This window comes from Narcine bancroftii, chromosome 8 (assembly GCF_036971445.1).
Source record: "Narcine bancroftii isolate sNarBan1 chromosome 8, sNarBan1.hap1, whole genome shotgun sequence".
Classification (NCBI taxonomy): Eukaryota; Metazoa; Chordata; class Chondrichthyes; order Torpediniformes; family Narcinidae; genus Narcine; species Narcine bancroftii.
In genome coordinates this window covers 177,615,961-177,688,049 of record NC_091476.1, presented here as the reverse complement: position 1 = coordinate 177,688,049, position 72,089 = coordinate 177,615,961, and the positions used below count along the sequence as shown (strand labels likewise).

Here is a 72,089-nt window from a genome sequence, read left to right as displayed (position 1 = left end):
AAATTAGGGGACTGGGCAGATACGTGGCAAATGCACTACAATGTGGATAAATGTGAGTTTATCCACTTTGGTAATACAAACCGGAAGACAGATTACTATTTGAATGGCAATAGATTAAGAGATGGGGAAGTGCAGAGAGACCTAGGGGTACTTGTACACCAGTCTCTGAAGGCGAGCATGCAGGTACAGCAGGCGGTTAAAAAGGCAAATGGTATGTTGGCCTTCATATCAAGAGGGTTTGAGTCTAGGAACAAGGATACCTTACTGCAGCTGTACAGGGCCTTGGTGAGACCCCACCTGGAGTATTGTGTGCAGTTTTGGTCACCTTATCTAAGGAAGGATGTTCTTGCAATGGAGGGAGTGCAGAGGCGATTCATCAGGCTGATACCTGGAATGGCAGGAATGACTTATGAGGAAAGATTGCGCAAATTGGGATTGTACTCGCTGGAGTTTAGAAGATTGAGAGGGGATCTCATGGAGACATATAAAATTCTGGCAGGACTGAACAGAGTGGATGCAGATGGGATGTTTCCATTGATGGGAAAATCCAGAACTCGGGGCCATGGTTTGAGGATAATAGGCAAACCATTTAGGACCGAGATGAGGAGGAATTTTTTGACCCAGAGGGTGGTGAATCTGTGGAATTCATTGCCACAGAGGGCAGTAGAGGCAGGTTCATTAAATCTATTTAAGAGGGAATTAGATCTATTTCTTCAGTATAAGGGTATTAAAGGTTACGGAGAGAAGGCGGGGACGGGGGACTGAACTTTAAGATCAGCCATGATCTCGTTGAATGGCGGAGCAGGCTCGAGGGGTCGAATGACCTACTCCTGCTCCTATCTTCTATGTTTCCATGACTTTCTGAATGAGTCTACCATGTCAATGATCTTACTAAAATCCATGACCCCATATCTCCTGCTCTACATTTATCAATTTATCTTGTGACATCCTCAAATAACTCAATGATGCTCATGAGACACGACCTCCCCTCGTAAAGCCATGTTGACGATCCCTGAGAAGACAATGCTTCTCTAAATCTCTAAATACTCATAAATCCTGGCCCTAAGAACCCGTATCATCATACAACAGTGACAGCACAGAAACAGGCCAACTTGCCCATTCTAGTCCATGCCAAACACTTTCTCCCACCTAACCCCACTGACCCACACTCAACCCGTATCCCTCCATTCCTATTCAGTCCATATACATACCCAACTTCTCCTTAAATGCTAATATCGACCCTGCCTCCATCACTTCATCTGTACCTACCACTCTCACAGTAAAAAAGTTTCCCCTCATGTTTCCTCTAAACTACCCCCCCCCCAAACTCTCAGCTCATGTCCTCTCTTTTATATCTCCCACTTTCTTAAAGGAAAAAGCCACTCTACATCCACTCCATCTACACCCCTAATCATTTAAAATCCCTCCATCAAATCCCCTCTCAACCTTCTAAACCTCAAAGAATAAAAATCTAACGTATTTAACCTTTCCCTATAACTTAGACCCTGTAACCCCGGCAACATTCTAGTAAATCTTCTCTGCACTCTCTCCAATTTGTTGATATGTTTCCTACATTTTGGCAACCAAAACTATACACAATATTCCAAGTTTGGCCTCACCAATGCCTTGTACAATTTTAACATCACATCCCAGCTCCTGGACTCAATGCTCTGATTTATAAAGGCCAATGTACCATACGCTTTCTTCACCACCCTAGCCACATGTGACTTCACCTTCAGGGAACTATGTACCATTATTCCTTGATCCTTCTGTTCTACTGCACTCTTCAATGCCCCACCATTCACCACATATGTTCTATTTTGATTAGTCCTACTAAAATGTAAAACCGCACACTTATTTGCATTAAACGCCATCTGCCATCTTTCAGCCCACTCTTCTAACTGGCCTAAATCCCCTGCAAGCTTTGAAACACTTCTTCACTGTCCACAGCTCCACCTACCTTAGTTTCAACCACATACTTACTCATCCAATTTCCCACCTCATCATCCAGATCATTAATGTATCTGACAAACAGTAATGGACCCAATACTGAACCCTGAGGCTCACCACTCGTCACCAGCTTCCAATTAGACAAACAGTTATCTACCACTGCTCTCTGGTATCTCCCATTCAACCAATGTTGAATCCATTTTACTACTTCAATGTTAATACCTAATGATTGAACCTTCCTAACTAATCTTCCCTGAGGAACCTTATCAAAGGCCTTACTAAAGTCCATATATACAACATCCACTGCCTTACCCTCATCAACTTTCCTAGTAACCTCCTGAAACAAATTCAATAAGGTTTGTCAAACACAATCTTCCGCTCACAAATTCATGTTGACTGTTCCTAGTCAAACCCGGCCTATCTAAATATAAGAATACTTTCCATTAACTTATCCACGACTGATGTCAAACTCTCAGGCCTATAATTACTAGATTTACTCCTAGTACCTTTTTATAAACAATGGAACTCCACGAGCCACCCTGCCATTCTCTGGCACCATCCCCGTTATTAATGTCAACGCCCCTACTATTTCTACACCAACTTCCCTCAGGGTCCTCGGGAATATCTTGTCAGGACCTGGACACTCATCCACCTTTATTTTCCTTAAAAGTGCCAAAACTTCCTCTTCTTTATTCATCATCGTTTCCACAACTTCCCAACTTATTTTCTTATCCCAACTTATTTTCTTACTTTACACAGATCAAGATCCTTCTCTTTAGAAAATACTGAAGAAAAAAATTGTTCAAAATCTCCACCATCTCCTTTGGCTCCACGCACAGCCGTCCACTCTAGGGGGACAATTTTATCCCTCATTATCCTTTAGCTCCTCATATATCTGCAGAAACCCTTTTGATTTATTTTCACTTTATTTGACAACACAACCTCATATCTCCTCTTAGCCTTTCTAATTTCCTTAAGATTCTTTTTACATTCTTTCTATTCCTTTAACACCTCATTTACTTCATGCTGTCAAGGCTCCCTCAAACTTTTAATCTTTCATCCTAACAGGAACATACTGTCTCTGTATCCTTAAAATTTCACCTTTGAATGCCCTCCATTTTCCTTCTACATCCTTCCCATAAAACAATTTATCCCAATCCACACCTTCCAAATCCATTCTCACCTCTTCAAAATTAGCCTTTCTGCAATCAAAATTCTCAACCGTAGGCCAAGACCTATCTTTTTCCAAAATTATTTCGAAACCAATAGTATTGTGATCACTTGACCCAAAGTGCTCCCCAACACACCTCAATCACCTGACCAATCTAATTTCCTAATAGCAGATCCAACACTGCCCCTTCTCCAGTTGGTACCTCTATATTTTATTGCAGAAAACCATCCTGAAAACATTTAACAAACTCCAAACCATCCAGCCCATTTGTAGAAAGGACGTCTCAGTCAATGTGTGGTAAGTTAAAATCTCCCACACTCACATTCTACAAATAACTGCTAGTTCTTTACAATTTGTTCCTCCAGTTCCCTCTCCAATACATCCCCATAAGTCTTACCATTTTTTTCCCCATTCCTCAATTCCACCCATAGTGCTTCTCCAGAAAAGCCCTCTAATCTATCCTTCCAAAGCACCATTGTAATACTCTCTCTAACAATCAGTGCAACACCTCCCTCTCTTGTTCCCCATCACACCTCTCCAATATTTTGCCCACTATTGATGCAAGACTCACTGGTGTATAATTCCCAGGATTCTTCCTATTACCTTTATAAACAAGGAGACTACATTTGAATCCTCCAGCACCTCCCCTGTGTCCAGGGAGGATGCAAAGATCATTACCAAATTTTTCTCTCGCTTCCTGTAGTAACCTGGGGTATATCTCATCCAGTCCCAGAGACTTATCAATCCAAATCTTTTTAAGAAGATCCAGCACTTCTTCTTGACATCAACTTGCTCCAGCACATTTGTTTCTTCTATCCTGACTTCACTTTGACCAAGGTCCCTCGCTCTGGTGAATACTATATAACCATATACAACACAGAACAGGCCAGTCAGTTTGGCCCGACTAGTCCATGCTGGAACAAATCTCCACCCTCCTAGTCCCACTGACCAGCACCTGGTCCATATCCCTCCAATCCTCTCCCCTCCATGTAATACTGAAGTAATTATTCATTTAGGACCTCCCCTGCCTCCAGGCACATGTTCCCTCCTTTATCCTTAAGTAACCCTATGTTCACTCTATTCATTTATCTGTTCTTCACGCAATTATAGATCACCTTAGGGGTTTCCTTGATCCTTCTTGCCAAGGCCTTTCATGCCTTCTTCTAGCTCTTCTTGTTCTTTTCATATAATTCTCATGAGCCCTCCCTGACTTATGCTTGCTACACCTTTTCTATGCATCTTACTTCCTCTTACTGAGAGCAGGACAGTTAGTATCGTGATCAGTGCAAAGCCATTACGGTACCAATGACCCAGGTTCGAATCTGGCACTGTTTGTAAGGCATTTGTAAGTTCTCCCCATGTCTGCACGAGGTTCCTCTGGGTGCTCCATTTTCCTCCCACGCTTCAAAACCTACAGGGGTTGTAGGTTAAATGATGTAATTGGGCTGCATGGGATTGTGGGTCGGAAGGGTTTGGGTTTGTATGTCTAAATTTTGTCAACCATGGTTCCCTTATCCTACCATTTCTTCCCTGTCTCAGTGTGACAAACTTATCCAGAACACCACGTAAGTGGCCCTGAAACATTCTACGTATTACCTCTGTACTTTTCCCCAATTTACTCTCCCGATTTCCTGCCTTATCCCATTGTAACTGGCCCTTCCTCAATTAAATACTTTTTAAAATTATTATTTTCCTAAAGCTACTACTAATCTAACCTCTCCCTCTAATCAAGGTTATAAGAGAAATATAAACATGGATCAAGTCGCGACCTCCAGGAGACAGACAGATCAGCCCTATAGCACCCATATCACCTAAAACAGGCAATTATGACAGTATTCAATAAATGGACCCCAAACCTTTTCAAACTGGAACTTTTTATCTTTAATATTACACTGTGTCAGCCCGCCACCACAGAGATTGAACCGGTCTGTCACTGTGGAGATCGAACCGGCACATTGTGCGGCACACATGGTAGTGAACAGCAGCATAACACACTGTGACACGTCCCTTAACACAGTGAACTGGCACGGTTGAAAGCTGGAGCAGTACAAGACTAGTAGCCCTAAAATGGCACTGGCCAAACTCCCCAGCTAACAGATCAATAACAGGCTGGGGAAGAAAGGTATTCATATGTAAGAATGTTCCCACCCGCTATTGTTATTCATGTGGCTGATGTCAGACGTTCATACAAATGGTGGGAACTCCAGCCTTTCCACTCAAAAAATCTCAGAGCTTCACCTCCCACACTGTGAGTGTTTGTGTTTCTTTGTAGCAGGCGGCTACAATACCTAATTTTCTCTAAACTTGGATATGACATTACATCCTGAAGCCACTGTGCATGAGTCGGTGGGAGTTCATCTTTCCATTTCATTAAAATTGCCAGTCTGGCCATCAACATTACTAAAAGCTAAAACTTTCTCTTGAGATGCCGATAAACGTTTATCTGGTTCACGTGAAAAACCAAACAGGGCAGTTAAAGGATCTAATTTAATCTTAAAACTCATTGACAGAGAATGAAAAATATTCTGTCAATATCTTCTTAATTTAGGACACTCACAAAACATATGAATCAGTGAGGCTTCAAAAATTTTCTATTTTTCACAAAATGGATCAATACCCGCATGGAAATGGGCTAATTTGAGTTCAGACATGTGTAACATATTAAATTGTAATAAACAGGGCCTTGCACAAAATGAAGACACATTGATCAAACAAAGAGTGGACACCAGTCCTCATCTGAAAAAAGTTATAAGATTACCCTCCCAATCATCTTTAATCTTAGTCATTGGGGGCAAGTCTTAAATCCAACAGATCAATATAAATACGTGATAATCTACCCACTGTGGACAAATTGGAGACCAAAAAGTGTATCAAGAATATTTGAGTCTGTGATTCGAGGGAAAATGTTCAAGTTAGACTGAACAAAATTCCTCACTTGCAAATATTGAAAAAATGTCTATTAGAAAAGGTCAAATTTAACTGACAATTGTTCAAAAGAAGTAAGGTTATTTTGAATAGATAAATCCAAATCTGTACCATTCCTTAAAGCCTTCATCTAAGGTGGGAAAAGATGGTTATCTATAATAGAAATGACCAGAGAAAAATTATCATAACCAAACATTTCCTAAGTTCAGCCCATAATCTTAGTCTTATTCTCATTTTCATTTAGAAAATGAAAAAGGGTAAAAGCTGAACCTAAAATTCCAACATAAATGATTTCTTAGTAAGATTCAGTTCCATTCTGCCCAAGAATGGCAATTTGCTAATTTATCAAATTTTAATAATAAAAATAAACTGCATATATTAATCACCCAGTAATAAAATCAAAAATTTTGAAGTGACATTCCTCCAATCCTAATAGTTTTCTGAAGATGGGCTTTAATTATACGTGGTTGTTTTCCCTGCCATATACATGAAGGAATAACCAAATCTAATGAATTAAAAAAGGATTTAGGAATAAAAATTGCTAAGGCTTGAAAAGAGACAAAAATCTAGGTAAATATTCATTTTAATCGAATTAATACGTCCAATCATTGTAATCGAAAGTGTTGACCACCCCGAGAATAATATTTTAATCGGATTCAGTAATACTACAAAATTTTCTTTCATAAGTTTCTGTTTAAAATAGTGAAAGTCCAATTTCAATATTTAGGAATCACTATCTCAATTAAATACTTTAACACCTTGCCTAAAGCTATGTTGAAGAATGTTGTGGTCACTGTCACCAAAATGCTCCCCCACTGAGAATCTGTCACCTGATCACGTTCATTACCCAGTACTAGATCCAATATGACCCCTCCTCTCATTGGTTTGTTCACATACTGGGTCAGGAATCCTGCTTAGACAAACCTGACAAATTCTGCCCCATCTATCCCTCTTGCACTAAGGAGGTACCAGTGGGGAAGTTGAAGTCTCCCATAACAACAACTCTGTTACTTTTACACCATTCCAAAATAGGCCCACTTATCTGCTCAGTATCCTAAGGACTATTTGAGGCCTGTAGACTAAATAGAGTGATCACTCACTTCCAGTTTCTGACTTCCATTCAAACTGATTCAGTGGACAATTCCTGCACAACACCCTCCATTTCTACAGCTGTGAGACTCTCCCTGATTAGTAATGTGACTCCATTTTTCTTTAACCTCTTTTTCTATCACTTCTAAAAAATCTAAACCCTGGTACCTGCATCAGCCAATCCTGTCCTTGCATTAGGCAAGTCTCTGTAACGGACACATATTCATATTGCCACTTACCGATCCATGCTCTGTTCATTCCCTTATTCCTAATACTTCTTGGATTGGCATAAACACATTTGAACCTTTCCAACTGACTACATCTACGCTCTCTCTATGGCCTGTTCTTCCTCACAATCTCACATCAACCTTTTCTCCCATCTGCTCTGTTCTCTGCCCTATTATTCTGGTTCCCCACCCCCTACAAAACTAGCTTAAACCATCCCCCACAGCTCCAGATAACCTCTTGGCCAGTATATTGGTCCTCTTCCAGTTCAGGTGTAACCCGTCCTTTTGGTACAAATTGTACCGCAGAAGAGAATAATTCAGGAACCCTGGCCCTTGCACCAATTCTACAGCCACTCATCCATTTGCTATTTCATCCTATTCTGACCCTCCCTGGCACAGGCAGCAATCCTGACATTACTACCCTTTAGGTAAGTCTCCCAGAATTCTCACATCTCACAAACGCTCCACTGACCCTGTGGCCAATCTGACAACTGCCCATGCAGCCCAATTACACCCAATTAATCTACAACGCCTGTACATTTTGAATGGTGGAAGGAAATCCATGCAGACACTGGGAAAACATAAACTCTTTACAGGCATTGTGGGATTTGAACCCAGGTACTGGTGCAGCGATAGGATCAAGCTAACCACTTCACTGACCGTGCTGCCCTATGTAAACCTACTCTCCAACAATCTCATTTTTCCCACATTTTGCACCCTTAATTTTCCAGTCAACCATGTGCCCATCTAAGTATTTTTCTGAATGTCCCTACTGTAGCAACCTCCACTCCGACAATGTATTCCAGATGCCCAGCACTCTCTGAGCAAAATACTGACCTCTGAAATCTCCCCTAAACTTTCTCCACTCATCTTAGACAGACATCCTCTGGTATTTACTATTGTTTCCCCAGAGAAAAGTGCTGGCTGTCCACCCTATCTAAACCCATACCCCCCCCCCCCTCAATAATCTTATATACCTTGCAATAGTCAATTCTCATCCTTCATCGTTCCAATGAGAAAAGCCCTAGCTCAGTCATTCTGGCTTCATAAGATGTTCTCCAATCCAAGCAACATCTTAGTAAATCTATTCTGCACCCTCTCCAAAGTGGGCTGGAAAGGCCTGTTACCGTGCTGTCAGTCTAAATTTAATAATAAAGTCAAAGAATAAATAATAATACAATCTCACCAGAATCTTACCTTAGTCTCCACCTCTTCTCCTTGAAGCCTCTTGAGCCAAAGGTTCAACTCTCCATCTAACTCTGGCCCACTCATACAATGACCACTCCTTCAATGGCTGTTCCACTTATACTTCTCACTTAGTGTCCAACTCTTGTTCTTGTTTACTCCAATTTTCTGGAAAGGAAACTTTTCAGCACAGTATTTACCTTCTTGAAACTGTCCCGTTCTCACTCCTCTCTCATTCTCTGGAAAGTAAACAAAAAAAAACTTGGGACCTTGTTTTAGAACATCGGCAAATGCCTTTCTGAGGTCTATTGAAGTAGGTCAATCCCCACAAAGCCTTCCAAACTATTCCTGATCAGCCCTTGACTTTCCAAATGCACAGAAATCGTGTGCCTTGAATTTTATCTTGTAGGTTAGATAACTACAGCACACAGATATCCCTGCTCTCCTTCTTAAACAAAGAAATTGAGAGTGCCCTGTCTCTGAGCATCTTATGGTAGCTGCAAAGCATTAGGCCAGAAGTTAACGAGGAGGATCTTCAAAATGACCAAGAAGATCTCTGGAATCTCCCGATCCTCAATTGACAACATTTACAGGGAATGACCAAAAAAACCATAAGTTATACTGTAGGAGCAGAAATAGGCATTCAGCCCATTGAGTTTGCCCCACCATTTAATCATGATTAGATTAATCACTGCCCGGCCTTCTCCCCATAACATTCGATGCCCTGGCTAATCAAGAACCTATCAATCTCCGTCTTAAATACACCCAATGACCTGGCCTCCACAACCACCTGTGGCAACAAATTCCACAATTTACCACCCTCTGGCTGAAGAAATTCCTACACATCTTTGTTCTGTGGACACCCTTTAACCTTGAAGTTGTGCCCTCTTGACTGAGTCTCCCTCCATGGGAAATAACCTTTCTACATCTACTCTGTCCACACCTTTCAACATTTGAAATGTTTCAGTGAGATACTCCCTCATTCTCCTAAATCCTAACGAGTACAGGCCAAAAAGCTGTCAAACACTTCTCATATGATAACACTTTCATTCCCGGAATCAGCCTTGTGAACTATGTCTAAACCTTCTCCAATGTCAGCACATCTTTTAAATGAGGAGTCCAAAACTGCTCACAATGCTCCAAGTGAGGACTCCCCAGTGCCTAATGAAGCCTCAACATCACATCCTTGCTTTTAAATTCTATTCCTCTTGAAACGAATACCAGCATTGCATTTGCCCTCTTCACCACTGTCTCAACATGCAAGTTCATCTTCAGGACGTCCTGCACGAGGACTCTCAGTCCTTTTACATCTGGGGATTTTCAACTTTCCCCCCATCTAATAAATAGTCTGCCTTTTTATTTATCTATTGCTTAAATAGGGTTCAAAGCATTATAGAAGACCCTTTCCATTAAGCACACAGTAAATTTCATTCACTACCTTCAACGAGGAGGCACAGGAGCATCAAAATCAGGATGGGCAGGTTTCTTCCCACAGGCTGTGAGATTGTTGAACAGTGGCCTATATTGGAGTAAAATCATCCCAAAATATTTATATATATTTATTTTAAATTATATCTTCATGTTTCTGTGTGACATTTATGTGCGGTGTATTGTGTGTATGCACCATGGTCCAGAGAAAAGCTGTTTCTTCAGGTAGAGCTTGTACAGTCAGATGATAATAAACTTGAACAATATGCTCCAATCTTCTGAGAGTTTGATTATGAACAATGAAAATGCAAAAATCTCTTTCAGGGCACTAACAATCTCATAAAAACCTACAGGAAAATGGGAGCAGAAACCACCCCCAAACCCACCTGCCATTCAACTGATGTGGCTGAGCAGGGCTGGTGTCAATGCCCATGTGCCAATTCCCCAGAGAACTCTGTTCTGTCAAATATTGATTCATCTCCACTCAGGTATTTTTTATTATATTTAAATTTACAAGCACAATACACACCACATAAAATCACCTATATACATATCGATAAATAAATGTATGAAATGCATAAATGTGTAAGTATTTTGGAATAATTTACTTGTTTCCTTTATAAGAAACCCAAGGTTACAGGAGGACACTGTTCATCAATCTCACAGCCTGCAGGAAGAAGCTGTTCCCCAGCCTGGCCATCCTGATTTTGATGTTCCTGTTCCTCCTTCCTGATGTTAGTGGGTCAAAGATCCTGTGTGATGGATGAAAAGGGTCCTCAATCATGCTTTGAGCCCTATTTAAGCAACCGCCAGTAGAGAAAAAGGAGACCCTGGTGATCTTCTCAATGATTTACGTGATCCTCTGCATTGACTTATGGTCCGATGCTTTGTAGCTAAACAGGACCCACTCAATTGTGTTCCTGTAAAATACATCATGTGTCTCATCTTGCATAGAAGAGGTGTGATCTCACGTGCACATATAGGTGGGTGGGAATGAAAGTGCATTGCACAGGCCTGCAGGCTGTGTGGTGATGACGAGTGAGGAGTGGGGACGAAGAGGATAGGTTCTCCATTTTGTTGGGTCAAACTCTGCCAAACTCGTGCATGTGATGCCTTGCAAGTCCTGTACATCTCCCTGAAGGAGATGGAGATAGTGGGCAAGGTATTCTGTGCCACTCCTACCTATTCATCTGGCACCTTGGGATGGCCTTTCCCTCAGTAGGTATCATCGCTAAGGTGCCAGTGTGGCCTGCCCTGCTGCTGGAACTGCCACTGGGGCATGTGTGGCACTGGCATTTCTAATTGCTCCCTCTTCTCCACTTGAGCTGTGGTGAACCATAGCTCAAGTGTTGCAGGAAGTGTTCACGCTGCAGTGACAACACCAGTTCTCATAGATTCCATGACATGTCCCTCCAAGGCCTCATGCACTGCCAAACCCCGGCCATCTGCTAATTAGAGAACCACCTAATACTCCATCTCAGTATCATCCCACCAGATGGCATCAGTATCAACTTTTCCAATGTCTATTCTCTCTCTTTCCCTAATCCTCTGTCTTCTTTCTTCCAGCTCGCCATCCCCTTCCCTTCCTTTCCTTCTACAATTCTTCATCCTCTCCCCCCGTTACTTCTCAGCTTATTTCTCTTCTACCCTCCCACCTGTATCTGTCTGTGGCCTCTTCCTGTTACCCTGAGCTCCTCTCCTCCCCCAACTTTTCATTCAGGTGTCTGTCAGATTTCCCACATGCCCGATGAAAGGCTCAGATTCAAAACATCGACTGCCTTTTATTTCCCCTGAATGACCTGCCGACTGTCTCCAGCACATTTCCTTCCCCTGGATGACCCGCCGACTATCTCCAGCGCGTTTCCTTCCCCTGGATGACCTGCTGACTTTCTCCAGCACTTTTGTCGACTGAACTTGATCCTGACATCTGCAGTTTCTTGTTCATCTCCTGCAGATTGGAGATTTAACCCAACATTTACTGATTGACAAGATACCCAGGAAGATGACAATTAGGAGTGATGTTGTGAAGACAAGGTGTAGGTGAACAAGTGGTTTGATTGGCCAAAGGGAGACAAGAATTCAAGAGTGGTTTTCGTGAGGTGCAAGTGCTGAGATTTTGGCTCATATGGATTTGGCCAGAGAGCTGAGCTGAGATACATTACAGTATTGGTATGGGCTTTAATCCTGAAGAGACAAGGTGGGAGTTCCTGCTGACTACACCTGGGGGAAGTGTGCCTGAATGACGACATGGAGATAAAGATAGATGGAAGATCATCCAGGAAGCTGAATGTCTCTGAGATGGGTGTGATGGGTGAAGTGGTGTAAACTGAAGTTCAGGATGCCACTGGATGACCACCAGGACCATTCCCTAAGTGTCACATTCAGCATTCTGGAAACGGGGGAGGGGTGTCCTCTCAGGGGTATGAATTCCATGTCAGGTTCTCAGCAGGGAGGGGTGGAGTGAGAGTGACAAGTTCTTCTTCTTTGGCTTGGCTTCGCGGACAAAGATTTACGGAGGGGTAATGTCCACGTCAGCTGCAGGCTCGTTTGTGGCTGACAAGTCCGATGCGGGACAGGCAGACACGGATGCAGCGGTTGCAGGGGAAATTGGTTGGTTGGAGTTGGGTGTTGGGTTTTTCCTCCTTTGTCTTTTGTCAGTGAGGTGGGCTCTGAGGTCTTCTTCAAAGGAGGTTGCTGCCCGCCGAACTGTGAGGCGCCAAGATGCACGGTTTGAGGCGAGATCAGCCCACTGGCGGTGGTCAATGTGGCAGGCACCAAGAGATTTCTTTAGGTAGTCCTTGTACCTCTTCTTTGGTGCACCTCTGTCTCGGTGGCCAGTGGAGAGCTCGCCATATAACATGATCTTGGGAAGGCGATGGTCCTCCATTCTGGAGACGTGACCAACCCAGCGCAGTTGGCTCTTCAGCAGCGTGGATTCGATGTGAGGGTGACAAGTTACTCCATCATTAAAGGGCACAGACAGGATGTTCTGAGGGAGTTAGCAGGATGGTGTCTTGCCTCTCAGTGCCAGGGTTAAGGATGCCTCTGAGTGGTCCCAGAATTTTCTCAAGGGAGGGGGGAGCAGTCAGAGGCCATTGTATATTCTGGTAGAAATGACAGAAATAGGAAAAGGGAGGAGGACCTTAGGGAGTTAGGAAGGAGAGTAAAAAGCAAGACCTTGAGAGAAATGATCTCTGAATTACCCATGCTAGTCAGGTTAGGAGTGAAAGGTGGGCCTGGTGAATGTATGGCTGAGGAGCTGGTGAAGGGGTCAGGGATTCAATTTCTGGGAAATTGCTTGAGTTCTTCATCGTGGTGTGGAAAAATGTCAGGAGGTGGTTGGTGGAGAAGGGAGGGAGAGGTCAGCAGTGATCAAGGGAAGGAGGGGTGGCTGGCTGAAGAGAGACGGAAGGGGAGGAAGAGCTGAAAGGGGGAAGGAGGGGGGAAAGAGGAAGGATGAGCAGAGAGAAGAGCAGGTTAGTAGAAACCAGAAAAGTTGTAATTGATGCCATCTGAGGTGGCCCAGACAAAAAATCAGGTGTTGTTCCTCCAGTTTGTGGGTAGTATACATGGGATGGTACACAAGGCCATGGACAGACATGAGTGTGGGAGTGTGACTCAGAGTGTGGGGGGAAACCAGGGCACCTGGAGGAAACCCGGGCACCTGGAGGAAACCCGGGCACCTGGAGGAAACCCATGCAGATACGATGAGAACATAAAACTCTCCACATCTAAGACCACACTTAGAGTATTGTGTTCGGTTCTGGTCACCTCATTATAGGAAGAATGTGGAAGCCACACAGAGGGTGCAGAGGAGGTTCACCAGGATGTTGCCTGGATTGGAAAATATAAGTCATGAGGCAAATTTAGCATATTTAGAACTTATCTCTTTGGAATGAAGAAAGATGAGAGGTGACTTGTTAGAGGTGTACAAGATAAGGTAAACAACTCACACTTTTATCCACAGGGCAGGAATAACAAAAACAAGAGAACATTTGTACAATGTGAAGGGAGGAAAGTTTAGGGAGACATCACAGTAAGTATTTTTTTTCACTCAGAGTTGTGGATGCATTTCCAAGGTTGGTGGAGGAGCTGAAATATTAGGGGTATTTAAGAGGCTCTTAGACAGGCATGGAGTCGAGTGAGGTCTGGGCCTGATGTCCCACTCACCCAACGAAAGTGCTCATGTGATACATCACTTCTCCTTTCTCAGTGTAGTGATCGCCACTTGGTCACTGTCTGACTCGGCAGGCAGGAGGTCACAGCAAATGGCCTCTCCTACATTACTGCAATCATAGTGACATCTTCTCATTGGTGTTCCCCCATCTTCACTTAGTTTACTCTGTCATGGCGTGACTGAGTGTCCGGCAGTAACTGGACATGTAGGCTGGCCTCGTTCACTTGGTTGACAGCCAGCCCAAGAAAAGGGCAACTCTGATTTCATGGCAGATGGGACTTGTCATCCTCAAATGTGGCTGAACAACAATAAAAAAGAATACACCTGCCTCACATGGTGCATAAGGGCAAAAACTCACATATTGGAACATCAGAACCATGCTTGTCAGCCTTGTCAGACCATACATTGAGGAGAAGCACACCAATGACCCAAGGGCCACAGAAGACCTTGATGATGAGGTTGGTGTCCACATCTGATACCTCACTGATGGCAGCCTGTTCAATCTGAGGCAACTACAGTCCCACACCAAGACATTGGAGCAACTACTCATTCGAGAGCTATTCTTCACCGGTGATGCCCTTGTTGCCTATACAGAGATAGCCCTGCTGCATACAACATCCTGCTTTGCGAAGACTGCCGAGCTCTTTTCACTGGAAGTCAACTTGAAGAAGACAGAAGTTCTCCATCAGCCCGCACATTACCACCCTCCCGACATTACCATTGGCGTGACTGAGCAGAAGACAGTCCACCAGTTCAGGACCTGGGGTGCAATATCTCGTCAGATGCCAAGATCAATAAAAGGCAAACTGTGCATTGGGCAGACTGTACAAAAGAGTCTGGAACAATAAAGATCAGTGTGTAGAGCCATTGTACTGACCACCATCCTGTACAGAACTGAGCCGAGGGCCACCTACCATTACCCCCTACGACATCCACTGGAGTGACTTCGTCACCAACATTGAAGTTCTCGAATAGGTGTAGGTTACCAGCATCGAGACCATGGTGTTGAAGACACAGCTACACTGGGCAGGGCATGTCTCTAGGATGGAGGATCATCACCTGTGCAAGATTATGCTGTATGGCAAACTCTGCACTGGCCACCATGACAGATGGGCTCTGAAAAAGAGATACAAGGACTCTCTGAAGAAATCCCTTGGTGCCTGTCACATTGACCATCGCCATTGGTCTGCTCTAGCCTCTGATTGTGCGGTCTGGCGACACACGCAGGGCTGGCTTTGAGGACAAAAGGAAATGGAGGAAAAACCGTGATACAGCAGCACCATACCCAGAACAGAATTTCCTTGGCAGCCGCTGCAGCCGGGCATGTCTGATCTGCATTGGTCTCGACAGCCACCAGTGAGCCTGCAGCAGATGTGGACAGCCCCCTTCCTAAATCTTCGTTCGTGAAGACAAGCCATAAGAAAAAGACAAAAGGAAATGGATGAAAGAAAAATAGAGGGTTGCGAGGTAGGAGGGGTTTAGTATGTTTTTGCTTGGAATATGATGTAGGTCAGCACAACATTGAGGGCCGAAGGGCCTGCACTGTGCTGGAATGTTCTATACATTTCTCTTTTGTTAACACCTTTTTCTTTAGTACAGTTTTCACTTTGGATAAATAGAAAATCTGCCTGGCCAACAGGAAAAAGAAACACAGAAGGTTGAATGTGATGTCATGTGAGCACTCGGACGAGAAATATGAACTTATCGTTGATTCGTATTGATGGCTCATTTCTGAACTCAGATCTCAGTGTTACATCCAACTCTCTGTCGCAGGCGGAGGAGTTGAGGCAGAGGTGGCTGCGATCCCTCACTTGTCCACAGATTATGGTCTGACTCACATCACAGCAGGGAGTTCATCCTTTTATTAAGCTGATCAAAAAATAATAAATAGCTCAATTGATTCAACTTATATGCACAAATACATAGCTGACGAGAAATGAACATTCAAAGCTCTGACAGATGGATAAAATGGTTATCACAGCATTTGCTGATCTCATTCAATCAATACCAAGAAACAACAAAGATCTTTCTCACAGGGTCATTTCTTTATCTTACATTAGAGGTATTTACTGAATTTACAGATAAATATTGGCTAATATACTGACAATTGGTGTTGCAATATTCACCTCATCCGATTAGTTCTACAGCTGCATTGTAATCATATGTATTAACCAAGAACAGTGAAGCATGTTGAATCTCTGGCACTGCCCACACCCCTACACAGCCCACAATATCCCTGACAGTTCACACCTTCACATACAGACAGTTTGATGAGTTTTCCACATCCTTCAATTTCCAGTGGATAATTTAGTGTCCATCAGGCTCTGGACTATGATCCTGACTCAGGCTTCAAACCCAACCCAAGCCTCACCCAGCTCCTTGATTCCTATGTGCTCCCACCCCAACACTCACTGTGTTACAGACAACAAACCTGACCGCCATCAAGTCTATGACCCCAACCCTAACCTCTTCTGATCCCAGCCCAGAGTCCATCCCCAAACATGGCTTCATGCTCTGCTGGTTGTTTCTTCTGATTTCCAAGGTGAGCTAGTCAGGAAGGACAGATGTAGGGGGTGATGGCCCATTGGTATAAAATTGGTGATGAGAGGAGACATGTTACTGAGACTGGAGACCTGTAACCAGTAGTGTGCCACAGGGATTGATGCTGCCTCCATGTTACTGAGAATGGAGACCTATGGCCAGTGGTGTGCCACAGGGATTGGTGTTGCCTCCAGTGGTTGTCATCCAACTTGGATGACAACGTAGATAACCACAAAATTGTTGGTGTGGATGACAGTAAAGAAGATTGTCTGAAATGACCACAGGATTTATCTTCTTTCTTTGGCTTGGCTTCGCGGACGAAGATTTATGGAGGGGGTAAAAAGGATTTATATGAATTCAGAAACCAGGCCAAGAAATGGCAGATGGAATTTAACTTGGACAAAGTGTGAGATGAAGATTAAACCAGGGCAGGACTTGGTGGGGCAAGGAGAGTGTTGGAGAACAGAGAGACCTCAGACTTCAAGGCCCTTCACAGCAAATACTGGGGCCCTGGGGAATCACTTTATGACCACTTTTAGAGAATTATGCATCTGTATTTTCAGATCCCTCTGTTCTACCCCACTTCTTAGTGCCTGGCCATTTACCATGCATGTCCTTTTCTACATTTGTCAATTCACCTGTATTTATTGTTCATAGTATACTCTCATGGTAAAGATGAGATAGCATTTCTCCAGGACCACGGAGCAGATTTACATAAATATGTTAGAATACAAGTTAAACATTTAAAAATATTAAATATTAAGATGCATACAGTAAAGGTCCATGGTACACTACCCACAAACATTCTGTGAATTCAGGAGCCTGATGGCTTGGGGGAAAAAATTGTTGCCCGATCTGGATATATGGTACCTCCTTCCAGAACAGTTTACACGAGGGGTGAATGGATACCTTCACAATGTTTATTGCCTTTCGCCTGCATCGAGTGTAGTAGATGTCCTTCATGGTAGGAAGAGAGCCCTCAATGGTCTTTTCCACTGACTTCACTATTCTCTGCAGGGCCTTGTGGTCTGAGGTGGTGCAGCTTCCAAACCAGGTGATGATGCAGTTGCACAGGATGGTCTCTATACATCGCCTGTAGAATATACTGAAGATGGAGGATGGGAGATTAACTTTCTTCAGCCTTCGCAGGAAGTAGAGGCACTGCTGGGCTTTCTTGTCTATGGAACTGATGTTAAGAGACCAGATGAGATCCTCCACCAAGTGCAAACCAAGGAACCTGATATTCTTGATGACCTCAAAGATTGAGCCATCAATGGTCAGCGGAGTGTGGTCCCCCGGACCCCCCTGAAGTCGACAACCATTTTATTAATGTTCAGATACAGGCTGTTGTCTCTGCACCAGTTCGTTAGCCATCTCTAAGCTGACTCCTCATTCTTACTGATCAGGCCCACCATGGTCATGTTGCCAGAGAACTTGATGATGTGGTTTGAGCTGTGTTTTGCTGCATAGTCGTGGAACTAAGCACAGAGCCCTGGGGAGTGCCTGTGCTCAGTGTAATGGTTTCGGAGGTGTTGTTACTGATCAGGACTGCCTGAGGTCTCCCTCGTCAGGAAGCCAGAAGGAGGTGTTTAGACCCAGCAGGACCAACTTCCTTATCAGGAACTGAGGTATGATCATGTTGAATACTGAACTGAAGTCAATAAACAGCATTCGAACTTGCGTGTCCTTATTTTCCAGGTGCGTGAGGGTGAGATGGAAGGTGATGGCGATGGCATCATCCGTAGAGTGGTTGGATCTGTATGCGAACTGCAGGGGGTCTAGTGCCAGAGGCAGCAGGAGATTGATGTGCCCCATGATGAGCCTCTTGAAGCACTTCATGACGATGTACATGAGTGCGACAGGGCAATAGTCATTGAGGCAGGACACAGACGGCTTCGTCGGCACGGGGACAATGGTGGCAGCTTTGATACACATTGGGACCACGGAGCTTCTCAGGGAGTAGTTAAAGATGTCGTACCTTGATGAAGGGCTCAAGGGAACATTGGTTCTGTATCTTTATCTTTACTATATTAAGTACAGTTTGACCTGTGAGTTTCTCCAGCTTTGTGTTTTTACTTCAACCACGTTGACTGTAGACATTTATGTTTTACTTTTATCTTGCTTAGTACTTCCAAAGTGCAACACCTCACACTTTTCTGCATTAAATTCCATCTGCCAATTTATAATATATTTTTCAGCTGCAAGCTTTGAAACTCTTCCTCGCTGTCCACTATACACCTCCAAACATTGTATAATTCTCAAAATTGCTGATTTAATTAATCCTATTAATATTCAGATCATTGATATAGATGACAACTAACAATGGTCCCAGCACCATCCTTGGGGCACATCACTTGCCACAAGTCTCCATTCAGAGATGCAGTCATCCACTCTACTCTTTGGTTTCTCCCATAAAGCCAAAGTCTAATCCAATTTTCGACCTGAATGATTCTACCTTCTTGTCCAACTTCCCATGTGGGACTTTGTCAAAGTCCATATAGACAACATCCACAGTCTTTCCTTCACCAATTATCCTGGTAATCACTTCAAAAAAACTCCATAAGATTGGTTAAACTGGATTAACCATGCACAAAGCCATGTTGACTAATCCTAATCAGTCCCTGACTATCCAAATATTTAAATACCCAAACTCTTAGTGCACATTCCAATAACTTTAACTACCACTGACATCAGGCTCATTGGCCAATAATTTCATGGATTAGCTTCTGTTTGACACGCGCGCATGCACGCATGCACGAGCCTCCCAGGCTTTATTATGATCAGCTGCAAATTTTGATTGAACAGAATAAATTGAGAGCTGGTAGAATCAGTCAGTGATGGGGAACGTGAGGTGTGGATAACTGCAGATGGCTGCACTGACCCGACTGAATCAGGGTGATGTTTTATCTGTGTAATGTAATTGAATTTTTATCTCTTTGCCCTGGATACGATACATTAACAAACTCCCCATCCATCTTCATGTCTCTCAGTGTCGGGTGAAAACTGTCACTGCATTTTGCTTCTCATTTTTCTGGTGTGTTATCTGCACGTTGTCCCTGAACAAAGGCACTTTGAGCTCCTGCCGCAGTTACAGGCTCCGCTCCTCATGCTCAGCACACCTTGCATGGATGAATGGTCACTTTGTTCCAGTAAAGCAACGTGCAGGTGAGGCACCTGCTGTGAGTTCAGGGTGTGTGCTTGGACACCTGACCTGGGCACAAGGATCACATGAGCTGTGTAATAGAGCAGGGGCACTTCCTGCTGTGGCTCAGAAGATCAAACACAGATCACTTCACTGCACTTTCATATGGGGCTGTGGCCAGAGTGAGGCATGTTGCTCACCTGCATCTGCCAGGCATCCAGCAAGGTCCCAGAGCTTTGAAGAATAAAAGACTCTTCTGTTGGCACCCATGTGAGTGGGTTGGATTGACCGAGGATATGGAGAGGCTGCAGAAGGATTAGTTAAGGTAGGTGAGTGGGCAAAGGTCTGGCAGGTGGAGCACAACGTTAGTAAATGTGAGGTCATCCACTTTGGCAGGAAAAATAAAAGAGCAGATATATTTAAATGGTGATAAACTGCAGCCTACAGAAGGACTTGGGAGGGTTCATGCATGAATTGCAAAACGTTGGGTTGCAAGTACAAGAAGGTGGCCAATAGAATCGTTGGTCTTCATTCCTAGAGGAATTAAATTCAAGAGCAGGGAGGTCATGCTGCAAATATACAAGGTAATGGTGAGGCCACAACTGGAGGACTGTGTGCAGTTCTGAGCTCCATGCTTGAGGAAGGATACACCAGCCCTGGAGGAGGTTCACCAGGTTGATCCCAAAGGTGAAGGGGGTTGACCTATGAGGAGAGACTAAATCACCTAGGATTATATTCACTCAAATTCAGAAGAATGAGAGAAGATCTTATAGAAACATATAAAATTATGAAAAGGATAAGATAGAGGCAGGAAACTTGTTTTCACTGGTAGATTAGGCCAGAACTAGGAGACACAGCCTCAAGATTCAGGGGAGTAGATTTAAGATGGAGATGAGGACAAACTTTTTCCCAGAGAGTCGTGGATCTGTGGAACTCTCTGCCCAGGAAAGTGGTTGAGGAGACTTCATTAAGCATATTTAAGGTTCAGTTGGACAGATTTTTACATGAAAAATGAATTAAGGGATATGGGGAAAAGACAAGTTGGTAGAGTTGAGTCAATGATCAGATCAGCCATGACCTTATTGAATGGCAGAGCAAGCTCAATGGGCTGAACGGCTGACTCCTGCTCCAATTCCTTATGTTCGTATGTTCACAGAGACACACAGCGTGGAAACGGACCCTTTGACCCAACATCCACGCTGACAAAATGTCCCATTCACACAAGTCCCACTTGGCTGCTTTTGGCCCATACCCTTTTTAAACCATCCTCTCCATTTTTTCTTTAACATTACTATAGCACCTGCCTCAACCACCTCCCCCAGCAGCCTGTCCCATACACCCACCACCCTCTGTGTAATAATACTACCCCTCAGTTTCCTCTTAAATCTCTCCCTATTGCGTTTCCTTAATTCTTTATTTTATATATTATATTTTAGAGAGTTACTGTGGGGGTGGGTAGGAACAGGGAAAGGCACTCACAGATAACAACATTTTGACAAGACCGCCTGGCACCTAATTCAAAGCTGTAAATCAGCATTATTTTTCTCAATTGAAGACTGAAACAATTCTGTTTTGGGAAACTTAAACAGAAAACCAATATTTATCAATGAGTTTTGAGAAGTCTGATGATTTGGTGTCTCACTTACTTCATAATTGCTTCTGAACATCAGTTTAAAGGTTCTGAGTTTCAAAACAGGATTTCAAAGACTGAACTTTGAATTGACTTTTCAGAATTGTGCCTAAGCTGTAATGGTTTGGATGATCCAAACACACATATAAAGGGAAAGGTTGTGCAGACTGGGCTTTTTTCTCTGGAGCGTAGAAGATTGAGAGGGGACTTGATAGAGGTGTTTAAGATTTTAAAAGGGACAGACAGAGTAAATGTGGATAGGCTTTTTCAATTAAGAAAGGTGGAGATTCAAACTAGAGGACATGGTTTAAGATTGAAGGGGGAAAATTATAAGGGGAACATGAGGGGAAATTTCTTTACGCAGAGGGTGGTGGGGATGTGGAATGAGCTTCCGGCAGACGTGGTCGAGGCGGGATCATTGGTTACATTTAAGGAAAGACTGGATCGTTACATGGATAGGAGGGGACTAGAGGGGTATGGACCGGGTGCTGGTCAGTGGGACTAGGAGGGTGGGGATTTGCTACGGCATGGACTAGTAGGGCCGAACTGGCCTGTTCTGTGCTGTAAGTGGTTATATGGTTATATGGTTATACATTCATGCATAGTTGGACTTAAGTTTAGATTTAAGTAAGATGTTATATCATTAACAGTTATTAATAAAGATGATTGTTCTAAGATACCATTGCCTTGGTGAATTTCTATTGCTGCTGGTCTATGACGTAGCATTCCCACTCACCACCCACAAAGCTATGTTGACCATCTCAGATCAACTCCTGCCTCTCCAAGTGTAGATTTGTCCTGTCCCACACATCCTCCCACCAATCCGTCAAGCACTTGATTAGCAAGGACGAGAGAGCTACATTGTGACTGGTTGTAACACTTCTGTGCCCAGGACAGGAACAGGCAAGAGGGTTGTAAACTCAACCAGCACCATCATGGACATTAGTGTTCACTCCGTTAAGGACATCTTTAGGAGATGGTGTCTCAAGTATCAAGAACCCTCACCATCTAGGCCATGCCCTTTTCTCACTGCTATCATCAGGAAGGAGGGGCAGGAGCCTGAAGACACACAGTCAACATTACAAAAGCAGCTTCTTCCTCTCGGTCATCGGATTTCTGAATGGACAATGAACCTATGGACTTTACCTCACCTTTTTTGTATTGGTTATTTGTTTTTTTAAAATCTTGTATTCATGGAATTGTAATTTATAGTAACTTTTCACCATGTTCTACATCAGACTGCTGCAAAACAACAAATTTCCCGATACGTTTGTGAAAATAAACCTGATTTTGATTCTGAGGGGATCATGGAAAGTCCACAGGGTGGGTGGGGCTGGGAAATCTGTGCAAACTCCACACACACACCAACACCCCCACCCCCACACACACACACCCACACCCCCACCCACTCATGCCGACTCCCCATCTACGCCTACACCCCCACACCCAAACACATCCACACACACACCCACTACCCACACACACACCCCCACCCACACACACACACTCACCCCCACCCATACACACACCCCCCCGACCCAAACACACACACACCCACACCATCACCTACACCCACACCCCCACCCACACAGCACCTGAAGTCAGGACTGAACCTGGGTCTTTGTGAGGCCATCTCTGCCCACAGCACCAACCCAGCCCCTAAAGCTGCAGAAAGGTAGGGTTGGACTGGACAGAGAGGACAGGCAGTAGGATGAATGGCCTAATTTTCCTCTGCATCCTTGTCCTCCCCCCTCCGGTGAATGTGGGATCATTCCCTCCTTCTTCCACTCCATTTATGTTATCTGCTTGAATTCCCATCTTTTGGCTTCTCTGCCAGGCCACAGAGCAGCCACTCAGAAGCAAACGGAGCATCCACATCCAGCCTGTGTGTCATGGGTCACATCCTATTTAACCCAGACTGTGCCATGCTCATTTGAGAGAAATAATTCCCCACCCACTGTGTGGGAGGCCAGAAGCACCTCTCTCAGACCAATGCCCCTTCCACTCTTTGTGGTTCAAGTGCTCTAAAACTAATGCATTGTTTTGCTGTTAAGGAGAATCCTTGAAAAATACAATCAATTTGATGAGATAGGAGTAGAATGTAGGTGGGCACACCACTATCTTTTACAAACCGCTGGTGTGCAACGCATCTCTTTCAATGAGCTTCTCCTGTTAGTGCATACACACGTTGTCTTGATGGAATATTGGAGAATGTATTTGCATCCACTGATCACATTAAAGAAGAGGAATCAATTACCCCAGCTCGCTCTTGTGCTTCCTTTTCTGCCCTTAAGCTTTGTTCTGTTGTTCAGGAGACCAATACGGATCAGCCCAACACTAATCGACCAGCTTTGTCTTTCATATCTAAATATTTCCAGTTACAAAAAAATACAAATCACTCTTACATTTGAAGTTAACAATTACACAAAGAACATCCAGCACACGCTACAGGCCCTTCAAGGTGGCACAGCTGGTAATGCAAATGGTAGCACTGCCAATAAGGAGAGTAGGGTCCATCTGCTCAGTCCGACTGCCTTCAGCTCTGTACAAGCTTCAAATGGCCTGGAAATGGAGCCAATGGTGGGGTCTGCGCCCAAGATGGCAGCACCTCTGATCGGCAGCAGCCAAGAAAGGTTGCAGACTCCAGGGAAGCAGAGGAATGGCACAGGGTACCCAAAACCCGGAGAGGCAAGGAGATGACCCACGGGATAGTGACCAGTGATTCTACGAATGAAGAAACACACAGACCATGTGCTATTGGAGACTCAAGGCGAGAATCCCACACAGGCTGCAGGCCGCTGGCGACGGCAGCCAAGGGATTCACACTGGGCCTTGGACAGCTGTAGACTGGCTCAAATCTGGCTGAAGGGGTACCATGGATCAGAACCAGGATGTGAGTGGATGTCAAGGGCCTTGAAGGGACCTGATCGCATCGGAAGTTCAGATGCTAATGTTTTGGCTGGAGGTGAATCCACAAACACTTGGTTACCAGTGACTCTGGGGGTACTCTCTTTGCTTCTCTTTCTCTGACTGTAAGAGGCACTTCAGGCAATTTTTGCCAATGGTGAATCTGTCTGCCTTACAGCAGACGAAAGAGAATTTGTGTAATGTTGCTCTGTCTTTATCACAATGACAGTAAATGGAATCTTGAGCCCACAATGTTGCACTGACCTATGAAAACATCCTCATGTACACACATATATCTCTTTCTTTGACTTGGCTTCGCGGACAAAGATTTATGGAGGGGGTAAATGTCCACGTCAGCTGCAGGCTCGTTTGTGGCTGACAAGTCTGATGCGAGACAGGCAGACACGGTTGCAGCGGTTGCAGGGGAAAATTGGTGGGTTGGGGTTGGGTGTTGGGTTTTTCCTCCTTTGTCTTTTGTCAGTGAGGTGGGCTCTGCGGTCTTCTTCAAAGGAGGTTGCTGCCCGCCGAACTGTGAGGCGCCAAGATGTACGGTTTGAGGCGATATCAGCCCACTAGCGGTGGTCAATGTGGCAGGCACCAAGAGATTTTTTTAGGCAGTCCTTGTACCTCTTCTTTGGTGCACCTCTGTCACGGTGGCCAGTGGAGAGCTCGCTATATAACACAATCTTGGGAATGCGATGGTCCTCCATTCTGGAGATGTGACCTACCCAGCGCAGCTGGATCTTCAGCAGTGTGGACTCGATGCTGTCGGCCTCTGCCATCTCGAGTACTTCGATGTTAGGGATGAAGTCGCTCCAATGGATGTTGAGGATGGAGCGGAGACAACGCTGGTGGAAGCGTTCTAGGAGCCGTAGGTGATGCCGGTAGAGGACCCATGATTCGGAGCCGAACAGGAGTGTGGGTATGACAACCGCTCTGTATACGCTTATCTTTGTGAGGTTTTTCAGTTGGTTGTTTTTCCAGACTCTTTTGTGTAGTCTTCCAAAGGCGCTATTTGCCTTGGCAAGTCTATTGTCTATCTCGTTGTCGATCCTAGCATCTGATGAAATGGTGCAGCTGAGATAGGTAAACTGGTTGACCGTTTTGAGTTTTGTTTGCCCGATGGAGATGTGGGGGGGCTGGTAGTCATGGTGGGGAGCTGGCTGATGGAGGACCTCAGTTTTCTTCAGGCTGATTTCCAGGCCAAACATTTTGGCAGTTTCCGCAAAACAGGACGTCAAGCGCTGAAGAGCTGGCTCTGAATGGGCAACTAAAGCGGCATCGTCTGCAAAGAATAGTTCACGGACAAGTTTCTCTTGTGTCTTGGTGTGAGCTTGCAGGCGCCTCAGATTGAAGAGACTGCCATCCGTGTGGTACCGTATGTAAACAGCGTCTTCATTTTTGAGGTCTTTCATGGCTTGTTTCAGCATCATGCTGAAGAAGATTGAAAAGAGGGTTGGTGCGAGAACGCAGCCTTGCTTCACGCTTTTGTCAATGGAGAAGAGTTCAGAGAGCTCATTGCTGTATCTGACCCGACCTTGTTGGTTTTCGTGCAGTTGGATAACCATGTTGAGGAACTTTGGGGGGCATCCGAGGCGCTCTAGTATTTGCCAAAGCCCTTTCCTACTCACGGTGTCGAAGGCTTTGGTGAGGTCAACAAAGGTGATGTAGAGTCCTTTGTTTTGTTCTCTGCACTTTTCTTGGAGCTGTCTGAGGGCAAAGACCATGTCAGTAGTTCCTCTGTTTGCGCGAAAGCCGCACTGTGATTCTGGGAGAATATTCTCGGCGACACTAGGTATTATTCTATTTAGGAGAATCCTAGCGAAGATTTTGCCTGCAATGGAGAGCAGCGTGATTCCCCTGTAGTTTGAGCAGTCTGATTTCTTGCCTTTGTTTTTGTACAGGGTGATGATGATGGCATCACGAAGGTCCTGAGGCAGTTTTCCTTGGTCCCAACAAAGCTTGAAAATAAGCTCATGCAGTTTGTCATGCGGAGTTTTGCCGCCAGCCTTCCAGATCTCTGGGGGAGATTCCATCCATACCTGCTGCTTTGCCACTTTTCAGTTGTTCAATTGCTTTATATGTCCGCGCTGAGCTGGGTTCGCTTGGCGAGGCTAGTCCACCACTCATTTTGGATCTCCCGGAGTTTGCGCTGAAGATGGCTGCATGCGCGACGGAAGGCTTGTTTCTTCTCTGGACAGGACGGCTTTGTAAGGTGAGCCTGGTGGGCAGCTCGCTTCTTTGCCAGCAGCTCCCATATACACACATACATATAGTTCGTGGTCATTTTTGCTCTCGTTACATGTCTTCAATTCTCTGTCTGTTTTGTAGTTGTTCTGCAAATTTTCGTGCTTCCTCCGGATCCGAGAATAGTCTGTTTTGCTGCCCTGGAATAACTATTTTAAGTACCGCTGGGTACTTTAGCATTAATTTATATCCTTTTTTCCATAGGATCGCTTTTGCTGTATTAAACTCCTTTCTCTTCTTCAGGAGTTCAAAACTTATGTCTGGATAGAAAAAAATTTTTTGACCTTTGTATTCCAGTGGCTTTTTGTCTTCTCTTATTTTCTTCATTGCTTTCTCCAATATATTTTCTCTCGTTGTATATCTTAGGAATTTTACTAAAATGGATCTTGGTTTTTGTTGTGGCTGTGGTTTAGGGGCTAATGTTCTATGTGCCCTCTCTATTTCCATTTCTTCCTGTAATTCTGGTCTTCCTAGGACCCTGGGGATCCAATCTTTTATGAATTCTCTCATATTCTTGCCTTCTTCATCTTACTTAAGGCCGACTATCTTTATATTATTTCTTCTATTATAATTTTCCATTATATCTATCTTCTGATCTAACAGCTCTTGTGTTTCTTTAACTTTTTTATTAGATTCTTCTAATTTCTTTTTTAAGTCCTCTTCTTCCACTTCTACGGCTGTTTCTCGTTCTTCCACCTTGTCCACTCTTTTTCCTATATCTGACATGACCATCTCTAATCTATTCATTTTTTCTTCTGTACTTTTAATTCTTCTTTTTATTTCACTAAATTCTTGTGATTGCCATTCTTTTACTGATTCCATATATTCTTTAAAAAAAAATCCATTGTCTTGCCTTTCCCTTCTTCTTCCATTTCTCTGTGTTCTTCTTCTTCTTCTTCTTCTTCCTCCGTGTTGGTCATCTGTTGTTTCCTTGATTTCATTTTACTCTCTTCTTGTTCTCGTTGTTTTCTATGTTCTCTTCTTGCTGCTGTGCTGTGGCTGTCATTCTCAGCTGTGGAGATCGACTCCTCAGCTAGTTCCCCCTCCCGTCAGTGTATTTTTTGCCTTGCGCATCGCGCATGTGCGACTCCTCGTGCATGCGCGGTTGCGCACTTTTGCTTGGCTCCGCGAGCCATTTTTGTAGTCCCGAGCTCGGGACTTTGACTGACCTGAGGGAACGGGCTTCTCTCTCCACAGCGGGCCTCCTCGGACAGGTAAGGCCTTCACCTTCTTCTTCCGATATCTTTTCTTCTTCCCGTTGCTTTTGACTTTTTTTTCTTCACTGCCATTTTCTTCCCACCTTTACTTTCACTTTGTTTTAATTTTTGCGTTTGTGCCTTTGTGTTTTCTGTGTTTTTTTAAAACTTTTCCAGAGAGGGCTGGAGTTCCCCAACCGGCCACTACTCCATCATGTGACTCCTCCATGAAAACATCCTCCACAACATATTAATTCTTCCCTCCCTCACACCCATAACCCTCTATTTTTCTTACAACCCTGTTCCAGCCTCCACAACCATCCTCGGAAAAACATTCCAGGTACCCACCACTACCTCAGACGTCTCCCCTAAATTTTCCTCCGCTCACCTTAAACCAATATCCTCTGGTTTTTTTTTTAATGTCGCCCCAGGCAAAAGGAGCTAGCTGTTCACCCTATCTATCGCCACCAATTGTCCAGCACCAATCACAACCTTCCACAGCAGCAGCAGGTAAATGGCTTCTAAACTTCACTTATCTAATCTGCATGAATCCAATCCTCTCGATCCAGTGGAAATGGTTGATTTCTGCTCTATTCACTCCTTTTAGTGGTGTGAAACCTGAACGAGCCTCTTCTATCACTCTGGATTCCAGGGAAGTCAAACTCAGCACTGCAGCCTTCTCTGCTCTGAGTCACCTGTGTCAAATCAGTGCCGGCTTGTGTTGCTCAGAATACCTTCTCCTTCCTAGAGTGCTTCTCTGGACATGTATACATTCCAGTGGCCTTTCTATTCCTGTCACCATTCCTGACATTTTATTTCAATGGACGTTCATGCTCTAAGTTGTATCACCTCTTTTTTTTTAAAATACTTTATTGAATATTCAATACAAAAGAAAACCCCTCTTTCCCACACCCCCCATAACCCACCCTCCTCCCAAAAAAAACCCAAGAGGAGGAAAGAAGAAGGAGCAGGAAATTTAAACCATCAAAAACACAATAAACAGCCATGGATCAGAGCAACACCCCCACGATGAGCTCCAGGAACTCAACATATTAACCCCATATAATCCAAACAAGGGCTCCACACTGTCAAAACTAAAGATAATTATCATGTAAATTAAATGTATTTTTTTTCAGTGGAATACACGACTGCAATTCCAGATGCCATCTCTGCAAACCCAACTCAGTCTAATTTTTCCAAGTAATAGTTATACATTTTCTTGCCACAGCCACCACAAACCTCAAAAATGCAATTTGATACTTAGTCAACCTCAAAGTCAAACTCAGCATTTTAACGACCACGTGGGTGAATGGGCCAAAGTACCACAACAAACGGCCATTCCAAGATGGCGTGGGCCTCCCTTAACTACCGAGAAGGAACCACGTGCAAACTAAGCAGCTCTCCACTTCCGCGTAGTGGGCTGCTGGCTGAAGAGTGACACTGTGATATGATGTCACTTCTGGAACCCAGAAGATACGTTACTGGAAGTGGGCACTTTCAACAGGGCAATGCAATGAATTCAAACAGTAAAGTCAGTCTTTAGCTTACCTTCGTACTGTGTGGACGTCTCGTTATTCAGTCAATACAACCTAATAAAAACAATGTTGGATTCATTGGTAATTGAATCTTTAAAAATATCTCCAAAATTCCTTAAGTCGTATCTAGAAAAATGTCATCTTATCACAGAGCCAAGTCAAATGTTAAAAAGAACCTACTTCTTTAAAACATCTAAAACATAAATCTGAAGAAATTAAATTATATTTCTTTAATTTCTGAGGAGTTAAATAGAATTAATGTAAAAAGTTATACAGGACAAACCTCTATTGAACATTAATAATCTTAGTCATACTATTCTTACATATAGATCTCTAATCATCTTGATCATTTGTTATTCCCAAATCTTTCTCCCATTTTAGTCTTAATTTATGAATATCTAATTTAAGCATCATACTTTGTAATCATTTATACATTTCAGAAATAAACTTTTTCTTAACCGCCTTCCGTAAGCAAAATTTCAAATTTTGATCGTTTTGGTAATACTAAAAAAAGGTCCAAAATTATACAACAATAAAGCCTGTGATAGGACAGATTCTATCACCAATGTGTATATGTACAGATGGTTGTGTAGGATGACTGTGATTGGCTGAGAGCGTAGCCACACCTACTGGCAGGTTTTAATGGATTGCTCCTAGCCAAACCAGGTCATTCTGGACTGGTCGACCTACTTGTGATATGCTCCAGTCTTTTAGTTAATAAAAGCCTTGGTTTGGATCAAAAGTAGATCGACCAGTCCAGAATGACCTGGTCTGGCTAGGAGCCACCTGCCCCTGTGCCCCGGGGCCTCACCTGTAGTCTCTCCACCCTCCGAGTTGCTCCGCTACCACTAAATCGGGGAGAAGCCATGATGGTGGTTGACTACAGCCAGACAATCAACCACTTCACACTTCTGGATGCATACCCCCTTCCACGTATCATGGATGTGGTGAATCAGATCGCCCAATACCATGTATATTCCACCATTGACTTGAGTTCGGCCTTTCATCAGCTCCCGATCTGCCGAGAAGACCGACCTTTCATGGCCTTCGAAGTGAATGGGTGGCTGTATCAATTCCTCAGGGTACCCTTTTGGGTCACAAATGGCATCGTGGTCTTCCAGTGGGCATTGGACCGGATGGTGGACCAGAACCAGCTGACTGCTACTTTCCCATATCTGGACAATGTCACCATCTGCGGCCATGACACAGGATCATGATGGCAACCTTGAGAAATTTTTCACACTGCAACTCGACTGTACTTGATCTACAATTTCGACAAGTGTGTCTTCCAGACCACTCAGCTCGCAATTCTAGGATGTGTGGTGGAGAACGGGGTGGTCATGCCGGACCCTGACTGCATGCGTCCCCTCATGGACTTGCCCCCCACCCCACCACCACATTCAAAAGGCACTCAGATGCTGCCTGGGCTTTTTCTCTTACTATGCCCAATGGGTTCCACACTATGCCGACAAGGCACAGCCACTCATCAAGACCATCTCCTTCCCCCTGTCAACCGAAGCCAGAGCGGCCTTCGACCGCATCAAATTGGACATCACTGCTGCAACGCTGCACGCCATCAATGAGTCCATTCCGTTGAAGTCGAGAGTGATGCTTCCGAATTTGCATTGGCAGCTAATTTGAACCAGGCCGGCCGGCCGGTAGCCTTCTTCTCCAGAACCCTCCTGGATCCTGAGAGCCGACCCTCCTCTGTTGAGAAGGAGGCCCAGGCCATAGTCGAAGTAGTACGTCGTTGGAGACACTACCTCACTGGCAGGCACTTTACGCTGCTGATCGACCAATGCACAGTCTCCTTCACGTTTAGTAATACCCAGCGAGGTAAGATCAAGAATGACAAAATCACCAGGTGGAGAATTGAACTCTCCACCTTTAATTATGACATACTGTATCGGCCTGGTAAACTCAACGACCCGCCAGATGCACTTTCCAGGGGGACTTGCATCAACATACAACTGTACAGGCTGCAGAGACTCCACGGGGAGCTCTGTCATCTGGGGGTCACTAGGTTTGCACACTTTGTCAAAGCTTGCAACCTGCCCTACACAGTTGAGGAGATTCGTTCCATGACACAAGCCTGCCCGGTGTGCGCTGAGTGGAAGCCCCACTTCTTCTGTCCAAAGAACACCCACGTCATCAAAGCCACCCGCCCCTTTGAGCATCTCAGCATAGACTTCAAGGGGCCCCTACCTCAACCAACCATAAACACCTACATCCTTACGGCCATCGACGAGTACTCCCACTTCCCGTTTGCTGTGCCCTGCTCAGACATGACTGTCTCCTCAGTTATAGAGACCCTCCACAGCATCTTCGCCATCTTCAGTTACCCCAGTTACATCCACAGTGACAGGGGGTCCTCGTTTATGAGCGCAGAGCTGTGGCAGTACCTTCTGTAGCATAGAATTGCTTCAAGCAGGACCACCAGCTATAACCCAAGCGGTAAAGGGTAAGTCGAAAGAGAGAATGCCACTGTCTGGAAAGCGGTTACGCTTGCCCTCCGGTCCAAAGGTCTCCCCACCTCTCGCTGGCAGGACGTGCTCACTAGTGCCCTACACTCCATCCGCTCCCTCCCATGCACCGCAACCAATGCCACCCCCCATGAAAGGATGTTCTCTTTCTGAGGAAATCCGAATCGGAAACAACCATACCAGCATTGCTCACGGTTCCAAGTCCAGTCCTCTTACGACGCCACGTCTGGTACTCAAAGAATGACCGAGTGACTCTGCTCCATGCGAACCCGCATTATGTCTACGTTGAGTACCCGGACGGGCGGGAGGACACAGTCTCGTTAAGGGACCTAGCCCAAGCCGGCTCAGGTGCAGCAGAGCCTTTAACCCAACCTCCCCCTATTCCTTCTCCCCCAGGTCATATGTTTGACCAGAGGGACCAGCACCACCCCACCAGCTTAGGCCAGACAATACCGTTGGGGAATTGAGCGAAGCAGTGGTCGCACCCTACTGGCCTGCCGGTGACCCCAATCCTGGGCCAGATGATCAGGCCTCCTGACCGGTACAGCCCCTAACCTCCATCCACCCTGGGTTCGGTTCTCAAAGAAGGGATTAATGTGATAGTACAGATTCTATCACCAATGTGTACAGATGGTTGTGTAGGATGACTGTGATTGAGAGTGTAGCCACACCTACTGGCAGGTCTTAATGGATTGCTCCTAGCCAGACAAGGTCATTCTGGACTGGTCGACCTACTTGTGATATGCTCCAGCCTTTTAGTTAATAAAAGCCTTGGTTTGGATCAACAAGTCTTTGGTTCTTTCGACCCGCTCAACAAAGCTTAACTTGATAATAACAAAAAAACCTATTATTTGGAATTTCATATTTTTCTTTCATTCTTTGAAAAGAAATAAAATACCTGATTTCATAACAATCTCCAACAATTTTAATTCCTTTCTGGTTCCATATTTTCAAAAACTGATTATTAAGAGTAAAAGGACAATGTTTATCCTGAATCAAAGGTGTTTTAGCTGAAAATTTCCCCTGCGAAACTATCTAATCATTTATCCTATTCCATAATTCAATTAAATGCCTCAAAAAAGCTGGATTATTATTATTATTAATGATTAAGAACTTTTATTCCATTTATAAATAAATTGTGTCATACTCTTCTCACCAATAACTTGATATTGGCCCATTCTAATAGACCATCAACAGATAACCTATTGTATCGCATCTCTGTTTTAAGTTTTTCAACCTTTGGAAAATATTCTGTCATATTCTTTTTAAATCCAAAACCACTAATTTTGACTCTAGCTAAACTGAAAACCATTTGACACACTTTTGCGAATCCACTTTTGCAGATTTCTTCTGTTTCTGGAAGTTTCCTGCTGCACATTCCCAATAAAATTAATTCTCTTTCTTCAAAGTCTTTGCGAGTTACCATTAACTATTAGGCCCAAACAAATCTGATGTCATTTTAGCTAGATGCAGGCCCTTCACCACGGCTAACACAATACTATTACAGCGCCAGCGGCCCAGGTTCAATCTAACACTGTCTTTATGAGTTTACACGTTCTCCCCATGTCTGCAAATGTTTATCTCTGGTTTCTCTTCACACTCAAAAAAAATTTGCAGGTTATTTGCTGCATTTGGGTGGCATGGGCTTGTGGGCTGGAAATGCTGTATATAGGTGTGGGCAACGTACAGTCCGTGGGCTGGATCGCAACCCAATGCATTCACCCGATCACCCTCAGCCATTCCAATATTCATCGTTTGCCCCATTAAACCATCAGCCTTTGTCATCAGTGGCCCCAGGGACTGTGCACATGGATTAAACATCCCTCAGCAGAGGAAATACTTTGTGGCTATATAAATGCCACCTGTTCCTTCAGGGTCGTCAACAGGGCAGCAAAATGACCGCGTTCAATGTTCACTGAAGTCTCTATGGGGTCATCCCGGTGACCTTGTCTATAAAGCAGTCCAGAGCTATGGTCTAGCCTTCCAGGTGTGTCTTGCAGAGAGACAAGACCTCTTAGCGTACCTATTAGTTTATTAAAGCTGTCTTATCCTCGCACTGCTGGTGGGGTTATGGTCAGTACAAGACCTCTTAGTGTCCACATGAGTTTATTAAAGCTGTCTTATCCTCGCACTGCTGGTCTGGTTATGGTCAGTACAAGACCTCTTAGTGTCCACATGAGTTTATTAAAGCTGTCTTATCCTCGCACTGCTGGTCTGGTTATGGTCAGTACAAGACCTCTTCGTGTACATATTAGCTTATTAAATTATACTCGCACTGCTGGTCGGGTTATGGTCAGGACAAGACCTCTTAGTGTACATATTAGTTTATTAAAGCTGTCTTATCCTCGCACTGCTGGTCTGGTTATGGTCAGGACAAGATCTCTTAGTGTACATATTAGTTTATTAAATTATACTCGCACTGCTGGTCAGGTTATGGTCAGTACAAGACCTCTTCGTGTACATATTAGCTTATTAAATTATACTCGCACTGCTGGTCGGGTTATGGTCAGGACAAGACCTCTTAGTGTACATATTAGTTTATTAAAGCTGTCTTATCCTCGCACTGCTGGTCTGGTTATGGTCAGGACAAGACCTCTTAGTGTACATATTAGTTTATTAAATTATCCTCGCACTGCTGGTCGGGTTATGGTCAGGACATGACCTCTTAGTGTACATATTAGTTTATTAAATTATACTCGCACTGCTGGTCGGGTTATGGTCAGGACAAGATCTCTTAGTGTACATATTAGTTTATTAAATTATACTCGCACTGCTGGTCAGGTTATGGTCAGGACAAGACCTCTTAGTGTACATATTAGTTTATTAAATTATCCTCGCACTGCTGGTCGGGTTATGGTCAGGACAAGACCTCTTAGTGTACATATTAGTTTATTAAATTATACTCGCACTGCTGGTCGGGTTATGGTCAGGACAAGATCTCTTAGTGTACATATTAGTTTATTAAATTATACTTGCACTGCTGGTCAGGTTATGGTCAGGACAAGACCTCTTAGTGTACATATTAGTTTATTAAATTATACTCGCACTGCTGGTCGGGATATGGTCAGGACAATCTCTCCACAATGTTATAACCAGGAATCAGTCATTAACCACGTCACTTTCTGCCCCTGATAAATAACTCCTCACCCTGGCGCCGCCAAGAACACGTTTGCCCTCAGTCAGAGGCCCACTGTCCTGCTCTTGGTCCCAGGCACCTCACCCACTGGTGAATGTGGAGCCGGGCGACCAGCAGGGCAAACCTTTTGGAACGACCCCCAAGTGCCCCCTCCCCTCCCCTCCCCTGAGCTGCCGCCGCCCATCCCTCTACCTCTGCTCCCTTGAGCCATTCTTTCTCCCCATTCCTGAGCAGCTCTCTCCCCCACTCCCCTGAGCTGCCCCGCTCTCCACGCTTGAAGAGGAGCCCATGTCTCCAGAATCTTGTCGCTCTCGAGCTGCCCCCTCTCCCCTTCATCGCTCACGCCTTTTCCTGTTCCCCTGAGATGCTCATAAACGCACAAGCCAGATGTCCATGTGTGGGATGCTGTGATGTTTCTTCACCCGACTGCGGCTACAAAACTCATTTTGCGCAAAACCAATTTTGTTCACTCAGAAATAGGATTTACCTCACACACACATGGTTCAAAACACACGTTAGAGGGCAGAGAAATTAAAAGTGGAAGATCTGGATCAAAGGCAGAAGTTGAAAGGAATACACAACAGCTTCTGCTGAGAAAGATTTAAGATGTTGCATTCGACAAATTTATTTATGTCTCAAGTTTTGCAACAAATATAATTGTCATTGATTATTTTTAAAACTCCTGCATTATTTGAAGAATTATTTAAAAACCACCAAGTTTAAATGACAGTTTGCAGCCTCCAAACACCTGTCGGAAATATTTACGACCTCTCCTGCTAAGTAGTTGGCAGAACTCCTTGAGATGAGCTCCTGCTGTTGGCATCAACAACTCCGTCACAACACTTTCAAACCACGTTTCCCACTGACTGAGCCGCTGTCTGTTTTGGGTTCGTTATTTTGTTTTCATTATGACTAACTTTACTCTTGTTTGAGTTTTATGTATTTTTATTGCGTCATTTCAATGACTGACTTGTGATTTTTGGTGCATTCCCAGATTTGAAGATGCCTTCCCTGACCTGAAATACATCATTGCAGTTTTTTGGAAGGAATTTGGTTGATCTCATTGCTTGAACTTTTTCTGTGGATTGTTTTCGGATAAATTAATATCAGTTATGTTCATACATTGTACATTACATACCTCAAGCAGAGACAACTGAAAAATGATATAATGTCTGTGTTTCTGTATTTATTTCATTTCGGGGAGCATCAGTGTAGCCCGCTGTTCACACACCATCCGGCCCACACAGGGTAACAGGTTCCCCGCCCCTGCTGTACATCTAAATTAAAATTAAAATCCAGAATGCCAGTCCCAAGTGGCTTCTCTTCCACACTTCTGTTCTACTCCAGGATGGTCTCAGATCTCTGACTTACACCAGCACCCAACATTACCAGTCTGAGCTTGTTCTGTTTCAACTTCACTCACTCCCTCCATCACAGGTGTGGTTATCGGATCTTCCTCCCTCCCTCATTATGCCTATCTACCTGTTGAATGTGGAACAGCCTTGATCAGAACTTTTCCTCAGTTTGTTTGCAGGGACATGGCCACTTCCCACACTTGTAGACCATTTTGGCACATCCAGGGCTCCACAGCAGAGGTCCTGGGTGTCTCACCTTCACAAGACTTATCCCTTCCCCGTCATGACATCTCCGAGGATACGTTAGTGGCCAGCATCCATTATCTCACTGATTCCCACAGCTGTCCTGGCCTCCACCTCCTCCCACATTGCTTCATGCAAGGCCCACATTTCATTTCTCAGTTTCTCCATCTGTCAGGCTTTATTTGGGCAGCAGGCTGAGCGTAGCACTTAGTGCATTGCCAGCAACCCACGTTCAAATCAGGGGCTGTGTGTAAGGTGTCCTCATGTCTGCACCTCTTTCCTCCGGCTGCTCTGGTTCCTCCCACCTTTCAAAACATACAGGGGTGATAAGTTAATTGGGGTATTTAGGTGGCATGGGCTTGTGGAACGGAAGGGCTCTTACCGTGCTACATGTCTAAATTTAAATTTTAAAATGCAATTTATCAATGGCTTCCCCTCTATCCCAGCTGACAGAAGTTTCCATCCTGATTTCTGCTGTAGCAATGCCTGGCGAGAGCAAGGACAGGTTCCAGTGCACTACATCAGTGTCTTTGATGGGGTGTCTGCTCCATAGTATCACCCAACTGGTGATTGAGTGATTAGTCACCCAATCACTAAAGCCAGATTGCACGATGCTGCTGGAATCAACAGGGTGACACTGAGCACACAGTCACTTCTCTGTCCACTGGACCCCAGTGATGTCCTTCTCACCTACCCTCACTCTCATTGCAATCTTCAGCATTTAATGTAGCAATGTCTGGCATAGCTTTTGTTTCATGATGAAGGTATGTTACTTTGACAGGTTTACCATCACATACTCAATTCTCTCCACACTCCCCCTCTCTGAAACCCGATGATCCCATCTCTGCGGAGAGACCTTGATTCAAAACATTGACTCTGCTCTCACACCTGGTGAGTGTTTCCTGAAGATTTGCATTTTGTTTTGCATTTTTTTTTATTCCAATGTTCATTCTCTGTGTTTTTCTTTGGACATCTCGATGAAAAAACCAATTTAAATGATGTGGCATGAACTACTGATCAAAATTCAAGGTAGCTTTCTGCCGCCTGGAAGTTTCTCAGGAATGCTGAAACTGGATCATTAGTTATTGTCTCAGTTATTTCTGTACAACCAATGTTAGGATGATAGGTCTAGAATTCCTTCATTTGGCCTACTTAATTTTCTTCAATGGCAGAGTCTGAAAGGGCCCTTGAAATCACTGCAAAAACAACAAACAAGGTTGGACCAATCTTCAATAGCATGCAGTTTTCGGATCTAGAACAATAGTTCAAGAAAAAAAGATGGTGGATGGTGTTCTTTGGCTTGGATTCGCGGACGAAGATTTATGGGTGTATCTGTGTGATAAACCACTGCATGTTGTCTGTTTGGGCACACCCATTGGTCAACTTTGCCAGTGGCTCCTCCCACAGGTTCCAGCATGTTCCAAGCCCCTTCCCAGTGCAGAACCGCTTGGATATTTTTGTTCTAAGGCTAATAAAAGCCGATCAGTTCGTTCAACTTCAGCCTTTTGGAGTTATTGATGGGGCACAATTTTATTAGCTTTAGTTTTATAATAGAGCAGATCCTGAGGCCAGAGAAGCTGGATATCGACCCTCAATTACCCGAGGCATCTACCAACTTTGAACTCTGGCTACACTGTTTCGAGGCATTCACACAGGCATCTTCACCCAATTTGTGGTTAGAGACCGACAAATTACAGGTACTGGTCTCCCGAAATGGCCTCCTGGTCTACTCAATGATCAGGGACACCGCGTCGTATCAGGAAACCGTGGACATCCTAAAGAGAAAGAACCTACAAAAGATTAATGAAGTTTACGCCAGGAATCTCCTGGTGACCCAAAAGCAGGAACCCGGGGAGTCAAACATTGAGTTCCTCCATGCCCTGTGAATCCTTGGAGGGGCTTATGAATGCAAGGCCATGATGGCTGTGGAGTACACGAAGGACCTGATCAGGGATGCCTATATTGCAGGGATAAAGTCGAACTACATCCACCACAGATTATTGGAGGAAGGGGAGCTCAGTCTGTGGAGAGCAGTTGACCTGGCAGGTATGCTAGAAATGGCACTCCAGATCATGGAGGCCGACTCAACTGACAATGCATCTACTTCGTGGTTACTCCATGCGCCACCATCTTGGAACATGCCGCCACCCTCTCGCCCTGCTAAAGATCCAACTATGACTGCAGTACCTCGCAAACACCTTCAATCACCACCATCAGGTGCTCTCAGTGACCCAACCACAACTGCTGTACTCCGGGAGCACCTGTTTCTGTAGGCTGGGCAAGCACCCGAGGAAACACTGGCCAGCAAAATACAATGTCTGCTCCAGCTGAGGGAAGAAGGGACACTATACTAAGGTGTCTAGATGTAAACCCCTTCCCAGCAGCACTGCGTGAGGATCGTGGCGGGCTCATCCTGGATGCCACCATCGCCAGGAACTAGCAGCGCCACGTGCAATTTGCAGGGAGAACCATCTTGGACACCATCTTCAGAATTCAGCAGCTTTGTGTGGGGACTGCCATCTTGGACACCATCTTCCGAATCAGCGTGCGACCTATCTGCTGAATCAACAAGCAATGCTCTGACACTGGCCTCCACCATACTTGACCAGGCAGCCCATATCAGTTCACCAGGTCAACGATGGATGACCAGGTAAACGGCCATGAGACGAGTTGCCTATTCGATAGTGGGAGCATGGAGAGCTTCATTCATCCCAACATGGTGAAGCACTACTCCCTCGTGGTATGGCCAGCAAACCTAAAGGTCTCCTTGGCCTCAAGGTCACAGACTGCAGATGTCCTTGGCTACTGCGAAGTGACTCTGACCGTGCAGGGTCCAAACTATAAAGATTTTAAACTTTGGGTGATGTCACAACTCTGCGCTGCCGTGCTACTGGGACTTGATTTTCAACGTCACCTTAAACACTGACGATGGAGTTCGATGGGCACAGAGTAAGCTGTCTTGAGGAGGAATGTGGCTGGGAAAGGGAAATCAGGTCATGGAAACTCCTCCGTGGGGGGGGGGGGGGGGGAACAGATGGGGGTTTTAGCAGCTGCATGTCATGCCCAGTGTCAGCGGAAGGTCATCTTCAGGGGGCTGGGGAACAACTTGGAGAGCGAGGGGAGAGGTTCCACATGTCTGGACAAACCAAATTAATAAAAGTCTCGATTCACAGAGCAGACAAGAAATTATTTTCTGAGAGTGTGTTCAGAACGAGCATTGTGCAACGAGAAAGGGTTGATTGATTCTCAAGTAGTTAGTGGGCCTTTAGGGAAGAATACCTATCAAAGGTTTGCCACTTCATATCAAAACTGACAGTGATCAATAGAAACCAGGCCTTAAATCAGGACAAAATAAGCTACAAAGATACCAGGCAGGAGGTGACTTGAATGAGGTTGGAAAACTACATTAAAAAGCAATGGCAGCAAATAACAAATGTCTAAAGTCTATTAAGGAATAAAGAAATGATAAAGATAAAATGTACTGTCGTGTACATCCAGCTTACTGCAGCAACACAGGTCCATAACATATACTAGTAAAGTTTAACGAATATAAAATACCAAAGGAAAAAAAAAAATCAATGATCTAAATAAACCAATAAATAGATAAATATTCACCGTTGTGCTCACTGTTCTACCAGGTGCTCCAGTTTCCTCCCACCTTCCAAATTGTACAAGTTTTGTAGGTATTTTGGGTGAAATTGGGTGGCTCGGGTCTCAGTGGCCAGAACCAGGTTCGACTGTGTTGTAAATAAAAAGTATAATGTTTGTTGGCCATTTGGATCATGATGTTGTGCTGACTTATGTAAACCTACTCCCCGCCAATCTAACCCTTCCTTACATCACACCCATAATCCTCTCTTTTTTCTTATATTCTGTCTCTTTTGAAGAACCATATTGTACCAGTGTCCATCGCCACTCCTGCAATGCCTTGCAGGCACCCACCACTCTCTGTATAAAACCTACCTCTGACATTGTCCTTAAACTTTCCCCCACTCACCTTAAACAGATGTTCTATTGCTTCCCTGGGTAAAAGGTGCTGGCAACCCACCCTATCTATGCCCTCTTCACTCTGCTACAATCGGGAAAAGGGTACAGGAACCTAACGACGAGCACTCAATGGGGCCTTTTATAAAGCAAAAAAATCCAAATATAAAGGAAGGGATTCTCTGGCCTTGCATCGTAAACCTTACCTTCGTAAATAGTCCGTGAGCAGCTCCAAGGCACCGACTCTGATCCTTCTGTAGGCTTGTGTCAGAGGTGGAGTGGAACACTCCACCTCACTCCATAAATGTCCAGTCATTGCTATAGAAAATAAATATTCAATAATAAATAAGGAGTCCCTGATCGAGTTTGTTGTTGAAGATTCTAATGGTGGAGGGGTAACAGCTGTTCCTGAACCTGGTGGGGCGAGTCTTGTGGCACTTAAACCTCTTTCCTGATGGCAGCAGCGAGAACAGAGCGTGTACTGGGTGGTGTGGATCCTTGATGATTGCTGCCTCTCTCCAACGGCGAGTGTTCCCTGCAGATGTTCTCGATGGAGGGGAGGGTTTTGCCTGTGATTTCCTGGGCTGTGCCACTACCTTTTGCAGGGCTTTCCCTCAGAAGTATTGGTGTCCCCATAACAGGCTGTAATGTAGCCAGTCAGCACGTATTTCGTCACACATGTGTAGATGTTTGCCAACGTTTTTGATGTCAAACCAAGCCTCTGGCCACTCCTGAGGAAGTGAAACCACCGACGTTCTCTTCATAATATTTGTGTGTTGGGTCCAGGAAAGGTTCTCCAAAATGGTAAACTTGCTCACCCTCTTCATTTCTGAACTCCCATTGATCACCAGATCATATGCCTCTAGTTTTCCCTTCCTAAAGTCTTGGTGATGATCAGGTTGTTGCTGGTGCCCCATTTAGCTCAGTTTTCAATCTCCCTCCTGTATGCTGACTATCACCCCTTTTATGTAACACACTAACATTGTATTGTCGGCAAAGTCGTAGATGGTGTTGGTGTCGTACTGAGCCACACAGCCGTAGGTGTAAAGTGAGTAGAGCAGGGGGCTAAGAACACAATACTGGTGGAGATTGAGGAGGAGATGGTCTTACCAATCCTTACTGATGGTGGTCTGGAGGTGAGGAAATCCATGATCCAATTCCACAGTGGGGTGTTGAGGCCCAGGTCTTGGAGTTTGCTGACCAGTTTTGAGGGGACGATGGTGGTGATTGATAAAGTGCATCCTAACATATGCATCTTTGTTGTCCAGGATTTTGTGTAGAGCCAGTGAGATGGCATCTGCCATAGACCTGTTGCTGTGGTAGGCAACTTGGAATGAATCCATGTCACCACTCAGACAGGAGCTGAGGTGCTTCAACATCTTCCTCTCAAAACACTTCATCACATCATGGATGAAAGGCAACTGGTTGGTAGCCAGTTACTACTCTCTCCTGGGCACAGGTACAATGGAATGCCGTTTGAAACCTGCACTTTTCCCATGATTAATTCCTAGTCTCTCCTTATGAGGAACTTCTCTTACCCAGCAACTCATTTCTTCTTTACCTCCCTGAAGATGTTGCAACTCTGGGATCTTGTACCTCTCAGGAGCTCACTCCTGTAATCTCTCTCACAATCACTTTCAAATCCCTCTGCTAGGGGCTGGTGCAGGCATGGCAGCATTCTCCCTGCACCGATTCTTTAATGAGACCCCCGAAGTTTGACAGAGAGCAAATTTTCCAGTGAGGGGAGGGGGAAACCACCTGACAATGCACTTCAGTTACAGTGGGTGTGAACCCCACAAATGCTCAGAACTCTCCTCTTCCTCAAGCTTTCATTGGAGATTGAGTTTCCTCCATCTGTGAGACCGGTTTTGGTCTCACATACTTTAATCTCTCGTGTGGAGCTGCTCTGAAATACGACTGTTGGCAACAGCAGGAACTGAAACTCTAAGGCCCAGTTGGCATTCTATGGATGATTTCTTCAGCAATATTTGAGGAAAAATTGGACATGATGATTTTAGAGGAATATATGGCCAACACAGGCAGCAGGATGAATGTGGGGGTGAGGGGGGGGGGGGGCGTGTCCAGGTTGGTCCAAAGGACCTGTTACTCGAATTCCTCCCCTTGCTTCACGTGGTAGGTCCCCTTTGGTGGGTCGGTCTATTTCTGCCCCTCCTTTCCCTTGTGGGTGGCTGGGGACCAGGACATGTCACAGACAGAGTTTTGGTTACCGACAACTTGTTCAGCTCCATCAGTTCAACCCTTCAATGTTGGCACTGTGGCTGATCAGTGAAAAAATACTTTTCCAAACAACTTCTATCACTTCAAATGGAAAAACTCCCAGAACTGGGAGGGGGGGGGGGTGGTGGGGAAGGGAAACCACTGGGATACGTTGGTGTCACAACTTTCTTCCAAGTCTCTCGCATTGAGAAGGAGCTAGAGCTTCTTCTCTTCAGTCCGAGGCTGCAAAAGTCAGGTGGCCATGGTAACCAACCACTCAGAATAAGCACAGAAAAAAAATCACTGGAAAAACCAACAGCATAAACCAAAAATGCTGGAAACCCAGACTCCAGAGTAAAAAAAAAAGTGGGCCAAAGGGGGAAGGAGGAAGGGGGGGGGGGTGGAAAGAGCAGAGCTTTACAGATAGGAGGTAATAGGTGGATGAGGAGGGGAGGGGGTAGATATCTGAGAAAGAGGACTCTGATATGAGACCAAAGGTAAGGGGCCTTGGATGTTGTGAAACAAAGACCTAGGGGTACAGGTGATGACTCAAAAGGACAAGGTGGCTGGTGAAGAAGGATTCGAATAGTGACAGTTTCAATGAGTGGAATGGTCTAATTCTGCTCCTCATCTAGTGGACTCATAATGTGTGTGATCTGTGCTGTTTTACTGCTGGTATACACCAACTCTGAGGGCTATTCCTCACTGATTTTACCAAGATAGTATCAGTTCAGATCATTGACCTTACCTGGAAGCTAACCGGATGTGTCTTCATGCTGACAAAAGTCGACAGCTGAAAGTTGGTCTGGAACACTGGTCTCTGTGTTGCTTGGATCTGTCACTGCTCTCTTAGAAGGTGACCTTTTTCACATGATTCCAACTTGTGCAATGTTCTTTTGGAATTTTTCAGATCAATATAATGAACTGGGAAATATCTTTATGCATTTTCCCTGGGGAAAGTCAGTTATGACATGAGGAGACAACTTATCACGAATTCTGCAGCTTCCTTTGTTTGACCCTGAGATTTGAAGGCTGGAGAACTGTTGTTCTCTGGTTGTCTGTCAGTGCATTCTGAGCTGCCAAGTTGCTTTTACCCAACAAAGCAATAAACTTGCTGAGCTTACACTTTTTTTTGTCCATTTAAACTGTGAGCTGTACGTGTCAATTAATGTGGCTTAGGACAGGGTGCAGGACCAACAGTGAAGGCATGAGCATTCACCGTTCCATGGACAGAGTCTTCAGGACTTCCACACACAATATTTCGTCCCACTTTGACAGGTCTACAAAGTTGGCTTCAATCAAATGCGAACTGTCCCAAAGGCATGGTTTCTCTGTAAAACTCCCTCAGCATGTGATGCTTGGAGAAATGAGATGAGAGTGAGAGATGTAAAAACATAAGGCTGGAGAAACTTAGCAGATCAAGCAGCGAACTTTATAGAGCCAACATAAAAATACTAACCAATGTTTTGGGCTTGAGCCCTTCAAAGTACAAGTGAGAGTGATAATGGCTTTCAACATCTAGGCATAAGTCAAAAACTGTCTGAAAAAAAAAAAGAAAGGTGGCTTTTGTGGAGACCAATCTTATTGATGCTGATTAGAATAGCAAAGAAAATACACACATCTTCAGTCTCAGTCCCCTACACACCATCCTACGTCACCTTGGTAAAACACTCACCTGGGAATGCTCATGTGGTCTCAAGGGCTTCCTCATTGCCTCTTCCTCAAGCAGTCCACTGCAGATATCTCTGATGGATAGCCAATCCTCGCTCTGTTACAGGGCGAGAGGGTGCAGTCTGTGTTAGCTGGTTGAGAATTGCCTGTGACCAGCCTGGGGAACCAAACTCTCCAATTGGTATGGGGTTTCTACTGGTTGAGGTCGACATCAGGATATAACCACCTGTGGCCTAGATCAAACAATGAAGTCTCTGGTTAGTGACAAGGCTGGAAAAAGCAGTGACCTGCTCCCTAACTGATCTCCATTCACCTGAGGCACCAGAGTCTGCAGGTGCTGGATGCTGGACCAAGCCATAACCTGTTGGAGAAACTCAGCAGGCCAAGCAGCATCTGGTAGAGAAGAGGAAAGGCCAACATTGCAGATTGGAATCCTTCATCAAGACTGAGAGTGCAAAGACATGGCCAGTATACAGAGGATAGGTTGGGAGAGGTAGACAGAAGGGGATTGGTGGACCATGGAGAGGTGAAGATCACTACCAGTGAAAAGCTGAGGGAATGATAAGCTTAAATACACAGAGAGAGGGAGGGGTAGAGAAAGTGTTACAGGGGAAAGTACCAGCGGTCACAGAGATGGATGGGGAGGAATAAAAAGACAAGGGAATTACAGAGGAATCCCTGTGAAAGGTGGAAATGGGTGAGGAGGGGTAAATATGTCTAATTGCAGCTTGTGGAAATGACAGACAATGATGCATTGAACGCAGAGGCCAGTGGAATGAAAGATGAGGTCATGAGGAGCCCTGTCCCTGCTCTGTTTGGAGAGGAAAAGTTGGAAACAACTTCATTGACCACAGGAGAGGAGAATCCACTTTGCTTGAAAAACAAAAGGCCTGAAAGCAAATGGTGTGAAGCTGAGAAACTAGTGAGAGGAGATAACTGTGGGAGTTGGTTGCAGGAAATGTCAATGAGATGGAAGCAGAGAAAAGGCGGAAGGAGAGAGATAACTTTGAAAGTGGGCAGAGGGAACACAAAGGGTTGACATTCTCGCTGCAGACCATTTCTTCTCCATACATCATGATATGACCCCAGTGACAGTTTCTTGTTCCCAGACAGGAACAACCAGTTTACCATCTGCTCATGTATTACAGAAATCCAGAGGTTCTGCAGAAAGTTAACCTGTGCTCCAAATTCGCTGGGGAAGTAGTTCCAGACACTGCAGCACTGCAATGGTGACACAGTGTGGCTCGTCAAACTGCAGGGGTGACATCCATGTCCAATTTAGCTGCATTGAAGAGACTTGTTTCAGGGTTGAGGTCCAAGGTGGCCTGTCCCCATCCTCAGTGCAGGGAAGATGGTGTCCATGGCCTGTCCCCATCCTCAATGCAGGGAAGATGGTGTCCATGGCCTGTCCCCATCCTCAGTGCAGGGAAGATGGTGTCCATGGCCTGTCCCCATCCTCAGTGCAGGGAAGATGGTGTCCATGGCCTGTCCCCATCCTCAGTGCAGGGAAGATGGTGTCCATGGCCTGTCCCCATCCTCAGTGCAGGGAAGATGGTGTCCATGGCCTGTCCCCATCCTCAGTGCAGGGAAGATGGTGTCCATGGCCTGTCCCCACCCTCAGTGCAGGGAAGATGGTGTCCATGGCCTGTCCCCATCCTCAGTGCAGGGAAGATGGTGTCCATGGCCTGTCCCCATCCTCAGTGCAGGGAAGATGGTGTCCATGGCCTGTCCCCATCCTCAGTGCAGGGAAGATGGTGTCCATGGCCTGTCCCCATCCTCAGTGCAGGGAAGATGGTGTCCATGGCCTGTCCCCATCCTCTGTGCAGGGAAGATGGTGTCCATGGCCTGTCCCCATCCTCTGTGCAGGGAAGATGGTGTCCATGGCCTGTCCCCATCCTCTGTGCAGGGAAGATGGTGTCCATGGCCTATCCCCATCCTCTATGCAGGAAAGATGGTGTCCATGGCCTGTCCCCATCCTCTGTGCAGGGAAGATGGTGTCCATGGCCTGTCCCCATCCTCTGTGCAGGGAAGATGGTGTCCATGGCCTGTCCCCATCCTCTGTGCAGGGAAGATGGTGTCCATGGCCTGTCCCCATCCTCTGTGCAGGGAAGATGGTGTCCATGGCCTGTCCCCATCCTCTGTGCAGGGAAGATGGTGTCCATGGCCTGTCCCCATCCTCTGTGCAGAGAAGATGGTGTCCGTGGCCTGTCCCCATCCTCTGTGCAGGGAAGATGGTGTCCATGGCCTGTCCCCATCCTCAGTGCAGGGAAGATGGTGTCCATGGCTTGTCCCCATCCTCTGTGCAGGGAAGATGTTGTCCATGGCCTGTCCCCATCCTCTGTGCAGGGAAGATGGTGTCCAATGCCTGTCCCCATCCTCTGTGCAGGGAAGATGGTGTCCATGGCCTGTCCCCATCCTCTGTGCAGGGAAGATGGTGTCCATGGCCTGTCCCCATCCTCTGTGCAGGGAAGATGGTGTCCATGGCCTGTCCCCCATCCTCTGTGCAGGGAAGATGGTGTCCATGGCCTGTCCCCATCCTCTGTGCAGGGAAGATGGTGTCCATGGCCTGTCCCCATCCTCTGTGCAGGGAAGATGGTGTCCATGGCCTGTCCCCATCCTCTGTGCAGGGAAGATGGTGTCCATGGCCTGTCCCCATCCTCTGTGCACTGAAGATGGTGTCCATGGCCTGTCCCCATCCTCTGTGCAGAGAAGATGGTGTCTATGGCCTGTCCCCATCCTCTGTGCCTCTCTGATCCTTAGATTTCATATATTTTTCTTGTTTGGTTGAACCAGCTAATTACCATTTTCAAATGCTATCTGGCCCCCATTCCTTTCACAAAGGAGATAACATTTGATTTTTTTTTTCCTTTTCTTTCACTTGAAGACATTTGGGATGAGCCCTGGTTGCTCTCTTACTGTCTCAGCACTCCCTGAATGCAATCTTCTCTCTGAATGTGACCTGGCCCTCTTTCACAGGTTAGATTCCATTCTTTGTGAGCATATTGTGGATAGATTTTTGTGTCACAGTGCTAGGTCCAGTGGTCCAGCCAGGGGGATGGCCATCTCATTCATACCATCCAAACCAGGCCACATTCTTGTAAATCTCCTCTGCAGCCTCTCTATGGTCTCCACATCCTTGCTTTAGTGAGGTAACCAGAATTGAACACGTGGTGTCTAACTAAGGTCTTGTATTGCTGCAAGATGACCTCACAGCTCTTGAACTTGGTCCCATGATCAATAAAGCCAACACACCGTACACCTTTTACCTCCCTCTCTGTCCTTTTTAAAGCCCGGCACATTGAGCAGCCATTCCTGCCTCTGAGACAGCTATGTCTCTGTAATGGCCACAGTGTCATAGTTTCATGTATTGACGCACATGATGAACCATGTCACTCTCTGGAATCTAGGAAGCAAATGATGCAATGAGGTTTTCAGGCAGGGGTTGGAACTCTGCCTTCATTCTTCTGCACTCCAGGGAATCAGAGTCATGAACAGGTCACAAAATTTGTTGCTTTGTGGCAGCATCACAGTGTAAACATAGCTGTAAATTACATTTTAAAATAAATAAGAGCAAAAACAAGAGAAAGTGAGGCAGTGTCCATTCAGAAATCGGAATGCAGAGGGAAAAAAGCTGTGTATTCATCTTCAAGTCCTGTATCTCCTTCCCAACGGTAGCAGAGTGAAGAGGACATGGGCTGGATGGTGGAGTGGAGGATAGAGGCTGCTTTCTTGAGACACCACCTCTTATAGATGTCCTTGATGGAGTGAAGACTGAGAGCCATGATGGCACTGGCTGAGTTCACATCTCCCTGCAGTTTGTTCCTGTCCATTGTCACCTCCATACCAGGCAGTGATAAAACCAGTTAGAATGATCTCCACGGTACATCTGTGGAGATTTGCGAGACTGGTGACATACTAAATCTCCTCAAACTATTCACAAAGTATAGCCGCTAGTAAGCCTTCTTCATGATTGCATCAATGTGGAGGCCCCAGGACAGATCTTCAGAAAGGTTGACACCCAGAAATTTGAAGTTCTTAACTCTTTCCACTGTTAACCCTTCAATGAGGAGTGGTTCATCTTCTCCTGACTTCTTGAAATCATCCTGAAGTCCACGAAATAAGCAGTAATAATAATAAACCATGACAATAGTATTTTCAAAATTAATCATTTTAAATGATTCATTAATTATAAAATAACACTTACGTGACCCCACACTAGGCAAATGCGTGCGTGTGTGTGTGTGCGCATATGTGCGTGTGCGCATATGTGCGTGCGCGTGAATACCCAAACTATTACAGTTTAAGCTTAATTCTGAAGAGATGATTTTAATGATCAGTTGCAGAAAGCTTTTGTCTTGAAACAAAGTCTTTACTCCTGTTCAAAACCAATTATGGAGTGCGAGGTATCAGATTTCTTTAAATTGTTGCTCAAAGGCAGTTGTGAAATATTTTAAAACATCAAGTCATCAGACTTGAAAGTCACAACTTTCTTTTGTAGAATTGTTTTCAGAGCAATGTTTCTTCATACGATTGATTTCCTCTTTTGTATGGAGATTTTGGAATCTATGTTCTACATGATGAATCTATCCTTTTTTCCCCCAAAGAGAAAGTGAAGCGGTCATTTTCTTCCATGATGATAACCATTTAAAAATGATTGGGTTTCAAATGCAAGATCAATTTTCCTTTCTTAATCAGAGTGACCTTTTCCAAGGACACTATGAGGCTGCCCTCTATCTTAAAGAGACAGTCAGAAGTGGTCTTCCTCCTTCAAAAGCCACTTATTCGGTGTTCTCCTTTGACCAGGAGTAACCTGCAACAGTCCCTCTTCTGGTTACTGTATCTTCAATCCTGTCTTCCACAGGATGGGCAACTTCATTCTGGTTTCAAGATATCTCTGTTTTCATTCATATCTTTTCTCATCACTGATTTTGTTTCATTTCTTCAAAAGCACAAATCATGGCAGACAGTCTTCTGAAGTTACTTCACATCGATATTCTAGAAGCATCTGAGAAATTTGAGTGGACCAGACTCCAATCCGTCTGCATAGCTCAACCAACAAATGCCTTTCTTGCAAACACAGCAATGGAGAACAATCCTAAGACTTTTAGGACTGATTGCAGTTTTGAATTAGCAAGCAGGCTTCCAGCAGAACATGGCTTAACAGACATTTTGACTTTCAAAATGCTTTCTGTGTATAAAAGCCTGTGGTGTCTGTAAAACGTAAATGTGCCTTGTCTACCCAAAAACTAAGAAATATAACATTTTAACTTTAAAAGTAATATTAACACAAATCCTTCCCATCCACAATCAACTCCTTGGTTTTGCTAATGTTGACTCACTAGCTGATCCACCTCAGATAGTTGAGTACACTTCTTCTTTGCAGTCTATACTTCTGGTGATAACTGTGGTGTCATCAATGAATTTGTAGATGGTATTGGAATTGTGCCGGGCCACACGGTCATGGGTGCATAATGAGTAGAGCAGTGGGCTAAGCACACATCCTTGGGGTGTGCCTGTCTTGATGATCAGTGAGGAGGAGATATTGTTTCCAATTTGTTCTGACTGTGGTCTTCCGATGAGGAAGTCAAGGATTCAGATGCAGAGGCCCAGGGTTTGGAGCTTGTTGACTAGCACTGAGGGTATAATTGTGTTGAAAGCTGAGCTGCAGTCGATGAAAAGTGACCTGGTGCACGTGTTCCAGTTGTCTAGGTGATCCAGGGCTGAGTGGAAAGCCAGCAATATTGCATCTGCCATGGAATAATTGTTACGATTGGTGAATTGCAGCGGGTCCAGATCTTTACTTAGGGACAAGTTAATTCTGGCCATGATCAACCTCCCAAAGCATTTTATCACAGTAGATGTGAGTGATAATCTGATCGTTATTGAGGCCACTTACTCTGCACCTTCTGGGCACCGGGATGGTTGATGCCCTTTTGGAACAGGTGGGAACCTCTGACTGTAGCAATGAGAGGTTGAAAATGTCCGTGAACACTTTGGCTAGTCTGTTGGTGCAGATTTTCAATACCTGCCAGGTTCATTATCAGGGTCTGATGCCTTGTGAGACTTCACCCTCTTAAATGATTTTCTGATGTTCTAAAGTCCTTGTATGTCTAACCTTTCTCTGGTACTCAGTTCTTCAACTCCTGGAAGCACCTTTGTAAATCTACACTCTTTCAATCTTACAGATATCTTTCCTGTAGTTGGGTGACCAAAACTGCACACAATACTCCTAATTTGGCCTCACTAATGTCTTGAACAATTACACTAAAACATTCCAACTCCTATGCTCAATATTTGGATTCATGAAGGCCAACATGCCAACTGCTCTCTTTACGATCCTATCCACCTGTGATGCCACTTTCAGGGAATTATGTATCTGTATTCCCAAATCCCTCTGTTCTACATCACTCCTCAGTGCCCAACCATTTACCATACATGTTCTACCTTGTCATTTCAAAGTGCAACATCTCAGATTTGTCTGCATTTAATGCCATCTGCCATTTCGAATCCCATTTTCCCAGCTGGTCCAGATCCCTCTGCTGCTTTGAAAGCCTTCCTCGCTGCCCACTACAATCTTTGTGTCATCTGCATGTGGTGGACAGTAGATTTCTGTTCTAGTGAAAGGCAAGGTGGGCAGGAGGAGGTAATCCCCTCAGGAGTATGGATGACAAGGACACAATGATAACTTTGGCAGGTGAGAAACCAAAAATATTCTCTTGAAAGTATCACAATTCCCGAGTTTCCACAACTTGCTCCATAGTTAATACAGATGAGAACTGTTCATCTAATACCAAATACCCTACATCTCTTCTCCTATGGCATCACACATTGACCACCACATTCATCAGTTGAATCGGTAAATGAAAACTCAATTTTCACGTTAAAGAAAAAATTGGACAGTTCAGTGGGACTAAAGCAGAATAATAGTGCAGAATAGAAGGGCCAAAGAACCTGTTTCTGTGCTCTAATATTCTATGGTTCAATGGAAGCGAATTTCTCAAAGACTGACATGCAAACTTGCCAATCGTGGCTGCACTGCAGTTGTTAAATCACTGTCTGTATGTCTCCAAATTCTCTCATTCGGTTTTTGTTGAAATGTTGTTCATTTCAACATTCTATTTATATTAATAAAAAAGTAATCTTACAATTCAATCTTCTCAAAATAACTGGGACTAAAATAAATTCTGTATTGCTAGCATTTCTTCATTTAAGAAAAATGTTGACATCTTATTTCATCAGAAAGAATCATTCTGTCCACATCTCGTCCCTGCTCCTTCTCCCCAATTCCCTGCCTCCAGCCATTGCTTAAATTAACATTCATCTGCAGCATTTTGTCCTGTGCTTCACAGAACTGAAAGCTCTGTTCTAGAAACAGAGTGCATTTTTAGAGTCAATGAATCAAGCATTTGGTGCAAAGGCATTCTTTCTTCTTTCTAACAAGAATGGACTTTGGCATTAGACATTCCCATGAGAGTTGCAACAGATGTGTTGACTCAGCTACAATAGGAGGCAGAGCTGACTACCATTAGTGGAACAGTGTTGCTTCCATTCTGTTCCACAGTGGAGGTACAATATCAGTTATTCCTCATTAAACTTAGTCTGTGGCTGAGACATACTTCCTTTTTCTCAGGACCTATTGTTGAAAGAGGCCAACGAGGAGATTGCTGACGTGTTGACAAAGACCTTTGGATCCTCACCAGTGACAGGCGAGTTCCAGGAGAGCAGCATATAGTGTTCCTTTATTCAAGATGGGAAATAGGCATAATCTAGGAGGTTATGGGCCAGTGAGACTCACATCAGTACTGGAAAACTATTGAAGAGGATATTTTGGGATAAGAATTTGAGGGGTAACTTTTTTTTAAAACAAGGTATGTTTTTTTCTTTAATAAAGGTGGTTGATTCAATGGTTACAAGAAATCCCATTAATACAATATCACAGTACTTCAGTTATACACTATTTTCAACTTCAAACTGTAACAGTCATCCCCATCTAGAACACATTCGAACCTCTGTGGTGCCCACAGAAATCCCCCATCATACTCGTAGATACCAAATACTCCTTCTCCAGGGACACACAGGCACGGGCATGGGCATAACTCAAAGACTGGCCGAACCCTCGACCTCCCGCTGCCAAGATCCAAGAATGACTACCTTGGCCTGGCTCAGGAGAAAACTGAGTGACTGAAATGCAGCCCCTTCAACACGGAGGTTGGTGGGTGCATGAATGGAACAGGGACAGAGGAGGTGGTCAGGACAGGTACTATTGCAACATTTAAAAGATTTGAACAGATGCCTGGATAGGATGGGTTTGGAGATCCCTAACCCTCTGTGAAACCCCTTTGTGGTTTAAAATTGGCAGCATTTTCTTAGCTGCTTGGAATAATGAGATCCTTGAACATTGCATTAGCTTTGTTGTTTGTTCGCTTACAGAGGAAGTGGTACGAGGGGAAAATGCAATGGTTGCCAGTCTGCCTTGTGACACTAACTAATGTCTGAGCACAAAACCACTGACCATTGATAAATCAAACATTGCACTTACCGCAAGAATAGAGAGGCTCTGCAATGGCTGCTAAAGTTCAGCATGAGGCAGCCAATGGATGGTTTCATGTGACACATTCTGAACTCATTGTATAAGAATGCACAGATCGGTCCTGTAATTTAGAGTCGAGTCGGTGGAGACCAACACTCTCTCTCCTTGGTGTCAAGTAAAATGAAAGACCTGGAATGAGGAATCAGAGTCAGGTGTTTTATTTAAGGGGAAGTTTTTTTCCCCAGTGAAATCTTTTTAAAAAAAAGGAACAATGATACAAATATTGCTGCCAGGGTGCTACTAATCTCTCCCTCACTGCCCATGACATCCGAGGACACACGTGGCCAGGCTGCAGGGATTTATCCTTTTTTAAGCATTATGACACCTCCTGGTCCTCCTCTTCTGTTTTGTGGATATGCTTCAAGATGTCACTGCTCTCTTCCCTGAATTTACCACACCACTACTGTGTAAAGAAATTCCCCAATGTTCCTTTTAATTTCCCCCCCTTTCTCCCTTAACCCAGGCCCCCAAATCTCAGTAGAAAAACCTGCTTGTATTTATTCTGTCCATACCAGTTTGTCTCATGTGTATGGTGAAGAGGTGGAATGTGGTGATGGGACAGTGGAGAGTTAAAAAAAGTGATGGGAGAACAGAGAGGTGGAATGTGGTGACAGAAGAATGGAGAGGTGGAATATAGTAATGGGGAAATGGAGAGGTGAAAGATGGTGATGGGTGACCAGAGAGATGGAGAGGTGGAAGATACTGATGAATAGCAGAGAGATGAAATATATTGTTCCAGTTGAAGTTTCAAGACTGCATACACAGCCCCGCAAAACAGCATTTCTCCAGATTACGTTGCATATACATGCACACTCCGCACCGCACAACACAGGCACACACATGAATTCATAAAGATACAATTTAAATTAAATATATTTTAATATTTGCACAACAGCATGAATTAATTTAAATTTAAATGATAATGTAATTAAAAGAGAGATGGATAACAAATATCCATAGTTACTGAAGTGCGAGAAAAAAGTGGCACTTTAAGGATTTTTTTTATACATAAATGTGGGGTCATCCACCTTGGAAGAAAAAAGTAGGTCAGTATTATTTGAATGGTCAAAATCTACAATGTGCTGTAGGGCAGAGGGTCTGGGAAGTACTTGAGCATTAATGGCAAAAGGTTGGTTTGTAGGTGCCACAGGTTATTAAGATGATAAATGGAACATTGACTTCAATGCGAGTGGGATTGAATTTAAGGCTCTGTGCCAACTGTACAGGGTACCAGTGAGGCCACCCCTGGAGTAGTGCCTGCAGTTCTGCTCTCCTCGCTGGAGATAGGATGTACTGGCTTTGGAGATGGTGCATAGGATGTTCACCAGGTTGATTTCAGAGAGGAGGGGTTTAGCCAGAGATGAGAAAGCAAGTAATCTGGAACTGGACTCACTGGAACTCCGAACCGATTGTACAGAAATGTGTAAATTCATGAAACAATGGAAACAAAAGCAGGACATTGTTTTCACTGGTAGGAGAGATGAGAACTAGACAACCGAGCCTCAAAATTTGTGGAAGTAGATTTTCCAGAAGTGCATACTGCCTCGCCCAGAGATGAATGAATCTGTGGAATTCTCTGCCCAAGGAAGCAGTAGAGGCAGCTTCATTAACTGTACTTAAAACACAGGTAGATTTTTGCATAGTAGGAAAATTAAGGGTTTAGAGAAAAGGCAGGAAGGTGGAGCAGAGTTCACGGTCAGAACAGCTACAATTTTATTGAATGGTGAAGTAGGCTCAACAGGCCAAGTGGCCACCGACTTCTCCTGTTTCTGATATGCTGTTGTTTAAGTAGACAAACAGGTCCATGCACAATTAAACACAATATCGGAGAGACAGGCAGACTCACTGATGTACATAAGGACATGTAGACAAACAGACAGACAAAATACAGACAGGCAGTCCAATGGGGAGACAGGTAGGCAATGACAGACAAGCAGACAGCCAGGTAAACACAGCCAGGCAGACCGACAAATGGACAAACTAACAAGCTTACAAACAGATAGGGATGAGGATGAATGGATGGAGAACCATACAAGAAAACAAATAGACAGACAAATGGATTGAAAGGCAGACAACAAGCAGACACTATCAGACACCAAACACAAACAACTGAACAATGAGACAGGACACAACAAATTTAGACCAAAAGCATCTAATTGCAGGCAGCTCCACATCTGCACCAGTGGGAAACATTCAGAGAATCTACATCCTAAGGTACTTAAGGAAGTGGACATTCAGATAGCAGATGCTTTAAGAATTATTTTCCATTGAAACAATGGGAGGAGAAAGGAATATATAATTTATCTGACTGTTTTTTTTAGAAGGTCATTTTTGTTCTTTTGTAGAATTGCAAAAGAGATTTGATATAAGTGGTTATTCTATATTTGTGTATTATCAGTTAAGATCTTTTGTAAAACAGGTATGCGGTCGTCAAATGAATTTACTGTCTGAAACTGATTTTGAGAAATATGTGCTCTCATTTCTAAAAAAGGGTTATATATCAGGTTTGTATCATATTTTGTCGGAAAGTGAAAGTAAAATAGATTGGGATAAAGATAAAATGAAATGGGAAAAAGATTTAAGTTTAACAATAACTGAAGAAGATTGGTCTGAAATCTGCTGTAATAGTGTTGGAAAATTGATTAATGCTAGATTGGCGATGATTAATTCTAGTTTTAGACATCAATTATATTTAACACCCGAAAAATTAAAAACATTTGGTTTTAGTAAGTCAGATCTTTGTTTTCGTTGTGATCAGGTTTCTGGTACTTTTTTTACATGCTGTTTGGTTGTGTGATCGGTTACAACAATTTTGGAAAGGTATTCAATCTGTATTTAATAATCTATATAATCTTCATATTGTATTAGACCCTGATATATTTTTATTAGGGAATATGCAACCATTGATTGATTTAGAATTAGATAATTACCAGATCTCTTTTATTTACTTAGTGCTGGCAGTGGCCAAGAAATGTATAGCGATTACTTGGAAGAATAGAAATGTATTGTCTTTAGATAGGTGGTATTCAGAGATGAAGTTTTGTTTGGTTATGGAAAGAATATCTTTTTCTATACAAGATGTCTTTTTATGAGTTAAAGGGGACCCCATTTATTGATTATATACAATTTAAATAAGTTTGAATTAATCATTTTTTTTTCTTTAAAATTTTTTTTATTATATATTTTTTCTATATATGTTTTTTTTTAGTTTTTTTATTATTAGTTGTTTTTTTTCATTTAAGTTCTTTTTGTTTTTTCATATATATTCTTATATAATAAAAAATTTTTGAATTAATAATTAATACTTAATATTTTTTTTGTTTTTTTAAATATATATCGATCATTTTTTTTAAAAGATATATATTTATTATTTTTTTAATTATATTAATAGTATTAATTCTTCACTCTTTATCGTGGGGGTGGGGGGGGGTTTAGTGGTTAAAAATAGTTTTTTTTTAGTCTTAGTTTTTAGTTGTTAGGGGGAGATGCCGAGATTGGTATTGTATTAACTATGTTACTTTGTACTTGTATTACTTTATTTTGTATTTTTTCTGTATGTGAATTACTTACTTTCTTCATATGTTAAAATTAATAAATAAAGTTTCGAAAAAAAAAAGAATTATTTTCCAGGACTCGATAGACTCAGGATCAGTACCCATGGATTGGAGGGTAGCTAATGTTACCCCACTATTTAAAAAGGGGGTAGAGAAAATGTGGGGAATTATAGGCTGGTGAGCCTTACATCAGTAGTGGGCAAAATGATGGAATCCATTATTAAGGATGTAATAGCGGAGCATATGACTAGCAGAGAAGGGATCGGACGGAGTCAACATGGATTTACAAAAGGTAAATCGTGCTTGACAAATCTATTAGAATTCTTTGAGATGGTGACAGGTAAAATAGATGGGGGAGAGCCAGTGGATGTGGTGTACCTGGACTTCCAAAAGGCCTTCGATAAGGTCCCGCATAAACGATTGGCTTCCAAAATCAAGGCTCATGGGATTGGGGGCAAAGTATTGATGTGGATTGAGGACTGGCTGGCAGGTAGAAGACATAGTTGGGATAAATGGCTCATTTTCTGAATGGCAGGCAGTGACCAGTGCGGTGCCACAGGGATCTGTACTGGGACCCCAGCTGTTCACAATTTACATTAATGATCTGGATGAGGGGATTGGATGTAATATCTCCAAATTTGCAGATGACACTAAGCTAGGAGGGGTTGTGTGCACGGAAGAGGGGGTCAGGAAGCTCCAGTGTGATTTGGATAAATTGAGGGACTGGGCAGATACATGGCAAATGCACTACAATGTGGATAAATGTGAGGTTATCCACTTTGGCAATACAAACCGGAGGGCAGATTACTATTTGAATGGCAATAGATTAAGAGATGGGGAAGTGCAGAGAGACCTAGGGGTACTTGTACACCAGTCTTTGAAGGCGAGCATGCAGGTACAGCAGGCGGTTAAAAAGGCAAATGGTATGTTGGCCTTCATATCAAGAGGGCTTGAGTCTAGGAACAAGGATACCTTACTGCAGCTGTACAGGGCCTTGGTGAGACCCCACCTGGAGTATTGTGTGCAGTTTTGGTCACCTTATCTAAGGAAGGATGTTCTTGCAATGGAGGGAGTGCAGAGGCGATTCACCAGGCTGATACCTGGAATGGCAGGAATGACTTATGAGGAAAGATTGCGCAAATTGGGATTGTACTTGCTGGAGTTTAGAAGATTGAGAGGGGATCTCAGAGACCTATAAAATTCTGGCAGGACTGGACAGAATGGATGCAGATGGAATGTTTCCAAGGATGGGAAAATCCAGAACCCGGGGCCATGGTTTGAGGATAATAGGCAAACCATTTAGGACCGAGATGAGGAGGAATTTCTTGACCCAGAGGGTGGTGAATCTGTGGAATTCATTGCCACAGAGGGCAGTAGAGGCAAGTTCATTAAATATATTTAAGAGGGAATTAGATATATTTCTTCAGTATAAGGGTATTAAAGGTTACGGAGAGAAGGCAGGGATGGGGTACTGAACTTTAAGATCAGCCATGATCTTGTTGAATGGCAGAGCAGGCTCGAAGGGTCGAATGACCTACTCCTGCTCCTATCTTCTATGTTTCTATGTTAGTTCAGAGCCAACATGTTAGGAACATAGGAAGTAGGAACAGGAGTAGGCCAAAAATGGCCCATCGAGCCTGCTCCGCCATTCAATAAAATCATGGCTGATCTAATTTATGACCTAACTCCACCTACCTGCCTTCTCCCCATATCCCCCAATTCCTCTATCATGTAAAAATTTATCTAACCAAATTTTAAATATGTTTAATGAGGCAGCCTCAACCACTTCCCTGGTTAGAGAATTCACTACTCTCTGGAAAAACTATTTTTCCTCATCTCTGACCTAAATCTACTCCCCCGAATCTTGAGACTGTGTCCTCTGGTTTTAGTTTCACCAGCCAGCTCAAAAAACCTTCCTACATCTTTCCTATCCATACCCTTCATAATCCTATAGGTTTCTATAAGATCTCCTCTCATTATTCTGAACTCGAGCGAATACAATCTTTCATCATATGTCAACCCCTTCATCCCAGGGATCAACCTAGTAAACCTCCTCTGGACCGTCTCCAAAGCCAGTATATCCTTCCTCAAATATGGAGACCAGAACTGGACACTGTACTCCAGGTGCGGTCTCACCAGTACCTTATACAGTTGCAACATTACCTCCCTACTCCGGAATTCAATTCCTCTAGCGATGAAGGCCAACATTCCATTTGCCTTCTTCATAACCTGCTGCACCTGCAATCTAACTTTTTGCGATTCATACACAAGCCCTCCCAAGTCCCTCTGCACCACAGCATGCTGTAGTTTTTCCCCCTTTAAATAATATTCAGCTCTTTTATTTTTCTTGCCAAAGTGGATAACCTCACACTTACTAACATTGTACTCCATCTGCCAGCCCTTTGCCCACTCATCCAGCTTAACTCTATCCCTCTGCAGACTCTCCACATCCTCTTGTGAGGGTGAAAGCCAAGTCCAGGGAATGCAGAGATTGAGGGATGTCAATTGTTGGCTAAAGAGAATAAAAAGGGAACAGGTTTAGTGAACGAAAAATGGGAGAGACAATCAGAGGGCAGGGCATGGAAAGTGGTTTACATGGACTTCAGGAAGTCCTTCGACAAGGTCCCACATGGGGGACTGGTCTTAAAGGGAACAATCCATGGGATCCAAGTCAAGGAGTAAAAATTGGCTTGACATAGGATGCGGACTGGGTAATCGTAGAGAGTGGATTTTGAGTTTGGAAGCACATGTTTAGATAAGCCCTTGAAGCCATTGGGCATGGAAGGCAATTGGCCATGTACTAGGAGATAGGATGAATACAGATGAGTGCCCACTGGTTAGTACAGACATTTGATGGGCCAAATGCCATGCTTCTAAGCTGTGTGACTATGACAGAGAGATGGAAGAGGCAGTGCTCCAGCAAGGCACACAGGAGTTTTGTGGGGAGTGGAAGGATCTATTCTTCATCTGGCACATTACTCTGAGCAAGAACCGGCAGTTACGCAGCCTTGTGCACGGCCAGCTGCAGCGGTGGAAGGAATGTCTGCACGGATGCAGCCAGCAACATCACACCGAGAGTAATACACTTCTTCAGTGTGATGAAACTGGAAGCACCAGGAAGGTTTTTCTGTTCTCCTTCACATGGTGATTTAATACCTTTTACTTTAACCAATGGGACAAATGGGATATTGATCTCTCTTTAAAAAAAGAAAAAAGTTGCACCAATTTATTTTTTAAAAATTGACTTTTTTTTTCCTCGTGTGAGACTACAAATCAACGTTTATTTCAGGATAACTATTGAGGCTTTCAGTACCAAAGTCATTATGATATCGGACACTCATACATTGTGCTGCACTTAATGTGCCATAGTCTTCACCTCGTGTTTAAAATGAAACCTTTTACTCCTCCACCATTCCCTGTGGAATTACATTAATTGAATGGTGGAATTTAAAAAAATATTTTATTTTAAGGTTTTCATCCACAGTGCAGTCAATTACAAGGTTGTAAATACTTACATTGGCTTGGCTTGGCTTCGCGAACGAAGATTTATGGAGGGGAATTGTTAGGTCTGCTTTGTTCATGAATGAGTGAGTCAAACACCAGACTGAGTAGAAATCAAGGTTCTTTGTTCTTTATTGCCGGATTGTAACACTTGCAACTAACAGTGTTAGTTGGAGAAGGCGCATTCTGCCGTTATTAGCAAGTGGTGTTTTTTTTATACCTCAGGATACGTACTTAGTAAATTATCATACCATTACATTGTCCAATGTAATCGGAGGCCCCGATCCGGGCGGAGAGTTGTGGGTGGCGGCCCCGGTCCGGGCACAGGGAGAGCGGCGGCGGCCTCGGCCCCGGTCCGGGCAGTATGGACCAACCTAAGAGGGGAGGCAGACCCCTCCAGCCCGGGTAAGAAACCTGCATAGGAGAAGGTCACTCCGATATAAAACCTACGACCCAAGGACCTCGCTGCCACGTCCCAGCTTGCTTGGCCACGGCACACGAACCATGGGTGTAAAGGGTGGGGCCAGTACTGCGCGCACTGCACTCCACCTAAAAGCTCCTTTGCGCAGGCCCGAGGACAGGTCCACGTCCTCCCCCTCCACGTCCTCCCCCTCCACGTCCTCCCCCTCCACGTCCTCCCCCTCCACGTCCTCCCCCTCCACGTCCTCCCCCTCCACGTCCTCCCCCTCCACGTCCTCCCCCTCCACGTCCTCCCCCTCCACGTCCTCCCCCTCCACGTCCTCCCCCTCCACGTCCTCCCCCTCCACGTCCTCCCCCTCCACGTCCTCCCCCTCCACGTCCTCCCCCTCCACGTCCTCCCCCTCCACGTCCTCCCCCTCCACGTCCTCCCCCTCCACGTCCTCCCCCTCCACGTCCTCCCCCTCCACGTCCTCCCCCTCCACGTCCTCCCCCTCCACGTCCTCCCCCTCCACGTCCTCCCCCTCCACGTCCTCCCCCTCCACGTCCTCCCCCTCCACGTCCTCCCCCTCCACGTCCTCCCCCTCCACGTCCTCCCCCTCCACGTCCTCCCCCTCCACGTCCTCCCCCTCCACGTCCTCCCCCTCCACGTCCTTTAAATCTTCGTCCACGAAGCCAAGCCAAAGAAGACATTGTCCAATGAATAAACTGTTGCTACCCTTCTCTGTTAGTCTGCTGCACATCATTCTTGTTAGTGCAAAGCTCATCTTGAGTGTACAAGGTCACATCTGCATTCTGTTACTCCTTAGTACTGGGTGACTCCTTCTCCGGTCCCATCTCATGATTTTTTTACCTTACAGTATGTCCACGTCTGCTGCAGACTTGTTGGTGACTGACAAGTCCGATGCGGGACAGGCAGGCACGGTTGCAGTGGTTGCAAGGGAAAATTGATGGGTTGGGGTTAGGTGTTGGGTTTTTCCTCCTTTGTCTTTTGTCAGTGAGGTGGGCTCTGCGGTCTTCTTCAAAGGAGGTTGCTGCCCATCGAACTGTGAGGTGCCAAGATGCACGGTTTGAGGCGATATCAGCCCACTGTGGCAGGCACCAAGAGATTTCTTTAGGCAGTCCTTGTACCTCTTCTTTGGTGCACCTCTGTCTCGGTGGCCAATGGAGAGCTCGCCATAGAACACGATCTTGGGAAGGTGATGGTCTTCGATCCTGGAGTCATGGCCCACCCAGCGCAGTTGGGTCTTCAGCAGCGTGGATTCGATGCTTGCAGACTCCGCCAACTCGAGTACTTCGATGTTGGTGATGAAGTCACTCCCATGAATGTGGAGGATGGAGCGGAGACAGCACTGGTGGAAGCGTTCTAGGAGCCGTAGGTGATGCCGGTAGAGGACCCATGATTCGGAGCCGAACAAGAACTTACATTAAACATTAATCCTATATACACTGCATTGTGTTTGACCACACCATCCCCCGTCTCAAAGTCCAGGAAAAAAAACGTAGAGAATAGAAAGATTAGAATAGATATAACAAAAATGAAGAGTGAGGGTTACCCCAGAAGTTACTCTCACTCTTCACAGAGTGATGTATTTATATTTTTATTAAGGATGATAATTATAAGAATTAAGGTTTTTAAATAAAAATTTGACTTAATGAGTACAGGCATCCATTTTACAAAGTAGTCTCATTAATCTCTTCAAGTATTATTTATCAATTAATTGAATTTAATAAACTACCTCTCCCATTCATTAATGTACATCAAAAATATACTATTCCTGTAGATGTGTCCAAACTATCCTCCAGTAACTCAAATCTTTACTTCTGAGTTGCTCCCAATCTCTCTTGAAATCCAGATATAAAAGGAAAAGAATCTCAGTGAATTTAACCACACTGTTGATTAATATGGTGAGTAATAAAGTAACAATCCCCCCCCCCCCTCCCGGCACTGTTTAAATATACACAGCAGCCCCCCCCCCTGGCACTGTTTAAATATACACAGCAGCCCCCCCCCCCCCCCCGGCACTGTTTAAATATACACAGCCCCCCACTGGCACTGTTTAAATATAACACAGCCCCCCCCGGCACTGTTTAAATATACACAGCAGCCCCCCCCCCCCACTGGCAAAGTTTAAATATACACAGCAGCCGCCCCCCCCCCACTGGCACTGTTTAAATAGACACAGCAGCCGCCCCCCCCCCCACTGGCACTGTTTAAATATACACAGCCCCCCCCGGCACTGTTTAAATATACACAGCAGCCCCCCCCCCACTGGCACTGTTTAAATATACACAGCAGCCCCCCCCCCCCCCACTGGCACTGTTTAAATATACACAGCAGCCCCCCCCCCCCCCACTGGCACTGTTTAAATATACACAGCCCCCCCCCCCGGCACTGTTTAAATATACACAGCCCCCCCCCCCGATTGTTTGGGATGCAGTGTCTGTCACAAAAAGCCCATGGGCCAGAAGCTCCCAGACCTTGACACCCCTAATTTCCTGGGTATCCATATAACAATGTATCAACCTTAATAATCAAATTACAACAACCAAGGAAACAAACAAGTCTCATTCCCTCAGTTCATTAATGGGTGACGTCTCCACAAATTCTCCCACTTGTTTACAATGTAAATAAATTCTTTTTGCCATCAAGTAATGAGATCTTTAACGTGGTTGAGTAACAAAGTACGAACCTGGAACCTTTCCCCCCCACCAAAGGGTTTTTTTTTTAAAAACCAGATCGAACTCTTCTTCTGGCCAACAATTGTGTACCGGTACTAAGATCTGGGTAGAAGAAAATCTTTAATCCATGGTATACAAGTGGGTTCTTTCTTGTTCTTGCTCTTTCACATTCCAAGACTAAGATTTTTTTCCTTGTCTTGATATTTTGAACATTTAACCACTATAGAGCAAGGCTTTTCATCCGGTTGTGATCATGGCTTAAGGGCTCTAGGTTCCCTTTCAATTTCAATAGGACTCAAATTTGTTCACCCCCAGAACTTTAGGTATCTGTCTTTGTCAGAATCAAATCTTTTTTTTCCTTCTTCTTTCAATCCAACAATTTTAATATTTCTTCTAAAGTTTTCCACATTATCAATTTTTTCCAAATATTTCTTCCTTTCGACAGTGCCCACTATAACTTCATTCTACAATGTCCCCACTCTCTCCTGTGCATTTTCAACCTTTGCTTCCACTTTAACCTTATGATTTATTTTGCCTCCACCCTGCATCTTTTCCATATCAGCTATCACCTCGATGAACTTTGTATTCATGAGTTTATCTCCAGTCCTCTTATTTCTTCCTTCATTTCCAAAATACATTGCAGCATTTCTCCTCAGGTGGAGTCTCTTTATATGGAGCCTTTGTAGAACCCCATTCTCAACTTGCTCTTGAGATACTAGTCAGTATAGCTTCCTCTTCTTGTTCTGTGTCTTACTTATCAACGTCTGGCTTCATCTCTTCTGTCCCTTGCCAGAAGCTGTTTTATTAGGGCTCAACATTCTGCTCCTTCTATCATCTCTCACTATTGCCCTGATCTCACCCTTAATTAAGAGAGCCACCCCACCTCCTTTACCTTTCTGTCTATCTTTTCATATTACCAGATACCCTTGAATATTTAATTCCCAATCAAGCCTATCTCACAACCATGTTTCTGTGAGGCCACTAAATCATATGACTAGGTAACAATTTGCGCCTCAAGTCACTAACCTGGTTTCTAATAGTACGGGCATTCAGATAAAGTGCCCTTATGCTCATTGTCTTTTTAGACTACAGTGACCTCTGCATCCTTTGCTTTTGACTCTCTTGCCCTCTATTTTTTATTTTTCTCTTTCCTAACTCTGGCTTTGGTCCCTGTACCATCTTCCTAATTTTTCTCTTTCGGGTCCCACCCCCCTGCCCCATTAATTTAAACCTTTCCCAACACCACTAGCAAACAATCTCCCTAGGACATTGATCCTGGTCCTGCTCAGATGTAGACCATCCAGTGTGTACTGGTCCCATTGGAACGGAACTGGTTCCAATGCCCCAAGAAACTGAAACCCTCTCTCCTGCACCACTGTTCAAGCTACATATTCATTCTAACTCTCCTGCTAGTTCTACTGACTAGTTCATGGCACTGGTAACAATCCAGAGATTATTACCCTTGAGGTCCTACTCCTTAATTTATCTCATAGCTCCCCAAATTCAGCTTGTCAAACCTCGTCCCACTTTCTTCCTATGTCATTGGTACCAATATGGTCCATGACAGCCAGCTGTTCACCCTACCCTTTCAGAATGTCCCACAGCTGCTCAGAGACACCTGGGAGGCAACACACCATCCAGGAGTCCCTTTTGCAGCCACACAAGCTCCTGTCTGTGCCCCTTACTATGGAATTCCCTAGAACTATTGCTCTACCACTCTTTTTCCCTCCCTCTTGCACAACAGAGCCACTCCCAGTGCCACGATCCTGGCTACTGTTGCCTTCTCCTCATTGTTGATGGGCCATCTCTCCCAACAGTATCCAAAGTAGGATCTCTGTTTTGGGAGTGTGGCGACCACAGGAGACTCCTGCACCACCTTCCTGTTACTGCTCTTGTTGTTGGTTCCTATCCTTCTCTACCCTCTGAAATTACAATGTGACCAACTCACTAAATGTCCTATCCACCACATTCTCCACAGCTCCAGTGCTGTCACGTGGTCAATCAGGAATTGCAACTGGTCACACTTCCTGCACACTTAGTCCCTAGGGACATTGTCAGTCTCCCCGAGTTCCTAAATGGGACAGGAGGAGCACGATACGGGTCGGAGCTCACCTGACATGCCTGAAATGAATTCAGTGATTATATTAAATGAAAAAAAGGACTTACCCCTTTTACCTGTGCCTCAGCTGCCCAGAAGCTCTTGAGCCAAAACCTCAGTGCTCCACTCATCATCTGGGCCACTCCTTGACCTTTCCCTCATTTTATTGGCCCCAACCAATTAATCCTGTTGCCCTTGCTCCTCCTTCGCCTCTCCCCTCTGGCCCAAACTAGGCTTGAGACTGGTAAGCATGTCCTTTTTATCTAATGGCCCTGTCGCTCATTCCTCCTTCATCTCTTGCCTCTCACTCAGACTGGAGGACACAAAGAGATTAGGCTAAATGGCCTCCTGGCTTGAAGAATATCTAAACAAGAGGCAGAGCAAGGTCACAAATCGTGCCTGATTCAACTTTAGGAACACAGGATTTAGACAATAAATCTGAATTTGCAATTCAAAGTTCAAAATTCAAATTTATTATCAGAGAACTTACTGTACAACCTTGAGATTCTATTTCCTGTGGGCCAGAATTCCTATATTTCTGTAGTGAAAATTGTACTGAAGAGAAAGATACATATTCAAAAGAGATATGTAAACAAAGAATGAAATGTAAACAAACTGACTATGCAAATATAGCAACAACAAATATTCAATAATAAATGTGCAAAGTAAGAGCCCTTAAATGAGTCCCTGATTGAGTTTGTTGTTAAGGAGTCTAAGGAGAGGTAGCAACTGTTCGTGAACCTAGTGGTGCAAGTCTGTTGGCATCTATACCCCTTTCCTGATGGCAGCAGCAGGAACAGAGCATGTGCTGGGTGGTATGGATCCTTGATGATTGCTGCTGCTCTCTGATAGCAGTATTCTGTGTAGATGTTCTTGATGGTGGGGGGAGTTTTGCCTGTGGTACTGGGCTGTGTCCACTACCTTTTGAAGGGCTTTCATCTCAGAGGTATTGTTTCCCCCATACAATATCGTGATGTAGACAGTCACCACATTTTCCTCTACACCTCTGTAGAAATTTGCCAAGGTTTTCAATGTCATACCAAACTTCCACAAACTCCTGAGGAAGTAGAGTTGCTGACTTGCTTTCATCCCGATTACTTTAGTATGCTGGACCCAGGAAAGGTGCTCTGAGGCAGTGACTCTCTGGAATTTGGATAGTATTGGAGTGGAGAAGATGGAAGTGGAGGAGTGCAGAGGTCAGAGTGCAGGAGTGAGGGAGTACAGGAATGGAGGAGTGTCAAATGGAAGAGTGTGAGAGTGGAGAAGTATGAGAGTAGAGTGCAAGGGTGGGGGAGCGAAGGAAGATTTGCTGTTCATCGGACTTGAATCTGACAGTACTTGTAGGATGTGACGTGGTGATATGTAATTACACCACTAGGTCACCAGGGGTCATTCCGATGACCTTGTATATAAAGCGGTCCAGAGCTACAGTCTAGCCTTCCAGGTTTATCTTGCAGAGAGACAAGACCTCTTAGTGTACATATTAGTTTATTAAAACTGTCTTATACTTGCACTGCTGTTGTGGTTATTGTCAGTACAATTTAATAAATTAATATGATAGCTACTAGGATGGAAGCTGCTTCTGCTCCAATGCACATTCCCGACCAGCTGGAGACTCTTCCTGAGGAATGGAATCCGGGGACGACTAGCACGCACATGCTTCCGAGGACAGAGACGGCAAGGAACCGCTGTACTGGAATCGTGGTGGAATGCAGGGAAGACCACAGAAGTACGATAGGGCAGGTAAGAAATGGCCAAGAGCCCTGCCTGCCCGTGGGTTCACCAGTACAGGCGTCGCTGACCCTAAACCCCGGTCTGATCAGAAAGGGGCCACTACAAGTGTGGGTGGAAGGATCTCCACAAATCGTGCTCCTGATCGCCACGTATGTGTAGAATTCCCAACCACTCCAGAAACAGGGAAAGCAGACACTGCTAATGTCATTCCCCCAGCAACAGCTCCCAGTACCCCAGGGTTTACCCTTGCTACACCTAAGGGACCAGAGACTCCAGCTTAGCCATGTGGTGTGATCAGACAGGCTGGAGCTCGACCCCAGAAATCCCGGAGCTGGCACGCACTTTGGCCGCTGGCAGAGATGCTTTCTGAATTACGTGGAGGGTGCTGAGGCATCGGATAAAGAGCTATTAATGCTGCTGTTAGCGCAGCTGGGAGACCACCCTTACTCCTTTATATAGGTTGCCAGGTCCTACCAAGAGGCAATGAGCATTTTACAGAGGCTTTAAAGTAAGGGGCATAGTGAACTCCACTCCCAGTACAGACTCATGACCAGGTCACAACAAGAAGGGGAGTCTGCCAAAGACTTTATACTCTCTCTGAAAGACCTGGCGAGAGGCTGCAACTTTAAAGTAGTATCAGCTCAGGAGTATGTGTAGGACCTTATTAGGGATAAAATTGTTGTGGGCATACAGTCCACTGAGATGAGACATCAATTGCTGGAGAAAGGATTGGTCGGGCTAGATGAGGCAGAGTCTATTGCAGAAGCTTTAGAAAGCACCAAGAAAGAATTGGAGGAACACTCACAGGACCCAGGGGCTGGGACAAACGTCACACTGCTGGACTCTCTAGTCCCCCGAAAAGAAAAGAATGCTGCCTCACAGGAATTCACAGCAGTAGCAGCACACTTTGAGGGTCCCAAGTGCTTTTTCTGTGGACAAAGAAAGCACCCCAGAGCCCTCTGCCCTGCCAGAGAAAATGTCTGTTCCAACTGTGGAAAACGTGGGCATTATGCAAAAGTCTGCAGAAGCCCCAGGGACACAGCCAAGGCCCATTCTCATGCTAATGAGAAGTGGGAAAGCTCTTCTTTCTCCACAGACAAACAGAAGATGAAGAATGCCATGTGCAGACGGCCATCTTGGACAAATGCTACAAAGCAGAGGACACAGTCTTTAGGAGATGAATACGACGCCAAGTACTATCGGGAAGGACACGCCAGACTTGCTTCTCTATGCATGAATCAGGCGAGTCCATACAATTTATCTGACGCCACTGTGTGCATCAAAATTAATGATGTGAGGGTAAATTGCTTAATAGATAGTGGAAGCACTGAAAGTTTTATTGAGCAGGGGTTAGTCAACCTCCTTGCCCTCCCATTGGACTGACAATATCCACACCAGCAGTGCGAGTATAAGACAGCTTTAATAAACTAATATGTCCACTAAGAGGCCTTGTCTCTCTGCAAGAAGGCTAGACTGTAGCTCTGGACTGCTTTATAGACAAGGTCACTGGGATGCCCCCTGGTGACCTAGTGGTGTAATTACATCTCACCACAACCACATCAACTGGGAACTAAATTCCCTCATTCAAAGGAGCAGAGTGTAAAATAATAGCCCCATTGGGAGTATTGAACAGGACTAAATGGTTGTAAATATCCAATTGGTTCCTTAATGCCCTGCAGAGGAGGAAATCTGCCATCCTCACTGGTCTACAGTGAGAGCATTATGGCTAGCCTCCAGCTATCATTTGAAATGGCTCATCCTTGAAGCTTTCATTCACTTCAGCAAGCAAACAACCAACAGTTCTACAGTTGATCTTGGAATCCACCCAACCAGGGCTGAAGTTACCTTTCTGTGCACAAGCCTTTTCTGAGAGTTCTGTGAATAGTTAAAGCCTTTGTTCTGAATCATAATGGAAATGGAATGATTTTGTATATTGTTCTGTGGCTTAATATTTGGAACAAATCTATTAACATCACATCAAATCATTCCAGTGTACAGAGTAGACTTTGATTTGCAAATGCAATATTTTATTCTTGCAAAACAATTTCTTTTCAGCTGTCTTAAGCCAAACAAAGCTGCTTCATGAATGTTAATGAAAACTGAAGACAGAATGAAGAGAGTACAAAGTGATAGAAAATTACAGGGGAAACAAGAGGTCTGTGGGAAAGAGAAAACTGCTACTTTTCATCTGCTTATTAATTGGACGCGTACATGCTCGGAGACAGATAACATGGGGCAGGAAGTGTTTGCAGTAAAATCATCCAAGCCATAATTATTCAACAGGTAAATAACAATTTTTGCTTTTAACTGGAAATTCATTTTATTGTTTTGCCATTCCAACAATAATTTGCATATTAAATATAATCAAAGAACTGAAATGATTGAAGAGTTTGCAAAGCCGTTAAAATCCATTAAGTGCAAGTTACATAGAATGTAAAACATTACAGCCCAGACAAGGCCTTCCCTTCACTGTTGTGCCGATTTACTTTTTTTTTTTTTCTTTTGGCTTGGCTTCGCGGACGAAGATTTATGGAGGGGGTAAAAAGTCCACGTCAGCTGCAGGCTCGTTTGTGGCTGACAAGTCCGATGCGGGACAGGCAGACACGATTGCAGCGGTTGCAAGGGAAAATTGGTGGGTTGGGGTTGGGTGTTGGGTTTTTCCTCCTTTGCCTTTTGTCAGTGAGGTGGGCTCTGCGGTCTTCTTCAAAGGAGGTTGCTGCCCGCCAAACTGTGAGGCGCCAAGATGCACGGTTTGAGGCGTTATCAGCCCACTGGCGGTGGTCAATGTGGCAGGCACCAAGAGATTTCTTTAGGCAGTCCTTGTACCTTTTCTTTGGTGCACCTCTGTCACGGTGGCCAGTGGAGAGCTCGCCATATAATACGATCTTGGGAAGGCGATGATCCTCCATTCTGGAGACGTGACCCATCCAGCGCAGCTGGATCTTCAGCAGCGTGGACTCGATGCTGTCGACCTCTGCCATCTCGAGTACTTCGACGTTAGGGGTGTGAGCGCTCCAATGGATGTTGAGGATGGAGCGGAGACAACGCTGGTGGAAGCGTTCTAGGAGCCGTAGGTGGTGCCGGTAGAGGACCCATGATTCGGAGCCGAACAGGAGTGTGGGTATGACAACGGCTCTGTATACACTTATCTTTGTGAGGTTTTTCAGTTGGTTGTTTTTCCAGACTCTTTTGTGTAGTCTTCCAAAGGCGCTATTTGCCTTGGCGAGTCTGTTGTCTATCTCATTGTCGATCCTTGCATCTGATGAAATGGTGCAGCCGAGATAGGTAAACTGGTTGACCGTTTTGAGTTTTGTGAACCCTTCCATAATGCTCTATTTTTAGAGCATCCATGGGCCTGTCCAAGAAACTTTTAAACATCCCAGTTGTATCACTATCCACCACCACCCCCAGCAACACATTCCAGGCACCCACTCCAGAGATGAGGGGAAAAGATGACTACTTAAGATCTATTTCATAGATTGGATCAAGTTTAGCTAAATGATGCTGAAGACAAAATGATGGTGGGTTCACAAATTATGAGATGGACACAGAAGCTTGTCGAGAGACAAATACATTCATTGAGCAAGTGTACATGAGTAGATGGAGTTTAATATGGGTAAGGAGAGGTAGAAGGAAGAATGCTAGAGCAAATTACCACATTTGCTCATGTAATAGTCAAATTCTTCAGACCAATTTTTCAGTCCAAATTTGGAGGGGGTCAATTTTTTTTTTTTTATATATATATATAAAAATTAAACACAGCTCATAGTTTTGTGCTGTTCAAGGTGTCAGGAGCTCAGATGGCCAGAATCATGTAGTAATTCCGCATTCAGAATGTTGGGAGCTCAGATGCGTGGGTGGTGGTCAGGGGATCGGGAGCTCAGATGGGCAGGCAGCCAAGGCAAAAATCCATGATCAGGGTGTTGGGAGCTCCAGTGGATGGGCAGCAGAGGTGACGATCTGTGGTCAGGGAGCTAGGAGCTCAGATGGGTGGGCGGTTGAGGTGAGGATCCATGGTCTGGGTTTTGGCAGCTCTGGTGGGCAGGCAGCTGAGGTGACAATTCACATTCAAGGCATTGGGTGCTTGGATAGAAGGGCACTTGGGGCCAAAAAGGAGGGGAGGGGGTGCGAGTCACCTTTTGCACAGCACACAATTTTTTGGCCCAATAAAGAGAGTGTCAACTTTTACACAGGATCGACCATCATTCTAGTATATACAATATTATTTTTTAATGGCACAAGGCAGCAGAAAATCTCTGGGTATTTAAGTGCAGTAATTAAAAGGCACGTGGTTCAATGGTCTTCCCGACTAGTAGTTTGGGAGTTTAAGTGTAGGAACATTTTGATGCAGGTTAGACCTACACCTGAAATGTCACACGGTTTTCATTGCCAAGTTTAAGGAAGGATTAGTGGGGGGCTGGATGGGTGGTGCAGAGGAGGGTCATTAGGTTGATTTTTGAGGGAAGGTTAAGCAGATTGAGACAGGTGGAGCTGCGATGACATCTCGTTGAAACATGAAGAACCTGAGGGTTACTGATCGACAGGGTGGGTTTGAGGGGGTGATTGGTGGGCATGGTTTCAGAATAAGGAATCATTCTCTTCTGTCTGACATCTCCCACCACTTTGGAGCTGAAGTCATTGAATTGATGGAACAGAGGAAGACAGGACTTGAGGTGTTTGGTAAGGAAGTGGGAAAGTGACTTTGGGACAGAGATTGGATCCACCCTGATCTCACTGACATATGGAGCAGACTCAAGGGACAATTATTAATCCAAGAAACCCTCTAACACCTCTTTTAAGAGGCATTTCTCATGTTCTGCACTATTCGCCTGTCTCAAAGATTCTAATTTTCTGCTCTCAATCTAAATGCACATCTGCTCACTGAAATACCTTCACTCTGCTTTTCCTTGGCAGTTCCACACAGAACTAGCTGGAGCTTCTCATGACAGCCAAATTATTCAGGCTCACCACCACAAACCTTCGAGAAGATACCCAGGAGCAATCTGAGTATTGGCAGCTGCAGCAAATCAGCGAGGTATTGAAGGGAAGGGACCAGAACAAACTGTAATCTGAA

At 44.6% G+C, this 72,089-nt stretch overlaps 2 long non-coding RNA genes across 2 annotated transcripts; both read right to left on the bottom strand.

Moving 5' to 3' along the window:
* Positions 1 to 15,570: 15,570 nt before the first annotated feature.
* Positions 15,571 to 40,297, bottom strand: LOC138741960 (uncharacterized). Its single transcript, XR_011343926.1, has 4 exons — positions 40,183 to 40,297; positions 29,364 to 29,404; positions 23,723 to 23,829; positions 15,571 to 16,021 (listed from the first exon to the last, which is right to left on the bottom strand). It is a non-coding gene; the product is annotated as an uncharacterized lncRNA (long non-coding RNA).
* A 3,928-nt stretch (positions 40,298 to 44,225) lies between these two features.
* LOC138741959 (uncharacterized) lies at positions 44,226 to 53,145 on the bottom strand. The gene is made up of 3 exons (XR_011343925.1): positions 52,979 to 53,145; positions 44,444 to 44,672; positions 44,226 to 44,308 (listed from the first exon to the last, which is right to left on the bottom strand). It is a non-coding gene; the product is annotated as an uncharacterized lncRNA (long non-coding RNA).
* Between the last annotated feature and the right edge of the window lie 18,944 nt (positions 53,146 to 72,089).